The 72,089-nt window shown below is 45.3% G+C and overlaps 1 protein-coding gene across 1 annotated transcript; it reads right to left on the bottom strand.

Annotated features, from left to right (window-relative positions):
* Window positions 1-41,183: 41,183 nt before the first annotated feature.
* Window positions 41,184-69,896, bottom strand: LOC138665310 (uncharacterized). The gene is made up of 7 exons (XM_069752677.1): window positions 69,724-69,896; window positions 60,911-61,141; window positions 55,805-55,918; window positions 54,912-54,968; window positions 53,500-53,742; window positions 50,834-50,950; window positions 41,184-42,594 (listed from the first exon to the last, which is right to left on the bottom strand). The coding sequence occupies exons 2-7, from the start codon at window positions 61,118-61,120 to the stop codon at window positions 42,532-42,534; spliced, it is 804 nt and encodes a 267-aa protein (XP_069608778.1). The 5' UTR covers window positions 61,121-61,141; window positions 69,724-69,896; the 3' UTR covers window positions 41,184-42,531.
* Between the last annotated feature and the right edge of the window lie 2,193 nt (window positions 69,897-72,089).

Genomic DNA, 72,089 nt, shown 5'->3' with positions numbered 1-72,089 from the left:
GCGGCACCCTCTTCCCCCAATGGCTGCCAATCTGGGTCAACAACTGGGTCATCTATCACCTCCTCTTCAATGTCATGTGCACCTTCCTCTGTGTCACCTTGTAAGGTGCTATAGCGTTCGGGATGGGGCACCATAGTCTCATCAGGGTCAGATTCTGGCTCAGTACACTGCGAGGGTAATGTAGTGATCTGAGTCAATGAAACAGCATTATAATCTAGCTGTGGCTGTGCACTCCATGTCCGATTCATCTTGTAATGGGCAGTTAACAATTTCCCATTCTAACCCAGGCACGGTATGTGTAAAGAGCTCCATGGAGTAACCTGTAGTGTCGCCTGATGCATCCTTCACTTTTGGTTTGGGTGAAGGACACAACGAAACATCTTGTTCCTGACCGGGATCATCCACTGACGACTCGCTGCTTTTCTATTTGGAACTTTCTGAAGAGGAGGCGAAAGAGCTAGAGGCTGAGTCAGCAAGGAAAAACAAAACTTTTTTCTGCTGCTCCGGCTTTAAAAGCCGTTTTCCTACTCCCAGATAAGGGAGCCTTCAAGGCCTTGTGTAGCCAGACGATGACGCTGGCTGAACACCTTCAGCCTCCACCTCCAGCCACTACCACCAGATGCACCACCACCACCATCAGTACCAGCTCGCAACCACCGCCCACGGCCTCTTCCACCTGACTTCATTTTTTGGAAAATCTAACCAAAATAACAACCGTTATATGGTACTGTAAAACAAGGTAGAAGGTGTATATAAACGTGTTGAGATTTTAAATCTCCCTTTTTTGGGGGGAGACTGAACAAAAAATCAGGCCCTGTGCAAAAAACAACACAATGTAAGTGGCTGGCTGATATACCACAAACTAACAGGACAGAAGTATATCCACTTCGTGATAATTTGAATCTCCCTCTTTTTTTGGGAGACTGAACCACAACTTAGGCCCAATGTATATAACAACACAATGTAAGTGGCAGAAAGTGGCTGCCTGATATACCGCAAACTAACAGGACTGAAATATATCCAATTTGTGATAATTTGAATCTCACTTTTTTTTTGGGGGGGAGACTAAACCAAACCTCAGGCCCTGTGCATAAAACAACACAATGTAAGTGGTAGTAAGTGGCTGGCTGATATACCACAAACTAACAGGACTGAAATATATCCACTTTGTGATACCGTAAATACTCGAGTATAAGCCGAGATTTTCAGCCCACTTTTTTGGGCTGAAAGTGACCCTCTCGGCTTTTTTCTGCTGCTCCGGCTTTAAAAGCCGTTTTCCTACTCCCAGATAAGGGAGCATTCAAGGCCTTGTGTAGCCAGACGATGACGCTGGCTGAACACCTCCAGCCTCTACCTCCAGCCACTACCACCAGATGCACCACCACCACCATCAGTACCAGCTCGCAACCACCGCCCACGGCCTCTTCCACCTGACTTCATTTTTTGGAAAATCTAACCAAAATAACAACCGTTATATGGTACTGTAAAACAAGGTAGAAGGTGTATATAAACGTGTTGAGATTTTAAATCTCCCTTTTTTGGGGGGAGACTGAACAAAAAATCAGGCCCTGTGCAAAAAACACAATGTAAGTGGCTGAAAGTGGCTGGCTGATATACCGCAAACTAACAGGACTGAAATATATCCAATTTGTGATAATTTGAATCTCACTTTTTTTGGGGGGAGGCTAAACCAAACCTCAGGCCCTGTGCATAAAACAACACAATGTAAGTGGCAGAAAGTGGCTGGCAGATATACCACAAACTAACAGGACTGAAATATATCCACTTTGTGATATCGTAAATACTCGAGTATAAGCCGAGATTTTCAGCACACTTTTTTGGGCTGAAAGTGACCCTCTCGACTTATACTCGAGTCAGTGTCGGTGTGGGGTTGGCGGGTGAGGGGGAGCGGCGGCTGTGATATACTTACCTGCTCCTGGCGCTGTCCCTGCATGTCCCATGGTCTCCCGGCAGCGCTTCCTGTGTTCAGCGGTCATGTGGTACCGCTCATTAAAGTAATGAATATGCGTGCATATTCATTACTCTAATGAGCGGTACGTGACCGCTGAACACAGGAAGATGCCGCCGGCTCCCGGAGACCATCTGACAGTGAGACGCTGCCAGGGACCGCGCCGGGAGCAGGTGAGTATATCAGAGGAGGGGGAGCTGTTATGGTCTCGTGATTAAGGAGCGACATGTGACCAGCTCTGAGCAGGTGGGAACTATACTGACCGCAGTCCCTAAGCTCAACACAACACTAGAAATAGCCGTGGAATGCTCCTACTCTGCCTAGGCATCTCGTCACAGCCTAAGAGCTAACTACCCCTAAAGATAGAAGCAGAAAAACTATCTTGCCTCAGAGAAAATCCCCAAAAGGATAGATTAGCCCCCCAAAAATAATGACTGTGAGAGGAGAAGGAAATGACATACGTAGTATGAAACAAGATTTAGCACAGGAGGCCACTTCTAGCTTGATAGGAATAGTACAGGAAAGAGCACTGTGCGGTCAGTAATAAAACCTAGAAAAAGTCCACCGCAGAGGAATGACTCCAGGCTGGAACAATTGACAACTGGCATTGAATGAGGGCTAAGGCCAGACTAATATAGCCGAGCCCATAAGACGATCAGTGAAAACAGCTGCAGAAGCTAAATCCAAGAAGCAGCCATACCACTCAAAACCACAGGAGGGAGCCCAAGAGCAGAACTCACAAAAATGCTACTTACAACCACCGGAGGGAGCCCAAGAGCAGAATTCACAACAGTACCCCCCTCTTGAGGAGGGGTCACCGAACCCTCACCAGAGCCCCCAGGCCGATCAGGACGAGCCAAATGAAAAGCACAAACCAAATCGGCGGCATGAACATCGGAGGCAACAACCCAAGAATTATCCTCCTGGCCATAACCCTTCCACTTGACAAGATACTGAAGCTTCCGCCTTGAAAAACGAGAATCCAAAATTTTCTCAACCACATATTCCAACTCCCCCTCAACCAACACCGGGGCAGGAGGATCAACATATGGAACAACGGGCACCACATATCTCCGCAACAAAGATCTATGGAAAACATTGTGGATGGCAAAAGAAGCTGGAAGGGCCAAACGAAAAGACACAGGATTGATAATCTCAGAAATCTTATAAGGACCAATAAACCGAGGCTTGAACTTAGGGGAAGAAACCTTCATAGGGACATGACGAGAGGACAACCAGACCAAATCCCCCACACGAAGCCGAGGACCAACACACCGACGGCGGTTAGCAAAACGCTGAGCCCTTTCCTGGGACAACGTCAAATTGTCCACCACATGAGCCCAAATCCGCTGCAACCTGTCCACCACAGAATCCACACCAGGACAATCAGAAGGCTCAACCTGCCCTGAAGAAAAACGAGGATGGAAACCAAAATTACAAAAGAAAGGCGAAACCAAAGTAGCCGAACTGGCCCGATTATTAAGGGCAAACTCGCCAATGGCAAAAAAGTCACCCAATCATCCTGAGCAGCAGACACAAAGCATCTCAAATAGGTTTCCAAGGTTTGATTAGTTCGCTCAGTTTGGCCATTTGTCTGAGGATGGAACGCCGAAGAAAAAGACAAATCAATACCCATCCTAACACAAAAGGCCCGCCAAACCTGGAAACAAACTGGGAACCTCTATCAGACACAATATTCTCCGGAATGCCATGCAAACGAACCACATGTTGAAAAAACAATGGAACCAAATCAGAGGAGGAAGGCAATTTAGGCAAAGGTACGAAATGGACCATTTTAGAGAACCGGTCACAAACCACCCAGATAACAGACATCCTCTGGGACACAGGAAGATTCGAAATAAAATCCATGGAAATATACGTCCAAGGCCTCTCCGGAATGGGCAAAGGCAAAAGCAACCCACTAGCACGGGAACAGCAAGGCTTAGCCCGGGCACAGGTCCCACAGGACTGCACAAAAGAACGCACATCCCGCGACAAGGAAGGCCACCAAAAGGACCTAGCAACCAAATCTCTGGTACCAAAAATCCCAGGATGACCGGCCAACACAGAACAATGGACCTCAGAAATTACCTTACTTGTCCATCTATCAGGAACAAACAGCTTCCCTACAGGACAGTGGTCAGGCTTATCAGCCTGAAATTCCTGAAGCGCCCGCCGCAAATCAGGGGAGATGGCAGATAGAATCACCCCTTCCCTAAGAATGCCAACCGGCTCAAGGACTCCAGGGAAATCAGGCAAAAAACTCCTAGAGAGGGCATCCGCCTTAACATTCTAAGATCCCGGAAGGTATGAAACCACAAAATCAAAACGGGAGAAAAACCGGGACCACCGAGCCTGTCTAGGGTTCAGCCGCTTGGCCGACTCAAGGTAAATCAGATTCTTATGATCGGTCAAGACCACAATGCGGTGCTTGGCTCCCTCAAGCCAATGTCGCCACTCCTCAAATGCCCACTTCATAGCCAACAACTCCCGATTACCGACATCATAATTGCATTCCGCAGGCGAAAACTTTTGGGAAAAGAAGGCACATGGCTTCATCAAGGAACCATCAAAATTCCTCTGTGACAAAACGGCCCCTGCCCCAATCTCAGAAGCGTCAACCTCAACCTGAAAAGGAATAGAAACATCCGGCTGACGCAAGACAAGGGCAGAAGTAAATTGGCGTTTAAGTTCCCAAAAGGCCTCAACAGCCTCAGAGGACCAATTTGTCACATCAGCGCCTTTCTTCGTCAAATCGGTCAGGGGTTTAACCACACTAGAGAAGTTGGCAATGAAACGGCGATAAAAATTAGCAAAGCCCAAAAATTTCTGAAGGCTCTTCACAGATGTGGGTTGAATCCAGTCATGAATGGCTTGGACCTTAACAGGATCCATTTCTATAGACGAAGGAGAAAAAATAAACCCCAAAAAAGAGACCTTCTGAACTCCGAATAGGCACTTAGACCCCTTCACAAATAGAGCATTACCACAAAGGATCTGGAATACCATCCAGACCTGCTTCACATGAGACTCCCAATCATTGGAAAAAATCAAAATATCACCCAAATACACAATCAAGAATTTGTCAAGATAATTGCGGAAAATATCATGCATAAACGACTGAAATACAGAAGGAGCATTAGAGAGCCCAAATGGCATCACAAGGTATTCAAAATGGCCTTCGGGCGTATTAAATGCAGTTTTCCATTCGTCACCCTGTTTAATACGAACAAGATTATATGCCCCTCGGAGGTCAATCTTTGTAAACCAACTAGCCCCCTTAATCTGAGCAAACAAATCGGTAAGCAAAGGCAAGGGGTATTGGAATTTGACCGTGATCTTATTAAGAAGACGATAATCAATACAGGGTCTCAAGGAGCCATCCTTCTTAGCAACAAAAAAGAAACCTGCTCCCAATGGTGACGAAGAGGGCCAAATATGCCCTTTCTCCAAAGATTCCTTAACATAGCTCCGCATGGCGGCATGCTCTGGCACAGACAGATTGAAAAGTCGGCCCTTAGGGAACTTACAACCAGGAATCAAGTTAATAGCACAATCACAGTCCCTATGTGGAGGAAGAGAACTGGACTTGGGCTCATCAAATACATCCTGGAAATCTGACAAAAACTCAGGGACCTCAGAAGAGGGGGAAGAGGAAATTGACATCAAAGGAACGTCACTATGTACTCCTCGACAACCCCAACTAGTCACCGACATAGTTTTCCAATCCAGCACCGGATTATGTTCCTGTAACCATGAAAATCCCAGTACAACAACATCATGCAGGTTATGCAACACCAGAAAACGGCAATCTTCCTGATGTGCAGGAGCCATGTACATAGTCATCTGTATCCAGTACTGAGGTTTATCCTTGGCCAAGGGTGTAGCATCAATGCCCCTCAAAGGAATAGGGCTCTGCAATGGCTGCAAGGAAAAACCACAGCGCCTGGCGAATTCTAAGTCCATTAAGTTCAGGGCAGCGCCTGAATCCACAAATGCCATGACAGAAAAGGACGACAATGAGCAAATCAGGGTCACAGATAAGAGAAATTTAGGCTGTATAGTACTAATGGTAACAGACCTAGCGACTCTCTTAGTACGCTTAGGGCAATCAGAGATAACATGAGCCGAATTACCACAGTAAAAACACAGCTTATTCTGACGTCTGAATTCCTGCCGTTCTATTCTAGTCAAAATCCTATCACATTGCATAGGTTCAGGACTTTGCTCAGAGGATACTGCCATATGGTGCACAGCTTTGCGCTCGCGCAGACGCCAATCAATCTGAATGGCTAGAGACATAGATTCGCTCAAACCGGCAGGCGTAGGAAAGCCCACCATAACATCTTTAAGGGTTTCAGAAAGACCTTATCTGAAAATAGCAGCCAGAGCCTCTTCATTCCATGTAGTGAGCACAGACCATTTTCTAAATTTCTGGCAGTATAACTCTGCCGCTTCCTGACCCTGACACAGGGCCAACAGTGTTTTCTCAGCATGCTCTACAGAGTTAGGTTCGTCATACAATAATCCGAGCGATTGAAAAAATGCATCTACATTAAGCAATGCCGGATTCCCTGACTCAAGTGAGAATGCCCAGTCCTGAGGATCACCACGCAGCAGAGAAATAACTATCTTTACTTGCTGAATGGGATCACCAGAGGAACGGGGTTTCAGAGCAAAAAACAATTTGCAGTTATTTTTAAAGTTCAAAAACTTAGATCTATCCCCGTAAAACAAATCCGGAGTAGGAATTCTAGGCTCTAAGGCCGGAGTCTGAACAACATAATCTTGAATACTCTGTACTCTTGCAGCAAGCTGATCCACACGAGAAAATAACCCCTGCACATCCATGCCTGCATCCAAATCCAGAATCACCCAGAGATCAAGAGGAAGAAAAAAAGACAAAACAAACCAAAGAAAAAAAAATGGCTCAGATCTCCTTTTCTTTTCCTTCTTTTGAGAAGCATTCAGCTCATTTTTGGCCAGTTGTACTGTTATGGTCTGGTGATTAAGGAGCGACATGTGACCAGCTCTGAGCAGGTGGGAACTATACTGACCGCAGTCCCTAAGCTCAACACAACACTAGAAGTAGCCGTGGAATGCTCCTACTCTGCCTAGGCATCTTGTCGCAGCCTAAGAGCTAACTACCCCTAAAGATAGAAGCAGGAAAACTATCTTGCCTCAGAGAAAATCCCCAAAGGATAGATTAGCCCTCCCACAAATAATGACTGTGAGAGGAGAAGGAAATGACATACGTAGTATGAAACAAGATTTAGCACAGGAGGCCACTTCTAGATAGATAGGAATAGTACAGGAAAGAGCACTGTGTGGTCAGTAATAAAACCTAGAAAAAGTCCACCGCAGAGAAATGCAAAAAACTCCACACCTGACTAAAGGTGTGGAGGGCAAACTCTGCTGCCCAGAGCTTCCAGCTAGCTGAATAGATCCATACTGATAAACTGTACAAAAGAGCAAAAACAAAGACAGTACTGAACAACAAAGTCCCCAATAAGTGAACTGCAAAGGACAAGCAAGGACTTAGCTTTGCAGAACTGGTCAGAGTGTCAGGAAAATCCAAAGAGCAATGACTCCAGGCTGGAACAATTGATCACTGGCATTGAATGAGGGCTAAGGCCAGACTAATATAGCCGAGCCCATAAGACGATCAGTGAAAACAGCTGCAGAAGCTAAATCCAAGAAGCAGCCATACCACTCAAAACCACAGGAGGGAGCCCAAGAGCAGAACTCACAAAAATACTACTTACAACCGCCGGAGGGAGCCCAAGAGCGGAATTCACAACAGGGAGCATTGCGCGATAGTAACTTTCCACGTTCCATCGCTGTGCGCTGCTGTCTTCCGTCCTCTGGCTGTGACTGTTCAGGTCAGACGGCGCGATGACGCGATTAGTGTGCGCCGCCCTCTGCCTGAACAGTCAGTGCCGAGGATGGAAGACAGAGCAGCGCGCAGCGACGGAACGTGGAAGGTGAATATCGCAAGTGCTGGGGGCCCGAGCGAAGAGAGGTAAGTGATTTTTTTTTTATTTTAATCACAGCAACAGCAAATGGGGCAAATATATGGAGCATCTTATGGGGCATATATGAGGCGCATCTTATGGGGCATAATGTGTGGAGCATCTCATGGGGCCACAACGTATGGAGCATCGTATGGGGCATAATGTGTGGAGCATCTCATGGGGCCCCTAATGTGTGGAGTATCTCATGGGGCCACAATGTATGGGGCCATAATGTGTGGAGCATCTCATGGGGCCATAATGTATGGAGCATCTCATGGGGCCCCTAATGTGTGGAGCATCTTATGGGGCCATAATGTGTGGAGCATCTTATGGGGCCATCAACCTTTATGCAGCATTGTATGGGGCAAATGTTTCTATGGAGCATCTTATGGGGCCATTATTAACCTTTGTGCAGCATTATATGGGGTATATTTTAATATGCAGCATCTTATGGGGCCCATCATGAACTGTATGGAGCATTATATGGGGCTCCTGATTCAATATGGATATTCAAAAACACTTAACCTACTGATGTCTCAATTAATTTTACTTTTATTGGTATCTATTTTTATTTTTGACATTTACCGGTAGCTGCTGCATTTCCCACCCTAGGCTTATACTCGAGTCAATAAGTTTTCCCAGTTTTTTGTGGCAAAATTAGAGGGGTCGGCTTATACTCGGGTCGGCTTATACTCTAGTATATACGGCAATTTGAATCTCACTTATTTTTTTAGGAGACTAAACTAAACCTCAGGCCCTGGGCATAAAACGACACAATGTAAGTGGCAGAAAGTGGCTGGCTGATATACCACAAACTAACAGGTCTGAAATATATACTCTTTGTGATAATTTGAATCTCACTTTTTTGGGAGGGAGACTAAACCAAACCTCAGGTCCTGTGCATAAAACAACACAATGTAAGTGACAGAAAGTGGATGGCTGATATACCACAAACTAACAGGACTGAAATATATCCACTTTGTGACAATTTGAATCTCACTTTTTTTTTTTTTTTTTTTTTTTGGGGGGGGGACTAAACCAAACCTCAGGCCCTGTGCATAAAACAACACAATGTAAGTGGCAGAAAGTGGCTGGAAGATATATGAAAAAATACAAGGACTGTAGTACAATTTCAATCTCCCTACAATGATCTCAGGACAAGTATGGTAGCAATAAAAAGGACTGTTGCACACAAAGGTGTGGACAAATAAACAAGATAACTGTGCAGAAAGGAGCAACAGGATTTTTGCTTTTAAAAAAGCAGTTGGTTTGCACAGCGGCATGCAAACAGCAATGCAGCTATCAGGGAGCCTTATAAGGCAGCTTAATAAGCTACAGAGCTGATGCACAAAAATATAGCCTCCACTGTCCCTGCAAACAAATGGTGGTGTCGGACAGTGGAAATCGCTACAGCACAAGCAGATTCGGGGTTAATCTTCCCTCCCTAGCTTTATCCCTTCTTCTGATGAAGCTGCGGCAACCTCTCCCTATGCTACAATCGGCAGAAGATGGCGGTCAGTGTGCACGCCCCTTTATAGCCCCTGTGATGCCGCAGAAAGCAAGCCAATCACTGTCATGCCCTACTCTAAGATGGTGGGGACCGAGACCTATGTCATCACGCTGCCCACACTTTGCATCCTCCTTCATTGGCTGAAAAATGGCGCTGTAAGAGTCATACGAAACGCGACTTTGGCACGAAGATCGCCAACCTCATGGCCAATCCCACACTAGGATCGGGTTGGGTTTCATGAAACCCGACTTTGCCAAAAGTTGGTGATTTTTGAATTTGTCCAATCCGTTTCGCTCAACCCTACTGTTCACTAGTGATGTGCGAGTATACTAGTTACTTGAGATTTCCCGAGCACGCTCGGGTGTCCTCCGAGTATTTTTTAGTGCTCGGAGATTTAGTTTTCATTGCCTCAGCTGAATGATTTACATCTGTAAACCAGCTTGATTACATGTGGGGATTCCCCAGCAACCAGGCAACCCCCACATGTACTCAGGCTGTCTAGTAGCTGTGAGGCTATGTGCACACGTGTAAGAGGATGGTGCTGTTATGGACAGTAAGGAACATGCTGTTACTTTAAGAGGCTGCACCCCCTTGTCTGGCGTGATGGATTTACAGTTTCCGGGAGCATCCCTAGGATCCAGAAGCAAGGAGAAGACCACGTTTCACAGAGCTGACAGAAAGCCGTGCGCACCACCGTATTGGACTGCTGGGGGCCCCCTGGGACTGGACCTGATTCTCCAACATCACCGTTTGTTCCTGTTTAGTGCACCTGTTAGGGCCTCGTGTAGGCTTCAATAGTCAGTACACGGGAGCCGTGTGGCCTGCTTAGTAAAGGCCAGGGAAATTGTACAGAGTAGCATCATCACTCGTTTATTGTTTACATTTGCTTGTTAGACATATTTTGAGTCTGTAATAGTTGGAGCACCGTGCTATTTAAGGAAAAGAAAGTTTATTACTCTTGTGTACAGTAGTCTTCCTGCACCGTGGTGGTCCCCCGGCCATCGCTTCAAGTGGCGCTGCGAGCAGGGTACTGTCACCAAGATGGAGGCAGCAGACAGCAATGGCGGGAATGCTAATGTTAATGGAGATGCTGTGGGCATTGGTGGAACCCCAGCAAGGACACTCCCTATGCGCACCATATTTAGTGTGCTACCAAAGTTTGACGGCAAGAATATGCCACTGTCCGACTGGGTGTCCCGGCTGCAAAGCACCCTGAAGATTTATAACATCAACCCAGACCTTGGAGTGGACATTGCGTTAACTGCCCTAGAGGGAGAAGCCCGTAGAAACGTCTGCCTACAACCAGAACTCACCCCCAGTACCCTGAAGGAGCTAGTGAAGTTCCTGTAAGAGATCTACGGCGAGACTGCTAGCGCCGGACACGTTCGCGCCAATTTTTTCTCTAGGCTGCAGCAGGAAGAAGAAAAAACACAGATGTACCAACCACTTCACCAATAATCACCAAGTAAAATCCACAGTCATAGGGAAAATATATTATAAGTCACATTCCAGTGATCGGTGCTCTGTGAAAAGAAGTGTAAGGAACCACTTATGCAAGAAGAAAGCAAACATAACCAATATATGGAGATACCCAGAAGAACCACCAAGCAACAAGTAGATATAGAAATGCCTTTATTATATATGATTGGCTAATTAGATACAACAATTGTGCACACAACAGGACTAAAAATGACACATGATTATAGTTAAAATAAAATAAAAATAATGGTAGTGGCTGACCCAGTGTGTGTGTGTGTGTGTGTGTGTGTGTGTGTGTGTGTGTGTGTGTGTGTGTGTGTGTGTGTGTGTGTGTGTGTGTATATATATATATATATGTATATATGTATATATATATATATATATATATATATATATATATATATATATATATATATATATATATATATATATGTAGTTGCTTCCCTATTATAGTGTGTACAAAGATGTAAAGAGGAAAAATATAAAAAAATATATAATATAAAAAATTTGTATAAAAAAATATATAATATAATATTTATTATATACTAGTGCTGTATTTCAATCAAATAATGTAAGTAAGAAAATCCCTCATATAGATATGAAGTGCAAGTAGTGCAATGTGCAAACTGCAAAATATAATGTGCAAGGAAGCAAGTGCAAAGAAATACCTCATATACTAACCTATGTATATGTTAGCACAACATGTCCACACATGTGGCAATGTGGAGTGCAATAGTGCAATGTGCAACCTGCAATTAAGGTGCAGCAGGAAGTGCTCAAAAGACACACCAAGCAAAAAGTGCAAAGTGCAATAAATAGAGAGGTACACAATAACTACCTTATTATCTGGGTCTGCCACGTCCTGTAATAGCGCTATGTGAGGACAAGACCAGACAAGAGCTCACAATGTCTCCAGCAACAAGTGTTCCTCTGGAAGATAGTCAAGCCTTGCCTGACAGCCAAGAGCTTCAGAGATCCCAGAGGTCTAATGCAGGGGTTCCACCAGTCCGATATGTTCTAGTGTGCTCTGTCTGTTTTTACACTTTTGTTGCCTCCTCTATAGGTGCTGTTTCCGCATTGCACATTCCTCCATTACACTTTGACTCTGATGCTGTGATAGCCGAGGACAACCATCATTAAGAAGGGAGGCATGTAAGAGGGTGGTGCTGTTATGGACAGCAAGGAACACGCTGTCACTTTAAGAGGCTGCACCCCCTTGTCTGGAGTGATGGAATGTTCTGCTTCTCCCCTGCAATAATCGTTGTAATGAACTAGTCTGCGCAGAGTGCAGGTGTGGAGCTGGAGCAGCGTGTGTGAGCTGAGGCTGCAGCAGAGAGGACTTTTTGTGCTGATAGCTGAAAGAGAGAAGAACTGATCTAGCTGCAAGAGAGCCACGAAGATACAGAGAAAGGGATTTACAGTTTCCAGGAGCATCCCTAGGATCCAGAAGCAGGGCCGCACAGGCCATAGGGCAGTTCTGGCAAATGCCAGAAGGGCCGGTGGCAGTAGTGGGCTGCTCGAGTGTGCCGCTGTCGGCACATCCCCCCGCTCTTGGCACACTCCCCCCGCTGTCGGCACACACCCCCCGCTTTCGGCACACTTCCCGGCGCCCCGCATTCAACTATACCGGCGTCTATGACGCCAGTACAGTTGAATGCAATGATGGAGGAGAGATCGTCTGCTGACGCTTTCTCTCCCATCATTCCCCACTCTGCCCCTGACACTGCGGGTGCGCGATGACGTCATATCATCGCGCACCTGCTGTGTGTCGGGCGGGCAGACTGCAGCTGCTGAGACCGGAGCTTGGAGCAGCGCGGGGCAAGAGGAAAGGTGAGTAGAGTGTTTTTTTTTTGTTATATATACATCAATGAGTGATAACTGGATTGTGGGGCTATGGTGGGGGGGCTGCATTACATTCTATGGGGGCTGGCTGCATTACATTCTATGGGGCTGGCTGCAATACATTCTATGGGGGCTGTGCTGCATTACATTCTATGGGGGCTGTGCTGCATTACATTCTATGGGGGCTGTGCTGTATTACATTCTATGGGGGCTGTGCTGTATTACATTCTATGGGGGCTGTGCTGTAATACATTCTATGTGGGCTGTGCTGTATAGCATTCTATAGGGACTGAGCTGTAATGCTGGATACAGCTGTAATTATGTTATATAGTCGTGTTACACTCCCCTCACGTCTTGTAACCTACAAGAGTACAAAGATATTATACAGTCACCATGCGACAAGTAGGCCTGTGTAACTTCAAATGCCAGGGCTGAATTTTAGTCCCAGTCCGGCCCTGTCCAGAAGACCACGTTTCACAGAGCTGACAGAAAGCCGTGTGCACCACCGTATTGGACTGCTGGAGGCCCCCCTGGGACTGGACCCATACCTCCCAACTTTTGAGGAAGGGAAAGAGGGACAAAGTTAGCAGCGCGTACACACATGGCTCCGCTCCGTACACACGTGGCTCCGCTCCGTACACATCGTACACACACGACTCTGCTCCGTACACCTTTCAAATGCTGCTCTGCTCTGTACACCTCGTACACACGTGGCTGTGCTCCGTACACCTCTTACACACACGACTCCGCTCCATACATCTCGTACACACACGGCACCACTCTGTACACCTTTCACATGCTGCTCCGCTCCGTACACCTCATACACACGCAGCTGTGCTCCGTACACCTCATGCACACGGCTCCATACATCTCTTACACACACGACTTCGCTCCATACACCTTTCCCACGCTGATCCGATCCATACACCTCGTACACACATGGCTCTGCTACATCCACACTGTAAACACCTCCTGACCTCACACATGGCAACCACCAGCAGAGTCCTGTACACGGAGGTCCTCCCGATCATGTGACCCCCTGACTCCTCCCATCCTGTGACCTCATCACAGGTCCTGTGCGCACAGAGCAGCCGATATGTGGTGTGCTGCTCTGCGGGTGCAGGGACTCAGGGAGCTGACCGGGTGATATCGCATACATCCCAACCAGTGCGGGACAACTAATGTCCCGCCCGGGATCGCGGGGCTGACTGTCAAAATCAGGACAGTCCCGCTGGATCCGGGACAGTTGGGAGGTATGCTGGACCTGATTCTCCAACATCACTGTGAGTTTGTTCCTGTTTGGTGCACCCGTTAGGGTGGTTTCACACTTGCATTTTTGTCTGCAGCGTTTTTTGCACAAAAAAAAGCATGCGTTTTTTTTCCTATATTTAACATTGAAATCGCATGCGTTTTTTTGGTACGCCTTTGGTCGCGTTTTGAAACACATGCGTTTTTTTACTGCATGCGTTCTTTTTCAGAAATGCAACTCTTAGTATTTTTGAGAGGCGTTTTTTTGACACTTAAAAACGCATGCGTTTACATGCGTTTTTTTTGTGTCAAAAAATACATTGGAGTCAATGGAAACGCATGCGTTTTTTTGTGCATGCGTTTGCATGCGTTTTTAAACGCATGCATTTCAATTTATTTAAGGTTGACTAGAATTTAGATAAGGTTGTCTAGACACTGATAAGCCTCCCCCTAGCAGCAGGGTGATAAAAGGGAGGTTGGGGGAAGTTTCTGGTCACTTCTCATCAGACTCCAAAGAAGACAAGACACTGCCAGGACGCGTTTAGGTGGACAAGACCCAGAGCAATGTGAGTATATCCTTGCTAATGCCTTTATTTTCAATTTTTTGGATCTACATGTCCTAATTTCTTCTTTTTTTCTTTCAACATGCATCAGAATGTCTTCTGCGGAGTCTTCATCTGATGAGGAGTTTGAGCCACGTCAGTCAGAAGTGGATCATGTGAGTGAGGTTAGTTTTTGGCCCATCAGCTTGGTAAGTATTGACTGTCACATCAACACATGTGACAATTTGATTTTTTTTTTTTTTTTTAGAGCACTTCTACTGAGGGACAGAGAGGGACGGAGCAACGGAGTTAAGGTCCGGTGGGAAGACAGCAGCGGGTATGTATACAAGGCAGACTGTCCTCATTGTAATATTCTTGAATCTTCCTTTCTGTACCCTTGTATTTCTTTTAATTTTTCTTGTAGAATCCTTTTATGAGTTGACTTTCATATTCATGCCATTTCTCATCTTCTGTTAATTTTTTTTTCCTAATGTGATTGAGCAAACTTATATGATTTTATTTTAATTTTAGGTTTCACAGCGGGACGATGACCGAATAGACAACCACCTCCTGATCACCCTTGTCCAGGAGCGAGTCCCGTTGTGGGACAGCCGGGATCCACAGAACGCAGTCAACAGTACGCTCCGTTGGTTGTGGAGTGAGGTGGCCCAAGCGTTGTGGGATGGCTGGGAGAATGCCCCGCCACGGGTCCTTAATGCATTTTGTAAGTATTGCAATGCAGTGTGAAGCAGCAGAGACCTTGGCCATGCTCTCTTGACTGTGTGTGATGAAAGAAACTTTTCGGAGTTTCTTTCATCACACACAGTCAAGAGAGCACGGCCAAAAGTCCATTTTCTGACCATTATATTTTATTTTTATTTCACAGTGGAGAAAATAAGAACACGTTGGCGTTCCATGAAGGACCGCTTCAACAAGGACCTTCGCGCAGAGAATCGTGCTCCAAGTGGTTCCGGAGCAAGGCACCGGCTGTACAAGTACCATCGTGTGCTGTCCTTTTTAAGACCAGTCCTCCTCATGAGAACGTAAGTTTTTCTCACATGCTTCCGGTTGTATTGCATTGACATAATATGTAATTTTAAATTCCACAGGATGTACCGTCTTGTTATATTTTGGTATTAATTTTCTATTTTCTTTTTTCACAGCACACACAGCACGACTGTCGCACCAGGTTCTGGAGCGGTCCTTCAGCCGGCAGCCATGGACCCGTCCCAGCCATCCAGCAGCGCCGCAGCAGGTAAGCCTTCCACACTCACTGGAGACCAGGGAGCTGGCCCATCAGGTATTCCCCTTTCGCAGTCCTCTTTCACTGCACCCATTTTTGCGGGCTCATCCCGGCAGCGACAGAGGGCTTCGGATAGGTCACTCATGCCCGAGTTTTTGCACTTGAGCTCGGTTTTACACGAAGCAATCAAGGCTTTAGGTGACAGAATGGATGTGCCCCATAACCTCTTAAATTGCCGGATCCAGGATGTCACCAAAAGCCTTGATCAAGTTAAAGCCGACCTCCAGAGGCCAGCTCATCATTTTTAACCAAATAGAGCAGGGCATGTCGGAACACCTTAGCCCTGATCTCCAGCTGAGTGTGATGCAGGCCTGCAATGTTGCTTTTGTGCAGGCTATGCAGCAGAGTCGCAATTTACAGCAGACAGTGGCGGCATATCCAACTGTGCCGTCACTGTCACGATTAACCTCCATTCCTACCTCTGCTGCATACCACTGCACGGTCACCTCTATTCCATCCACAGGTGTACTCCACTACAGCGCCAACACGATGACGAGTGCTGTTGGACATCCCACCGCCACCACCGTGACAACCGCTGCTCCGGCTTGGACCTCCTCCGCTGACACGATGCCGCAGGACCCTGGCGTGGCTTTTCGGCCCGGCCCCCTCCCGACGCAGCAGGACCCAAGCATGGCATATCGGACCGCCCCCCTCCGATGCAGCAGGACCCAGCCATTGCTTTCCGGGCAGGACCCACCCCGATGCAGCAGGACCCTGCCAGGGCTTTATGTTCCCCCCCACCGGCAATGCAGCGGGACCCTGGGAGGGCATTATGTTCCCCCCCTCCAGCAATGCAGCAGGACCCTGGGAGTGGTTTATGTTCCCTCCCCCCAACGATGCACCAGGACCCTGGCAGGGCTTTATGTTTCCCCCCCACTACGATGCAGTTGGACTCTGGCGTTGCCGAGCGATCCACAATGGAAACAGACTGTGAAATAGTAGAGCCGGACCCTGACGTGTCTCCCGCCAACACGCAACAACATATTTGCCCAACAAGACATCCCCCTACCAGGAAACACAAAAGAAAACTCCAAAAACACATAAAAAACAAAAAACTCTTAGTATTCCTCCCCCATCACCTACCGATGTGTCTGTATTGTCTGTTGTGTCTCACCCTTCCAGTGCGTCTCAAGCCTCTCATGTGTTAAGCCCCATCCCTGAACTTCCAGACCCTTCCAGTTTTATTGCCCCTTCTCCTGCCACCTCTGCCTCCTCCACGGTGAGCCAGGCTTCAGTTCTTAACACCCCCCGTTTACGTCACTCTACCCCAAGCCGTCGCGGTACAACCCATCGCGGTACAAAAAAATAAATGTTTAAATTTGTTTGTTAACTCAATAAAAAAAAAAGTTAATTTGCAACAATTATGTTTGGTTTATTGTGTCTTTCACCGCTGTCAATACACACCAATAAACTTCGCCACACACTTATTCTTTTGGCCCAAACATATCTCCAGTAGTATAAAATACAAGACTACATCTGTATGTGTTTCTTTAGTATACAGATATGAGTTGGCCCAAAAAATATAACAGTTATTTCCATACTCTGTTTTTGTACCTAGTGTGACAGTACAAAGAGAAAATGGTGGAAATCAAGTTCAGTACTCAACTGAACAGGTCAGGTGTCCAAAAACTCATAAGTTAAGACACCTGACCTATTGAGTTGATAACTGCTTTGTATATTCACCATATTCTCTTCTTTATACGTAACAAATGAGGTGACAATGGTTGTCACACGCTACATATCTATGCTCGCCTGGCCAGGTGTAAGAAATTGTGAATTCATCAGCATGTATATGTTTATCATGAATTCATTATTTCTGACACTTGACTTGATGGGTATAGATAGCGTGACAGTGATTGTCTCAGTCTTAACGCAATGACGTCAACAAGATTACCAATAAATCAACATGGTTACCAATTACTCAACATGGTTGCCATTATTAGAAGTATGCGGCCAGTGTTTTATATTATTATTTGTAAATCAAAATAGGGAGTGCAACCATATAAGAGGTCAATTAGGATATGAAAATAATAACTATTACCTCCTCATCTATCACCCACTCCTGGTTTTGGATTACAAAATATGACATACATACATATCTACTGACCGTCTTTGGTAAACCTTTGTTTAGAGAGGAAAAAAATAGGAGACACGGTCTACATTAACAACACTCAAGTTTATTAATTTGAATTTTTTTTTATCAGTATATAATAATTGGTAAAGATAAACATACAACAGGACATTTACACAACATTGTCCTGCCATGACACCCGTCCAATATCGGAAACAAAATAGGCCGCAAATTGGTCCCGCATAAGACCAACGGCTGCAGTTGACCGCATCGGGTGATGCTGAAAATCAGGCAGTGGGTGTGCAACTGGTTCATCCAGTTCAATGTGGGGTCACTCCTTAGCAATGAGGTAATTGTGGAGAACCACACAGGCTTTGACCACCTCGTCCACTGTTTCCACTTTTAGATTTATGGCTGTTGCAAAAATGCGCCATTTAGCAACCAGAATGCCAAAGGTGCACTCTACTGTTCTTCTGGCCCTGGTCAGTCTGTAGTTGAAGATTCTTCTAGTGTGGTCCAAGTCCCGACTAGAATATGGCTTCAGGAGATTTTCACACATCTGGAAGTCCTCATCCCCAACCATAACAAATGGCAGCGGTGGGCCTTGAGTGTTGGGGAGAGGCTGTGGAGGGGGAAAATTAAAATTGTTGCCATACACCCGACGGCCCATATCCGAGCTCTTGAAAGTCTGGGAATCATTGCCGCAGCCAAAAGCTCCAATGTCCACGGCGATGAAGCGACACTCCGCATCCGCTATTGCCATGAGCACTACCGAAAAATATTTTTTGTAGTTAAAAAACTCCGATCCGGTTCTGGCAGGTTTGATAATGCAGATGTGCTTTCCATCCACCGCCCCTAAACAGTTGGGGAAATCACACACATTCAAAAATTTATCGGAAATTTCATGCCACATGTCCACGGTGGGTACTGGTATAAACTTCTCACGGAGTACATTCCATAACGCACGACAGGTGTCCACAACTATTCCAGAGAGGGTGGATATTCCAAGGCGGTATTGGAAGTGGAGGGAAGATAAACTCTCTCCTGTGGCAAGAAATCTAGAAGAAAAAGAAACAAAAAAAAAAAAACATTAAAATCTACTCTTTTTATGGTGTGCTTAAAAATAACAAAAAGAATAAAACACATAAAATACATGTCATAACCAAAATTTGGACTGTCATTGGTTTAGATTTGGAACGTACCTTAATGTCACTAGCAGACGTTCCTCGGGTGGAATCGCTCTACGGAGCCGTGTGTCCTGTCACCGTATGGCTCCTTGGACACGAGACAGCAAATCCCGGAACGATTCTTGCGACATTCTCGTGTAATCCTGGAATTTCTCTGGGTTGGCATTCAGCTCCGCATAGAGCGTGTGATAGGCTCCACGGCTCTCACGCACTTCAATGATGGGGTGCCTCCAAAAACGCCTACATTGTCTCCTCCATCTTTGGCAGTTTCGGTCTTGCTCCCAAGCAAAAGCACAGGCCAGGAAAATCTTGAAGCTGAAATCCAGGTTGAAATAAAAGCTCTCCATGGAAAGATCCATCATGACACCGGAAACAGTAGCAAGCTGTTAAAATTTCTGTACCCCTAGGGTCAATATATAGAGAGACAATCATATACGCCCTCTCTATTCCCATTGGTGGTGTCTGGTTATCTTTTTTTGGCTCCTATTTTTTTGGGGGGAAATGTTAAAAAAAACGCAAACGCATGCAAAAACGCATGTAAACGCTGCGTTTTTTGAACGCATGCGTAAAAAAACGCAGCGTTTACATGCGTTTTTTCCCACCATGCGTTTTTTTTTAAACGCATGCGTTTTGAAACGCAAGTGTGAAACCAGCCTTAGGGCCTAGTGTAGGCTTCAATAGTCAGTACACGGGAGCCGTGTGGCCTGCTTAGTAAAGGCCAGGGAGGTTATACGTAGAGTAGCATCATCACTTGTTTGTTGTTTACATTTGCTTGTTAGACATATTTTGAGTCTGCAATAGTTGGAGCGCCGTGCTATTTTACAGAAAAGATAAAGTTTATTGCTCTTGTAAATTGTCTTTTGCCATTGTAAACCCCTGCTGGCATCTTCCTCATTCCCTTCATTCCTTGCCTCCCAATAAATCTACCCTTTGTTGTTTGCACCTCATCTTATGTACAGTAGTTTTCCTGCACCGTGGTGGTCCCCCGGCCATCGCTTCACACGTACTGTAGGAAAAGAGGTGCAGAATTTTCTGCACAAAATCAGCATCTCCTGGCAGAATCCACAGCCGCGGATTTGCCGCGGTTTTTATGCGGATCTTGTGCGTTTTTTATGCGGAATTGATGCGGATTTTGTGCGGATTTTGCCACTGCGGATTTTTATCATGGAGGGGTGCAGAAACGCTGCAGATCCGCACAAAAGAAGTGACATGCACTTCTTTCAAATCCGCAGCAATTACGCACTGATTTTTCCGCACAGCTTTTTTTGATCCCATTGAATAACATTGTACTGTACATCACAGTGCAGATCTGCAGCATTTCTGCGCAGAAAAATCCGCTGAGGATCCGCAGCAAATCCGCATTGTGTGCACATAGCCTAAATCATTCAGCTGCAGCGATGAAAACAATCTCTGAGCACTTAAAAATACTCGGAGGTCACCCGAGCGTGCTCGGGAAATCTCGAGTAACAAGTATACAATATACACCTTCCCACCTGCTTGGTTTCCATCTCTGCCCTTCACTGGCTCTATAAACTTCAGTGCTGACGGAGAAGGGGGAGGAAGAATTAGAAAACAAGAAGGTGAGGTGCAGTTTAATGATTGGCCACACCGTGGTGCACAGAGTGCATGTTCTTCGTTTGCAGTCATTCTGTGCCGACAGAGTGCCTTTAAAAAAGGTGGGGGCTCTCAAATCACAGAGATCATGGCTCTAGTCTTCGTATGCTCAGCATCTGCTCCATTTACTGTCAATGGGATCATAAGAATAGCTGAGTACAGCCTTCCTCTGGGAAACCCATAGAAAATGAATTGAGGGGAGGTCAAGCATGCACAATTCCGCATCACTCAAGATAGGACTGCAGAGTCCTGATCTCAGAGGCGCTGGAGCCCATGGTCAGACCATCAGCATGGGCCCATCTGTATATTGGGTTCTATACTGTTCTGCTGCCTTCAGTGCCAAACATCTCCTGCCATTCCATGTCATTTGTACTGTGCTGCTGCTGGGACTGACCGATAAAAATCTATTGCTTGTTCATTTTCTGAACAACTCTGTTTGTCCCTTTTTAGGAATGATGGACTATCCCTTAACAAAAGGCCATGACTTCTCCTGTATATACTGCCCACAAATGATAATTTTTGGACCACTCTTTTCATTTTAAAAAGCAAAAAGTGCAACAATGCAGTTGGTTATAAAAACAGACTGTCGGGTAGTTCCTTTTAATACTACAGACAGATGTGTTGTCAAATTCACTTCAACCCCCCCCCCCCACCACCACACAGACTAGTGTTGGCTGTACCTGCCTCAACCAACAATCGAATGTTTATGAGGGCACCAAACAAATGATTGGGAAGATGTCAACTGGACGGATCGCTTTGTTCTCCCATAGATAAGCAGGTCGCCAGAATGAAAGGTCAAAAAACATCTAAGGTTCATGGCTGGCCGAATGCAATTTGCATTAAGAGATTGAAAGCATTCTGATATAATTTTAGGAGCATCAATCTGCTGCAAATTCCCCCCCCCCCCCAAAAAAAAAGAAAACCCAAAACGAATTACTTACCGGTAATGCTCTTTTATAGAGCTCACAACAGCACCGAGAGAGGGGATCTGCCCCTAGGAACAGGAAACCTACAGAGAGATAAAAGGGGCGGCCCCCTCGCTCCTCAGTTGTATTACAGAGAATGGGAGGAACAGCCACCAGGTTTTAGTCAATAAGCTCCATAATAATTATATATACATATTTACATTTTCTTATTATTTACAGTTTACCATTAACTCCTCACCACCAAAGTACCACATGTTACTATAATAAGGAAGGGATGTGAGTGGGTGCTGTCGTGGGCTCTATAAAAGAGCATTACCGGTAAGTAATCCGTTTTTTTCTCTTTGCCACGACAGCACCCACTGAGAGATTTACAGAGACAATCACCTGGGTGGGTTGATAGGTCTAGCCTATAGTGCCTATAAAAGGTAGAAGGCGAAGACCAGGTTGTGGCCTTACATATGAGATCTATTGGAACGTCCGCCTTTTCGGTCCAGGAAGCCGATATGGCTCTTGTAGAATGCGCTCCCACATTTTCTGGTGGATCTCTTCCTTTGGCCTTATATGCCAGCATTATGGCATCTTTAATCCAGCGAGACAGCATATTTTTTGTAACTCTGGAGCCCTTCTTATTACCCTGAAACGAGATAAAGAGAGCCCTGCTATGCCTCCAGGCCTTGGTTCTAAGTAGGCCAAAACAGTCCTTTTTACATCCAGTGTATGTAGTTTCTCCTCCTCTGGTGTCGAGTAGTTGTCATGAAAGGTAGGAAGGAGGATTTCGTGTGTCCTATGAAATTTAGTAGCTACTTTGGGAAGATAGAATAGTCTTAAAAACAGACCCATCCTATCAGGCAATATTGATTAAAAAGGTGGATCAATTGATAAAGCTTGGAGGTCACTCACTCTCCTAGCAGACACCAAAGCTACTAACAATATAGTTTTTAACAAGAGATATTTTGAGGCTACCTGGAGAGGTTCGAATGGGCTTTCTGTTAATGCATCCAGAACTAAATTTAAATCCCATGGTGGGACCCAAGGTATATGGACAGGGTTTGAACATTGGCAAGCAGATTTGAAACGAGAAACCCATCTATTACCTGCAATGTCATAATTATAAAGGGCACCTAGAGCTGAAATCTGAACTTTAAGAGTATTTATTGAGAAACCCAATTCATGTCCCTTCTGTAGAAATTCTAATATGGGAAATATAGGAAAGTCCGTAGACACATGTGTCGTATGAAACTCAAGAAATTTCTGCCAGACCTTAGTGTAGATTTTAGTAGTGGATGGTTTTCTAGTTTTTAAGAGGGTATTCACTAAACCCTCGGAGAATACTCTAAGGTTTAATAATTCCCTCTCAAATTCCAACCTATCAAGTTCATGCCCTTGACTTGAAGGGTGGAAGAAAGGGCCTTGTGAGAGCAGGTCTCAGGTCTTCGGAAGAATCCAAGGATCGGAAAATGGTAATTAGACCTACCGGTAATTGTATTTCCAGGAATCCATCCTGACAGCACCCTGGAGGACGTCCTTCTTATCAGTCATGGGACAGGAAACACGAGAGGTTAAAAGGACCCTCCCCCTACCACCCTTCAGTGCTTTTCAAAGTAACACATCTGGATGAATGCAAAAATAAGGTTTATTCCAACAAATTAATCAGTCATACAAATGTTACATCACATGAGTATCAAGAGTATACATTAGGGAGGGAGTTAATAGTGCTGTCAGGATGGATTCCTGGAAATACAATTACCTGTAGGTCTAATTACCGTTTTCCAGGTCACCACCTGATAGCACCCTGGAGAAATACCAAAGAATGGTATTTAGGGTGGGACTACTGCTTGAAGTACCTTTCTACCAAAGGCTTACTGAGCTGATACTGCATCTAGCTTGTAATGTTTCGAAAAGGTACTAGGGCTGGACCAGGATGCAGCACTGCAGATTTATTCTGCCATAGCCCTCCCTTTCTCCGCTTTATGAATGGGCCCTAAGGTTAACCGGGGAGGTTTTTCCCTGTGCTTCATAAGCTAAACTGATTGTAGACCTTATCCACCTCGCAATAGTAGCTTTAGATGCTTTTTTCCCCCTATTCGGGCCTCAACTGGACAAACAGGTTGTTATCCTGTCTCCAGGGTCTAGTTAAATCAAGGTACTTGAGCACGGTTTCCCTAACATCCAAATTATGGAAATAACTTTCCTTTTGATTTTTAGGGAACTGACAAAACAATGGCAGGACGATTTCCTGATTCATACTAGAATTTGAGACTTTAGGGGTGAAGGCTGGGTCGAGTCTTAAGACTAGTCTATCATTGAAAGTTTGTAAATACGGGTTCTGCAGTGATAGAGCCTGTAATTCCCCTAGTCTGTTTGCCGACGTAATTGCTACTAAGAACACCGTTTTAAGGGGAAGTTTACTGATCTCTATGTCCCCCACTACATCCCACGGCTGTTCGCATAGAACATTAAGGATTAGGTTAAGATCCCACAATGGCACCGATCTCCTAATTAAAGGTTTTAGGCTATGTGCACACGTATTCTGGTCCACTGCGGATTTTCTGCAGCGGATTTGATAAATCCGCAGTGCAAAACCGCTGGATTTACCGCTGTTTTTCTGCGGATTTCACTGCGGTTTTACAAATGCGAATTTCTATTGGAGCAGCTGTAAAACCGCTGCGGAATTCGCAGAAAGAAGTGACATGCTGCGGAATGTAAACCGCTGCGTTTCCGCGCGTTTTTTTCCGCAGCATGTGCACAGCGTTTTTTGTTTCCCATAGGTTTACATTGAACTGTAAACTAATGGGAAACTGCTGCAGACCCGCAGCTGCGGAAACACTGCAGATCCGCAGCGTGTGCACATACCCTTAGTCTCCGAACTGCCCTAGAAAATCGACTAATCCAGGGATGAGTAGATAGAGGGAAATCATAAAACACCCTCAGGGCTGCTATTTGGACCCTCAGCGTACTAGGTCTAAGCCCTTTCCTGAATCCTGACTGCAGAAAATCAAGGATCTTAGGAATATTAGGATGGTCAGTGTCAACGGTCATCTCCTCACAAAAACTGCAAAATCGTTTCCATATTTTTGTATAGATAGCCGATGTCACCAGTTTTCTACTGGCTTGGAGGGTAGAGATACACCAAGGTTACTTACTGGTAGCCGGTTTTTCCGGAGCCCATGACAGCACACCTGAGAGAGGGATCCGCCCAGTCGGGACAGGAAACCTACTGAAATAAAAGGGCGGTACCTCTCCCTCGCTTCAGTTGGGTTTCAGAGCATGAGAGGCCTCCTTGGTTAGTACACATGGCAATCTACCCCCACATCATAATGGAAACAGGAACACATGGGCTACTTGCACAGTGAACAAGTCTGTATGATCATGTTCACACACCACCAAGAAACCTGAAGACACAAAAGAGAATAGTAAAACCAAAGACACTCAGTTTGAAAAAATGTTGCATTAATCCGCAAGTGCTAGTAAAAGATGTAAAAAACAGGGTATTTGGTTGATACGTTTTTTGCAAAAAATGTATACTAAGCTGCTCTACCAATCTTCACGGTATACCCTTATCAGAGCAGTCCTAACTAATGTATGCAATCCCTATCTGATGTATTTAAAAACCTGATCATCTGTATATAACCTGTGTGAACAGGGTTCAGAGAGGAAAAATCCATGTGTGCATACAGGGTAGAACAGCTTTTGTGCAGATAGCCCAAGAGGAGTGGTGGAACTCCCCAGTCTTGTAGACACAAGAGAACAATTATGGAAACAGGAACACATGGGCTACTTGCACAGTGAACAAGTCTGTATGATCATGTTCACACACCACCAAGAAACCTGAAGACACAAAAGAGAATAGTAAAACCAAAAACACTCAGTTTGAAAAAATGTTTTTAAATACATCAGATAGGGATTGCATACATTAGTTAGGACTGCTCTGATAAGGGTATACCGTGAAGATTGGTAGAGCAGCTTAGTATACATTTTTTGCAAAAAACGTATCAACCAAATACCCTGTTTTTTACATCTTTTACTAGCACTTGCGGATTACTGCAACATTTTTTCAAACTGAGTGTTTTTGGTTTTACTATTCTCTTTTGTGTCTTCAGGTTTCTTGGTGGTGTGTGAACATGATCATACAGACTTGTTCACTGTGCAAGTAGCCCATGTGTTCCTGTTTCCATAATTGTTCTCTTGTGTCTACAAGACTGGGGAGTTCCACCACTCCTCTTGGGCTATCTGCACAAAAGCTGTTCTACCCTGTATGCACACATGGATTTTTCCTCTCTGAACCCTGTTCACACAGGTTATATACAGATGATCAGGTTTTTAAATACATCAGATAGGGATTGCATACATTAGTTAGGACTGCTCTGATAAGGGTATACCGTGAAGATTGGTAGAGCAGCTTAGTATACATTTTTTGCAAAAAACGTATCAACCAAATACCCTGTTTTTTACATCTTTTACTAGCACTTGCGGATTACTGCAACATTTTTTCAAACTGAGTGTTTTTGGTTTTACTATTCTCTTTTGTGGCCCCACATCATAATAATAACAAAAAACACCCAGCTAAAAGTGCGCACCAAAAGGGTGAAAAAGAAGGGAGGGAATATACAAGTGCTGTCATGGGCTCCGGAAAAAACGGCTACCAGTAAGTAACCTTGGTGTTTTCCCGTCTCCCATGACAGCACACCTGAGAGATTTTGGGAGAAAGAAACACCTTATGGAGGGACCACCGCTTGTAGCACCCTTCTACCAAAGGTAAGGTCAGTTGAGGAGGATAGATCTAGTCGGTAGTGTCTAAAGAAGGTAGACGGTGAGGACCAGGTAGCGGCCTTACAAATTTGATCAATCGATACCTCTGCTTTTTCTGCCCAGGAAGTAGCCACGGCTCTGGTGGAGTGAGCCTTGATGCCTTCAGGGATCGGGGCACCACAAGAAGCGTAGGATAAGGAAATGGCCTCCCTAATCCACCTAGCAATAGTACTTTTGGATACCCCATATCCCTTCCTGCTACCCTGGAAAGCTACAAATAAGGACCGATCTTTCCTCCACTGACTGGTCAAAGACATGTACTGCAAAATAGCCCTTCTTACATCCAGTGTATGAAATTTTTCTTCCCCTGGGTTCTTGGGATTATCACAGAAAGAGGGTAAAACAATCTCCTGGCTTCTATGGAATTTAAGTACCACCTTTGGCAGATATGCCGGATCTGGTCTGAGTACTACTCTGTCATCAAATATCTGTGTGTAAGGAGGGCTGATGTTAACGCTACCAGAAGTACTGTTTTAAGAGTGAGAATTTTTATTGATGATTCTTGCAAAGGTTCAAATGCATCACTTGTCAGAGCCTCTAACACCAGATTCAAATCCCATGGAGGAACCCTGTGAATTATTACTGGTCTAGACCTACTACAGGATTTTATAAAGCGGAACACCCATCTATTGGAGGCCAGATTACAATTATACAAGGCTCCTAATGCTGACACTTGTACTTTGAGCGTATTAGTTGCCAACCCTAGTTGTAAACCCGCCTGTAAAAACTCTAGAATAGTACCTACAGGAGCCTTGTCCCCCAAAGGTTGCCCTGAAAAATTTAGAAACTTCTTCCATGTCCTACCATAAATCTTCGATGTTACTGGCTTTCTACTTTTCAACAAGGTGGAGACTAACCCTGGCAAAAACCCCCACCTACTCAATAATGCCCTCTCAAATTCCATGCTGCAAGATGGAAGCCCTTCACTTAAGAGTGGCATATTGGACCCTGAGTAAGCAGGTCCGGAATTTCTGGCAGGATCCATGGATCGGTTACTGACATTTGTCTCAGGAGGGAGAACCAAGGTCTTTTTGGCCAGAATGGAGCGATCAAAATTACTCTCGCCTGCTCCATTCTGATCTTCCTTACCACTGTCAGAATCATCGCTATCGGTGGAAACACATACGGGAGACTGAACTTCCACTGTATTTGGAGAGCATCCACCGCGAAGGGTTTCTCTCTCGGGTCTAAAGAACAGAAACTCTCTACTTTCCTGTTGTTTAGGGTGGCAAATAAATCTATTACCGGTAAGCCCCAAGCCTGCACTATTTGTTGAAACACCTGGGGATTCAAAGACCACTCTCCTTATCTCAGTGTCTTGCGACTTAAGTAATCTGCCTACGTATTCTCGACTCCCTTTATGTGGAGAGCCGAGAGGGACAGTAGGTGGCGCTCCGCTATTTGTAGGAGGACGGATGCTGAACTCATCAGGGAAGGGGATCTTGTCCCCCCTTGGTGGTTGATATATGCAACCACTGCGTGATTGTCTGACATGACCCTGGTATGGTGACCCTGAAGGATGGGAAGGAAATGTTTCACAGCTCTCTCTACAGCCCATAACTCTCTTAAATTTGATGCCTGTTGTGATTCTAGTTGGGACCAGGATCCCTGAACTGAGAGAGTCCCTAAATGAGCCCCCCATCCTGTACCGCTTGCGTCTGTGGTGATGATCTGCTCTATCGGAGTTATCCACTGGACTCCCGACGCCAAATGATCTCTTACGACCCACCATTTTAGGGAATCCGTTACCTCTAAAGAAAGGCATAGCTTCCCTTCTAAATGCCCTCTTAACCACTTTTGTGCCGACAGGACCTCCCACTGTAACGGTCTTAGATGGAACTGTGCCCATCTTACTGCGGGTATACAGGACGTCAGAGAACCCAACAGGGACATTGCCTTTCTCAACGTCATTACGGGGTGATGAATTGCTGACTCCACAAGATTCTGAATTTTGACCAGCTTGTTTTCTGGTAAGAGACAAAGCTGACGCCTGGAGTCCAGAACTAAACCCAGAAAGGACTGAACTAGCTCCGGCGTCAATCTCGACTTGGTGAGATTTATTTTCCACCCCAACCGCTCTAGCGTCGATATGACTTCTTTTATTTGTGCCAGGCAATGTGCTGCTGAGTTCCCTATTATAAGGAAGTCGTCCAGATACGAAACTATAACCACGTTCTGAGAGCGGAGGAAGGACATGACCTCTGACATCAGTTTGGTGAATATTCTTGGTGCAATTGACAGGCCGAATGGGAGGGCAGCGTATTGATAATGCCTGAGACAACCTTGGACATAAACTGCTACTCTTAGGTACTTTTGATAGTCCCGATGTATTGGGACGTGATAGTAGGCGTCCTTTAAGTCTATGGCTGCCATGAAGCAACCTGGGAACAAGAGTTTTACTGCTGTATTCACAGACTCCATTTTGAAGGAGCAATTTACTACTGATTGGTTTAGATTTTTTAAATTGACAATGGTTCTCAGTGACCCGTCCGGTTTTTCGTATTAGAAAAAGAGGGGAGTAAAAACCTTTTCCCTGCTCTTCTCCGGGACCTCTACCAGAACTCGTTTTGATACCAGTTCCAATACCTCTGTTTCCAAGGCTAGCTGCTCCTCCGAGGTTTTTCTTTGGGGCGTTAAAACAAAAGTTTGTCGCGGTGGAAAAACAAAATCTATTTTTGGACCGTCTTTGATGACCTTCAGAGTCCAATGACTGGGGGAGATGTCTACCCATGCTGGGAAAAAAGATGAAAGCCTTCCCGCCACCTCTGGCCTGGCGTCATTGGGAGGGCTTTTTTGCCGATGTAGAGGGACCTTTAAACATATAACCAGATCCTTTCCGGTCTCTGGAATCCCAATTCCTTCTATCTCCCGGGGGGCGGCCCCTGCTAAATTTGCCCCTCCGAAAATAAGGCCTTCTAAAGTCCACAGGAAAGCGAGGAAATCCCTTTTTTCTATCTCCTGCTTTCTCCAAAATGTCTTCTAATTTTTGACCGAAGAGGAAATGGCCATCACAAGGTATAGAACAAAGTCTATTTTTTTAAGGTAAATCGCCGGGGCACCCCTTCAACCAGAGAGCACATCTAGCCGCGTTAGATAAACTTGCCGCTCTAGCCGCCAGCCTTACGGAGTCTGCCGAAGAATCTGCTATAAAGGCAGCTGCACCTTTAGCCAAAGTCACATTTGCTAAAATTTCATCCCTTGGGGCTTTAGATTTCAGTTGCTCCTCTATCTGCTGAAGCCAGACGATAAGGGAGCGAGAGACACCGGTCCCTGCAATTGCCGGTTTTAAACCCCCTGCGGTCGCTTCCCAGGTGTGCCTTAGGAATCCATCCGCTTTTTTATCTATGGGATCCCTTAACACACCAGAGTCTTCTAAGGGAAGGGATAACTTTTTAGACGATCTAGCTACCGCACCATCGATTTTCGGAACTTTATCCCACGTTTCCGAATCTTTCTTCTCAAAGGGGTAACGTCTTTTAGAAGCCGAGGGTAGATTACCCGATTTCTCCGGCTTCCTCAATTCCTTTTCTATAAGGGCATTTACCCTGGAATTAACTGAAAAGGTGCGCTTCCTCTTCTCCTCTAGATCCCCAAACATTATGTCCTCCAGGGACTTGGCTGCTTTTTCATCTTTTAGGCCCATTGAAGCTCGAACGGCTTTTACTAATTTGTCCGTGTTCTCGGTTAAAAAACACGGACGGCCTCCAACATCACTATCAGAAGAGGAGCCAGAAGATTTAGAGGAAGAGGAGCAGGGAGATAATGGTTCCTCCTGACATTCCTCGTCAGAAAGAGAAACCTCGGAACCCGAAATTGGTTCTGGGTTTTTACTACCCTTTTTCTTAAGGGCTGCTTTCACAGAGCCTTGTGTTAGGAGTCGAGTTTCCTCTGCTGCACAGGGGGAATCTCGATCCGTCTCCGCTGCGGTCTCCCATTCTCCTCCAGCTGCAGTGGAGCCTGCTCAGCAGGGACGTCGATCCCAGCGTCTCGCTCAGTCAGACTCTGTGAGAAGAGTTACTGCTGCTTCTCCAGCTTCTGCCTGTAAAGCCTATACTGGTCAGCAGTGAGTGGACTTCTCTGGGACTAAGTCCTTGCCTGCGCACACTGAGCATGCCCAGGGCAAGATCTCCCGTTGGAGATCGAGGGTCATGTGCTCAGACTCTGCAGCGCATTCTATTGGTTCTCTTGGCAGGTCTTGGAAGGGCAAAGTTTCTGTGGCCGCTTCCTGTCCTGCAACTATATAAACTGCGCATGACCGCACGGCCATGCGCTAGTGTACAATTTAATACGTGTGTTTGTTGTGAGTTCAAGTCGTTCTTTAAATACCCCTACCCTATTGTATGATTGTTCGCGTATGGAGTATGGCTGCTATCTAGCGCCTGACTTATCACTCAACGTGTCACACACGTGTCAGCGTCTACTGCTGTGACCGCCAGTGCGGTGCCACGCGCCAGTGTGCGCTTCCTGACCCACGTCTGGGTGCTTAGTGGTGCCTGCCAGCACGGCACAGTTCGCACTTCGGTGCCTTAATTATATTATTCCTTTCACACCCAGTAGCGGTGTAGTGCCAGCAAGGGTCTAATCGGACTACAATCCCTGTTGGGGTTTAGTTCGCTGACCACTTGCTCACGCTCTATGTGCGGTACCGCGGTCCTGTGACGTAACAGGATCGCTTTCTTCACGCTGGGTGAGGTTTAACCCACGCGTGTATTCTTTTGAATACCGCCATATTGTCTGTCATTTCCTAGCAGCAGGTTTCACCTGCACGGTGGACCCCGGACTGCGAACGCATCTATATCATCTCTCTTGGTGCGTTCCGCCAGTCCTAACACCTTGCACTTCTGCTCTGATTATTGCTCTAAGACTAGAGGCAAAGTCAGGGGTCTCTTCCTGGATAGTCTTTTGGATGCAATCCACACAAAGACTTTTCTGCCACTGAACTGCCAACGGAACTCTACAGAGGGCACATTCCTTATTCTTTGACTTGGTGCTAGCCTTCCTCGGCGCCTGCCAAGTAAACAGAAAATGTAGCCCATTACCACCAGGGTGACATTCACGTAGATCACTCACCACCTGCTGATCATAAAGGGTACCGGATTCCGAGGCGGACTAGGAGCACGGGGAACGTTCCTCCTGGAGGCTGAAGAGTCCTGAGACGTCCGACTAGGACGATTGCCACTCCTTCCACTCGAGCGGCTATTATTCTTATCACGTTGGTGAGCCGGTGCATCGCCTGATAAGGGCTCTTGCTGCTGCTGCTGTAATAGCTGCTGCTGCTCCATACGATCCTCCATCTTTGGAATCTTGTATGAAAATGAGCAGCGATCAGTGCAGCCACCCCCTTGATAAAGGGTCTTCCACAGTACTCCCCGCCTCTTCCGGTAACCATATCGCTCCTCTCCCCCTCCTGCACACCGCCGGTAAACGTATAATGTAACCGGCGTTACATTCCATGGGCACCGCCATCTTGGATCCGGCGCGCTTCTCTGACATCACGCAGGCACGCCCATTCCCAGCATGCCTTGCGGTGAACGCCAGCCGCGCACCCGGAAGTCGCTCAGCAGAGGGAGAGAGAGCGGCGTCGCAGACGCAGAATGGGCCCCAGAGTTCCGGACTGCGCTGGACCGATGCCTGCACGTGCGCAAGAGCCCGAAGGATCTGCAGACGGCGCTACCAGCAACCTGAAGGCCGGCATACAGGCGCCCTGCCTGCGCTTCCAGTGCTGGGACGGGAGTGGGTAAATGGATCTTCAATCAACAAAAAAATAAAAAAGAATTAAAAAAAATACCGCCGTGATTCCAGCACAAGGGTTCCCATCAGGACAGGAAACCCAACTGAAGCGAGGGAGAGGTACCGCCCTTTTATTTCAGTAGGTTTCCTGTCCCGACTGGGCGGATCCCTCTCTCAGGTGTGCTGTCATGGGAGACGGGAAAAACATCATCCGATAGTCCCTTCATTTTTAAGACCTGCCAATCAGAATCCAGGCTGCCAACCGAAGAGCTTCTGGGTTCTGGTGTAGACCCGGGCCTTGATGAACATCCTTTCTTTCCAGTAACAGGAGGCGTTTCTCTTCTGATAACTTCTTTAGTAAGGGGAACCAACTCTGCTTCGGCCAATGGGGTGCTATAAGAATGACCTTGGCCTTGTCCTCGCAGATTTTCCTGAGCGTTCTTGGAATCAATGCCAGAGGAGGGAATGCATACAGTAACCCGTTGCTCCAGGGATGTGAGAAAGCATCAATCCCTGCCGGGCTTTCCCAAGGATTTAGAGAGTAGGTTCTGACTTTCGCGTTCCGCTTGGTAGCGAATAGGTCCACCTCCGGCTTCCCCCAACGCTGACAAAGACTGTTGAAGACTTCGTCGTTGAGTTCCCACTCTGTCGGGATCACAGTCCGCTGTTTTTTGGAACCTTCCAGATGTACTGCCGAGATTGACAGTACAGACTTTTTCACCCATTTGAAAACCTGTTCCGCCAGGCCTTGCAATGCCATATGTCTTGGGCCGCCTTGATGACGAAGGAAGGCTACATTTTTTGTATTGTCCAAAAAGACTTTTACATGCCTGTTTCTTACCAGGGACTGGGCGGCTGCTAAGACCTTCCAGACTGCATGTAGCTCCCTGTAGTTCGATGATCTCTTGCTGTCCTTTCCACAACATCTCTGGAAATACCTTCCCTGGATATGGCCCCCCCAGCCTCGGTGATTTGCATCTGTCGTAAACGATACACTCGGATTTTGAAGCCATGGCACACCAACCTGAAGATTTCAGGGAAGCGTCCACCATTTTAAGGATCTTTTGACCTGAAGAGAGAGTCTCAGTTCCTGACTTGGCAATTTTTGTTTTCTGTTCCAAGACACAAGGACTTCCTGCTATAGTCGCCGAGAATGAAATTGGCTCCAGTTCACACAAGGAATGCAGGCCGTCATTAGTCCTAAAACCTTCATCGCGTCTCTGATAGAATTCCAGCTTCTGGTAAACTGATGGACTTTTGCTGTTATGCCCCTTAGCCTCTCCTCTGGTAGGTAAGACATTCTTGCATCCGAATCCAGTACGACTCCTAAGAATTTTATTTTCGACTTGGGTACCAGATCCGACTTTGTCCAGTTTATGATCCACCCTAGACTTTCCAGTGTGAAAATGAGGGATTGACAGCTGACCCTGAGCTGGACTACGGAGTCTGCTGCTATTAGAAAGTCGTCTATGCAAGGGATCACCATAATGTCCTGATTTCTTAGATAGGCCACGATTTCTACCATGAGTTTTGTAAAAACCCTGGGGGATGACGCTAAACCGAAGGGCAGGCAGCGGAATTGGTAATAGTAGATTTTTCCCTCCATTTTTACCGCAAATCTCAAGAAATTTTGATGGTCTGCGTGAATTGGCACATGGTAGTATGTACTCTTTAGATCCAGAGTACACATTACCATGCCTTTCCCCGGAAGGGGAATAGTTGACTGAATCGACTCCATTTTGAATCTTTTGTATGTTACCCATTTGTTTAAGTGTTTTAGGTTTATTATTGTTCTTGACTCTCCCGACTGTTTTATTATTGAGAAGTGATTTGAGTAGTGACCTCTGTGCTCTTCTCGAGGGGGTACTGGAACAATTGCTGCCATGTCCAGGAGGTCCTGGATGTCTGACCACATGGGGGACGCTGAATTTAGATGGGAGCTGGAAACTAGGAATCTTTTGGGAGGGAGACACAAATTCTATCCTGTACCCCTGGGATACCACCTGTAAGACCCACGAGCTTGTGGTAACTTCCCGCCATCCCCCTAGAATCTCGGATAGCCGGCCCCCTACTCTGCTGGAGTCATTTTCTCCAGTAGTTAGACCCCGAACCGGAGTAGCTCGAGTCTGTTTTTGAACCTGCTCTCTCCCTCTTTTTAGTAACTCCATCTACCTTGCTTCCCTTTCCCCCTGTAATCTGGCTTTTGATAATAACAGGGTCTACAAAAGGGCCAAAATATTTTAGGATTATCTTTAAGAAACCCTTTCTTTACGTCTGAGGCCTTCTCCAAAATATCATCAAGGACTGGTCCGAAGACTCTGCCCCCGGAAAAGGGTATAGAAAAATGTTTGTTCTTAGAATGCATATCTCCTGACCAGCTCTTGAGCCAAATAGCTCTTCTGGCTGTATCGGATAGGGATTGACTCCTAGCCGCAAACCTAACTGATTCTGCAGAAGCATCTGCTAAAAAAAAGTGGTAGCTAGTTTTAACAGAGGGAGAGATTTTAAAATAGTTTTCCTAGGAGTTTTAGCTGATAACTGATCTTGGAGATCATCTATCCACAGGTGCATGGAGTGAGCTAATGAGGTCGCCACTATATTAGTTCCTATCATTGCCGCTGACCTTTCCCAGGCCCTTTTTAAAAGGCCGTCTGTGTCACGCCGTAAGCGGTGATAAAGGGGCAGGACGGCGTACTGGGACCCGCACCTGTCCCTACCACTTTAATGGGGCCCTGGCTTTCCCTCATCTCGGGGGTACCTATGATGGTTAGGAGGCCCGAGCCGCCAGCGTATCCCTGTCTCCTGTGCAGGCCCTATCAGTGGCACCCTCTCCCCCCAAAGGAGGTGGACTGCACCAGTGTAATAATACAACAAATAACAGGGTATACAGACAAGGTAACAAAGTCTCAAACTGACCAAATGCTCACACAACCACAGAGGAAACAAAGAGAATGGTAGAGAAGGAATAAACTAAGAATGAAAACAGGTTTAACATGCAACCAAAACAGCAGACACCAATCTCTGTAAATAAACCTTCAACACCAACACTACGCTCCTTCAACCTCCAAGCCAGGCAGTAGAACTGATCACTGACACTAGCTGTAGTCAGGACTGGGTCTATATAGAGCAGGGGTGTCAAACTGCATTCCTCGAGGGCCTCAGACCATGCGTGTTTTCAAGATTTCCTTTGCATTACGCAAGGTGCGGGAATCATTCTGTGCAGGTGATTAAATTATCACCTGTGCAATACAAGGAAATCCTGAAAACATGACCTGTTTGCGGCCCTTGAGGAAAGCAGTTTGACACCCCTGATATAGAGGATCAGATTACAAAATCCACTTCAGCTGAGAGAGACCCAGCTCTCAGCAATAAGGTTAACTCTTGCACTGCTGGCAGAAAGCAGCCAGGTCAGAATACAGGTGAAGAGCTTCTGTTCACTGTGTGTGAACGAGGCCCAGAGCGCTGCGGTTCTCTGGAATCTCTCTGTCGCGGTAGCCCCGTGACAGTCTGCCTTCCTATCCATGGGCTCTTTTAGGTTAGAGGAGTCTTCAAAAGGAATTGCCGTCCTTTTGGACACCTTAGCCAGGGGGATGTCTATTTTAGGAATGTCCACCCATTCCTTGACCTCTTCTGGGTCAAAAGGTAAGCGGAGTCTGAAGTCCTTGGAAATGGTCAGTCTTTTCTCCGCCTCCTCCCATTCCTCTAAAATTATAGAGCGGATATGGGAGTTTACCGGAAAGTCTGAGAGCGTAACCCCCCCAAACATTTCATCTTGTACAGAACACATCGGTTGAGGCTCTTCAATTTGCATAGTATGCCTTACTGCCTCTAAAAGTTCTCTTGTGTCTGCAGCGGAAAACAAATATCTTCTTCCTTTTCTGGAAACGCTCTACTTTCCTCCTCCTCCAAATCTGAGCCGGAAAGAGATGAGTCCACTGAGGCAACCTCTTCTCTTGGCCTCTTCCTGGATCTTTCTGAAGGCAACGGTTGAGGGGGAACCAGGCGATACAGAAGCCTGAACTTCCACTCTTATAATGGCTCTCATATTAGACATAAGAGAAGCCTGCTCTTCTCCTCTTCTGGTTGCTGCGCTCCCGTGCGATCTGACCGCTCCGGAAGTGTTCTCCATGGAGGAGACGCCGCCCGCCCCCTCGGCCACGAACCGGAAGTGACAGACGGCTGGAACTGAGAGCGGTGTATCGTCAGCTGAGTTCCCCCGGAAAGGCCTCATGATGATCTGCGATCAGCAGAGGCGTTCCGGAGTATCGATACCACAGGGGGTGTGACGGAAGGGTCGAGAGCCCCCGGCAGGGAGAAGCGACATTCGGACCAGGAGCAGTACTGCACTGGTAGGCAGAGGGACCCTCGGGCGGGTGTCAGCCTGCGGGTGCCTCATGGTGGGAAGGGTGAAACCGTGCCCCCCCGATCCACACCTCCCGCAAAGAATGGTCGGTCTTACTCTCGTCCGTTCCTATCCATAATGGGACAGGAAAAACACTGAAGGTTTCCTTTTAACCTCTCATGTTTCCTGCCCCATGACGGATAAGAAGGACGTCCTCCAGGGTGCTGTCAGGTGGTGACCTGGAAATTGACATTGCCTTTAGCCATGAAAACCATGGCCTTTTGGGCCAAAATGGAGCTATCAACAGTACTCTTGCTCCTTCCTCCCTTATCTTTCTGATGACTACAGGAAGGAGATTCCATGGGGGAAAGGCATAAGCCAGATTGAATGTCCGTGGGATCTGCAGGGCGTCGAATATGTCCGGATTGTCCTGTCTGCACAACGAGGCGAATGTTTTGACCAGTTTGTTGGATCTTGTTGCAAACATCTATCTGAGGTACTCCATCGGATAGTTATCATCCTGAAGATTCGTCTGCTGAGCATCCATTCTCCCTTATGAAGGGTGTGGCGGCTGAGAAAATCTGCACGAAAATTGTCTATAACCCCTGATAAGCACAGCTGACAGGGACAAAAAGATGTTTCTCAGCTAGATTCATGATGCTTGTAGTAATGCTCATGAGGTTGTTTGACCGCATACCTCCTTGATGGTTTAGGTAAGCTCCTGAGGTAGTGTTGTCGGAAAGAATTCTTGTATGGGAGCCTCGTAGCTGCGGAAGAAAGTATGGCATAATATATTGCCCTCAATTCCTTCACATTAGAAAAGTCACAGCCCCCCGAGGAAGCATTTGAATACGCGAAACGCGCGTCGGGGCTTCCAGCAGGACATTTCGTGTCTGGGCATCTGTACGACATGGGTAAGCACTGGGACGGTTCTCTTTTGGGAACATCAGTGATGGGATTACTTGTTGGATGGCATTAGTATGCGGTTTGTTACCGTGGAGGCACAGCCTATAGTACCATGTTTGGTTTTTATTACTCTTATACCTGGTATTTATACTGAGAACGCATATGTTGTTGTTGCACTCCGCTCCTCTATGAATAGGTAATGTTCCTCTGTTACATTTAGGGTTGCGGGAGTGTAGCCACGTTGTCCTGTCCATTATATGACCCGGTGTATGCACACAGGTGCGGGCTATTTACCCTGTACACGTTGCACTTGTCACTTTATATGGCACTAGTTCTGTGCCTATGTGTTTGTATATATGCCCATAGGAATGTTCTGCTTGTTTATCATCACCATACTCTCATATTTATATGTTTTGTCCTATATTTTGTCTATTAATAAAGTGTATATTTATCTTATGATTATTTTGTGTATTATATTCATTTTTGGGGCATCTTGCTCCCTGGTCTTTGTAGGTTTACATTAGAAAAGTCACTAGTTTCTGCTCTATACCATTGACCTTGAACTACCTCTTCATTAAAATGTGCACCCCAGCCCCAAGGACTAGCATCTGTGGTAATTATGTTTGAAGGAACCACCACCCAAGGAACTCTGCCTGAGAGATTAACCAGATTTAACCACCATCTAAGGGAGTGAACTACATCTGATGGTAGGAATAATGTGCGTTCTAAATGTCCCTGCAGCCTGGTCATCTAGGTATGGAATAATTAGGGTGTCTTTAACCCATAAATATGACATTACCTCTAATAATAACTTTGTAAAGACCCAGGGAGCCATAGACAACCCAAAGGGCATTGCTCTAAATAGTAGATGACAAACTTGACCTTCTATTGTAACGGCTACTCGAAGGAACTGTTGATGTGAGTGATGTATAGGCAGATGGTAATACGCATCTTTAAGATCCAAGACCGCCATGTAACAGACGGGGAACAAAATCTTAATAGCTGAACATATAGACTCCATCTTGGAGGTTTTAGATCTCAAAAAGCTATTCAATTTCCTTAAATTAATTATGGTCCTAAATGAACCATCAGGCTTGGGTATTAGAAACAATGGACAGTAAAAGCCTTTCCCTCTTTGGGATGCTGGGACTTTCGCTAACAGCTGTTTAGATAGAAGAGTCTTAATTTGTAGCTCTAATGCGTCCTGCTGTGGCCGAGATTTTAAGGAAGTCAATAGGAAAGAATCCAGAGGATTCCGGATAAGGTCTAAGGTTAGACTATATGTTACTATATCAATGGCCCAGGAATTAGTAGTTATTTTTCTCCATTGGTGACCGAAATGTAGCAATCTATCTCCTACTGGCAGGGAAAAACTAGTGGGCTCTATCAGCCGACTTGAAGGGACGTCTGTGAAATAGGTTTCCCTTCTATCTGAAATCTTTATTGATCCAGCGGTCTTTATAGTCTTTCCTCCTGCCAAATGTCGGCTTCCTGAATGCTCTTCTGTAGGAGGGAATGCATGGATTAGGAAACCCTTTTTTCCTCTCACCCACTTTAGTCAGGATATCATCTAGCACTGTCCCAAAGAGGTACTCACCCTGACAGGGTATCGTACAAAGCTTCGATCTGGATTGGGCATCACCTTTCGAATTTTTTTTAACCATAAACGCTCTGCGAGCTGTATTAGTTTAATTAGCTGTTCTGGCTGCCAAACAAACAGAGTCTATGGATGCGTCTGACAAAAAAGCCGCAGCACCTTTAATCAAGGAAATAGTGGAGCGTAATTTATCTCTAGATATTCAATTTTTTATATTCTGGTCCAGCTGATCAAGCCAAACAAGCATGGACCTCCCCGTGCATGTAGCCGAGATTGCTGGCTTGAATGCCACTATGCAAGCTTCCCAGGATCTTTTTAAAAGTACACCCGATTTCCGATCCATTAGATCAGATAGGGTTCCAGCGTCCTCTACCGGCAAGGAGGAACGACGAGAAGTAGAGGCTACAGCAGCGTCCACCTTAGGTACTTTAGCCTAAGTAGCTAGGTCCTCATCATCAAATGGGTAGCGTCTTTTAGATGCTATGGGCACAAAACCTTTTTGCCCTTGTTTCTTCTACTCTTTTTTAACCAGATCTTTAATGGTCTGAATTACTGGAAAAACATGACCTTTTCGCTGGGAGAGACCCGCGAACATAACCTCCTGCGGAGTTTGGGGCTCTTTGCATTCTGATAAACCCATTGTGTCTCTTACAGATTTGATTAATTAATACCGTCTGTTGGAAAACAGACATAGTCCTATTCATCTGAGGACACAGATGCTTGTGAAATATCTGAATCTATCTCCTCACTCTCAGAAGATGTGTCCGCTTTGGGTGAAGGTAATTTTTTGCTGGACTTTTCTATATTAGTAGATGGTCCACTAAAGGACTGCAATTCCTGTCGGATCATTAAGCGAATGTCCTCCATTTTGACTGACCCCCTCCTCCTGTAAGGTACTACTTATACAAAACTGGCATAATCTTTTGGGATAAGTATCTGTCAGGGGTTCAGAACATAAAGCACATTGCTTATGTTTAGTCTTCCCAGTTTTTTGGCTTATATAAAAAAAAAAAAAAAAGACGACCGTCAGCTCAACGCAATTTTAACACAAACTCACCCTGATAAATAACATGGAAAAAATACCGGCTGCAAGGATGTTTGCTTAGCCTGGGGTGTGGACAAGGTTGATCTGTCCTTTCCCGTTTTGTCAGTGAAATCACTAACTTTAGTGTCCACTACCTTTCTTGCTACTGTCACGTACTGGTAACATTAGCTCCTCCAGTGGCCGCGTGGTATTGTCACTTGGGGATGACATATTGGCACACATACAACCACCTTACTTAGTGTCTTAAACAGTTATGGAGGGAGGCTATCACACACACCCCGTTTTTGTTTTTTACCGGAATACGAATGCCCCTCATCCTCAGGATAGGCTCGCTCTGTCACCGCCGTGCTCTGTCCTATAGAATAATGGCCGCACAACAGGTATGTCACCGTATCCATCATAGCGCTCCCGGAAGTATACCCATCTACTTCCGGGGCACTCCGATCATCGCGCATGCGCACGCATTCACGCTGCTGCTCAGCAGCATCTCTTACCAGATTTCTTTCTGAAGCAGGTAGGCGGCTGTTACCAGTGATACCGCACACTCCAACCCTCCGGTTTCCAAGTTGCGGCACATACCTCCTTCAGGTCCGTCCATCCACAGTGAGTCATGTCCCAAAAACAGTGTCCCAGTACGGAGACTGTTTGGACATCATGATCCCGTGTCACAAAGGAGGGGGGAGCCAGGAGGAACATTTCCCCGACCCTGCCACCCGCACTGGAGCCCCTGCCGCTCTACCAGAAACTGCACAGGCGGCATCCAGGCGGGTATTCCTCTTGTCATAAAATCTTCAGAGAATCTTCTCTGTAGGTTCCCTTCTAGGAACAGGAAACCAACTGAAGAGCGAGGGGGGGCCGCCCCTTTTATCTCTGTATGTTTCCTGTTCCTAGGGGCGGATCCCCTCTTTCAGTGGGTGCTGTCGTGGTGAAGAGAAAAATAAAGATTGACAAATTGGAATTTTGAGAGGTTTGCTCATCTCTACATATCCGTTAATCATCCTGATTGCAATTAGTTGGTTCTTTAAATAAATTACACAATGACAAGGGTGTGCAATACGGTGCCTTTTATTTCATGTCCTTACACAGCAGTACAAAGCTTAACAAGCGGTAAATAATAAGTGCCGATATATATGATTGATAATTGTGATAGATCAGAAGAGATTAGATATATTATATATCATCAGAAACTACGGTCCTCCTCCTTTACAGAGGGTGGGCTGTCAGATTCCATGACAGGATGTAGGTGTCACTGGTGGCAGACTGGGTCATATTCTGTGGACTGTAAGGGTGCAATGGTGGCGATTTTTATGTTGGGAATCATGTACTGAATGTTGTTTAGGCTGACCTAGATATGCCGCTGTTAATGTGAGGACGTCAATGTTCACCATTTCTCTTTAGAAACACCAGCACCTACATATAAAATGCATCCTTGAAGGCCATGTACTGTTGGATTGAGATTTCATACCATAAGGCTACGTTCCCACAATTACCTTTTGATATTGTAGATTTTCTGCACCGATTAACTAAAAATTAGATTACTTGCATTCTCTTTCATTGGGTTTTTGTCAGTTAAAAAATAAAATGATATGTATATTTTCATCACAGTGGGCATGAGCTTTCGATAAATCCCCATCAATTTTGCTGGAACTGCAAGACATTGCATTTGACACATCGAAAATATACACAACCAAAACTCATTGTGGGCACATAGCCTTACAAAATTTGTTTGTAGGGTCTGATTATACATTTAACTACTTCCCGAACCATACACAAAAAGATATCAGAAAGGCACTATAAAATCATCGATTAGTAAAGAACTAAGTAAATTAGAGGAAAATCATGGGGATTGAGCGGAGGCACACTCAAAACAATACAGTGTACCAGGAAGAGATTACATTTTTCAAAATGTAAGAACACAAGTAGGTGCAACATTTGAAGAAGTACCAATTCTATGAGATAGACCTACCAACATATCTCAGTGTTTAAACCATACTGAATAAAGGGTATAAAGTTACATCAGTAGTCAATGTTCAAGAAGACAATTATAACAAGTGCATCAATGCTACAAACTGAGGCTTTCTTGGGGGTTGCCTATGAACTGGAATATCACATATTTTAGGATTATCTGGCATGGGTGTGTTTTTTTCATGTATGGGATTATCAGGATTCCTGAACCTCTGGGTGTTGGATTATTGGAAGTCCAATGTACTTCAGGTGTGCGGCAGCCAGTGATTACTTTTATCACCTAAATTTAGGAAACTAAAGAAATATTGGACCAAAGAAATTACTCATGACAGGAGTGGTGGGTAAATGGCTGTAAAAGAGGTACACTATCAGAAGTAATGAAACCCATCTAGCCCATGATTAGTAGAATCTGTGCAGAAGAGGATCTCCTCCTTAGGCAATGATGATGTCATCAGATGGATCCGGTTTTAGCAGTTCATCGTCCTTCTCAACCTTCTGAAAAAGCAAGAACATGTATAAGATTTCATTATTGTGGTAAGCTCATGTTACATATTATGTACAAGAACAGAGTATGAACACCCCTCTTAAATACTCAGACTAGTTAAAGGATACACAATGCAGTAGATAGAAATATCATTAACAGTGAAAAAAAATAACAAACCACCTATGGCATACTTGCCGACTTTTTTCCTTTTGCCTCACCAATCTATATAACATCTGCCCTGTGGCATTTGATTACCACCCTTTGTACCAACCCAAAACCAGACCTCCGAACATACAGACTCCAGACCAATCCCACCCATATACAGACTTCAGGGCCAAAATCCCCCTTAGGAAGAGACCAGACCAGATCAGACCTCCACCTGCGTTCATAATGCAATGTGCAGATACTCACCTTAGGGCTCGCTCCCACTTGTGATGAAATCTGATGAACGCAATCCAATAAAAAAAAAAAAAGCGCATGGCACTCATAGAAAAGATTGTCATTGACACCTAATCCACTGAAGCCCATGTCTCTTGTAAAACAATTAAAATAAACCAACAATCCTCACCTATCAGACATGAAGATAATCCTCCGATGCCAATGTGCCCCCTGTAAAAGAGTAAACAACCATATTCCTCACCTCTTCGACGAGAAGATAATCCAGTTGTTACTAGACAAGTCTAGTGCTGATACATCAGTTGCCAAGCTGAAAGCTAGCATGATGCGAACATTCAGCACTAACAATTTGATTATCCCAAAGACAACACAGATAATGTTGCAACTTTATACGCCATATAGGGCATACAAAACACCAGTATGGATGTTTAAGGCTGGTCCGTGTGGGGACTCCACATGCCGTAGGTGTGCTGCTGAGGAGGGGGGGGGGAGAGGGGGTGACCTTCTAAACATGTGGACCTGCCCACACTTGGGTGACAGTATATAGAGACCCTATTGCATGTACTGCAGGATATGTGAATGCGAACTTAACAATTGCTAGACTCCTTTACGCTGCACGGAAATTGATTACCTTCCATTGGTTGTAGGAAACCACCTATGTGTAGAGAATTCATTTACAAGGTCAATTATATTATGGAAAGTAGTGTAGATCTTAAACAGGGTAGGCATCTACAAAATGAGAAAAAAAAATTGGGACCCTGGATAAATGGCTTAGGCCGGCGTACACAACCATAGAATACGGGTGAGTGCTATGTGAGAAAACATCGCATAGCACTCGGCCCAGTGTTAATCTATGGGGCAGCTCATATCACTGTTTATTTTCTTGGGCGTATTTAGCGTCCGTGTAAAATCGCAGCATGCGGTGATTGTATGCGTATATAATCCGAGATTCGCCAATGCAAGCCTATGGGTGCGAGAAAATAAAATAAAAAAAATAAAAAAATGTGAACAGCACTCGGACCATGCAAGTGCTGTCCGATTTTTTACGCACTGGTGTCCTTTGAAAAGCCGGCATGTGCTCCGTATTCCAGTTGTAAATCTTTATTCAATACATAATGGAATGTGTTGAACAATAAAACCTGAAAACTATCAACGTAAATCGCAACTAATATCCAACGGAGGTCTGGAGTTGGAATGATGCTCAAAATCAAAGTGGAAAATGAAGTTACAGCCTGATCCAACTTCAGTGGAACTGCCTCAAGACAAGGAAATGATGCTCAGTAGTGTGTGTGGCCTCTACGTGCCTGTATTATCTCCCTACAATGCCTGGACATGCTCCTGATGAGATGGCGGATGGTCTCCTGAGGAATCTCCTCCCAGACCTGGACTAAAGCTTCAGAGACATGATATCCCAGATGTGTTCAATCGGATTCAGGTCTGGGGAACGGGAGGGCCAGTCCATAGCTTCAATGCCTTAATCTTGCAGAGACTAATGACCTACTCCAGCCACATGAGGTCTGGCATTGTCCTGCATTAGGAGGAACCCAGGGCCAACCGCACCAGCATATGGTCTCACAAGGGGTCTGATGATTTCATCTCGGTACCTAATGGGAGTCAGGCTACCTCTGGCGAGCACATGGAGGGCTGTGCGGCCCTCCACAGAAATGCCACCCCACACCATTACTGACCCACTGCCAAAAGGATCATGCTGAAGGATGTTGCAGGCAGATTGTTCTCCACGGCGTCTCCAGACTCACGTCTGTCACATGTGCTCAGTGTGAACCTGCTTTCATCTGTGAAGAGCACAGGCCACCAGTGGCAAATTTGCCAATACTGGTGTTCTGTGGCAAATGCCAAGCGTCCTGCACGGTGTTCGGCTGTGAGCACAACCATCATCTGTGGACGTCGAGCACTCAGACCATCCTCATGGAGTCAGTTTCTAACCATTTGTACAGACACATGCACATTTGTGGCCTGCTGGAGGTCATTTTGCAGCGCTCTGGCAGTGCTCCTCCTGTTCCTCCTTGCACAAAGGCTGAGGTAGCGGTCCTGCTGCTGGATTGTTGACCTCCTACAGCCGATTCCACATCTCCTGGTGTACTGGCCTGTCTCCTGGTAGTGCCTCCAGCCTCTGGACACTACGCTGTCACAGCAAACCTTCTTGCCACAGCTCGCATTGAGCCACTTGTGTGGGTTGTAGAGTCCATCTCATGCTACCACGAGTGTGAAAGCACAACCAACATTCAAAAGTGACCAAAACATCAGCCAAAAAGCATTGGTACTGAGATGTGGTCTGTGGTCCCCACCTGCAGAACCACTCCTTTTTTGAGTGTGTCTTGATAATTGCCAATAATTTTCATCTGTTGTCTATTCCATTTGCACAACAGCATGTGAAATTGATTGTCAGTGTTGCTTCCTAAGTGGACAGTTTGATTTCACAGAAGTTTGATTTACTTGGAGTTATATTCTGGTGTTTAAGCGTTCCATTTATTTTTTTGAGCAGTGTATATATCTTACATAGATAGAAGAAAAGCCGCTAATTCATCTGCAGTGTGCTGTAAAATCACAAATAAAATAGGTAGATATGTAGATGTCTGAAAAATACAATTAGTACAGTGTGTGTGTGTGTGTGTGTGTGCGTGCGTGCGTGCGTGCGTGCGTGCGTGATTTACTGGACATGTATTTAATAAAATATTATTTTCCTGAAAAAAAATGGCGTGGGCAATTTTAGTGACCAGCAGATGGAAGGTCGAAGGCTGTGGGCCATTGCTTATAGCCTGGGAAGGGAGTAATACCCATGAAGCTTCACAGGTTATTAATATCAGCTCACAACTGTATACTTAGCGTTTACTGGCTTTTAAAATGGGGGACCCTTAAAAAAAAATAAATAAAAAATGACGTAGGGTCCCCCCATAATTAATAACCAGCAAAGGCTAGGCAGACAGCTGTGGGCTGATATTAATTGCCTAGGAAGGGGGCCCCCAGGCTAAAGACATCAGCTCTCTGAATACCTATTTGATGGCTCATGCAACTCTCGGCAGGGAGACTTATACCGATTTTTCATATGTTTAGTGTGACTTCGGCCTTAGGATAAGCATCTTTTCAGAAATAGTCCTCCTAACCTAAATTGTCTAAAATTTTTCTATGAGCATATAAATGGGATCATTTTAATGCAATTTATTTTCAATTGTAGTCAGTTTGTGCGCTATGAAACCTATTTTACTGAGAATTGTTTTGTTCAGGGTGGGTGGACATTGAGTGCTATGCTTGTCTCTTTGTAGTATTTTGGGAAATCTATTTATATATTTGCCTTGTAATATTTTAATTTCCTGTTCTGTCCAGATGTCACTGTATCCCAGAATTCCAAGCGGAGGAAGTTCACCGACCGCTATATTGTGACACCCAAGTGATGGGTGTCTCAATATGGAAACTACTGCTGGTACCAACCTATTGCGCGGTACCACCAACGGAACATTATCGCACCACACACACGTACTCACGCAGCCTCTTGCGCGGTATCACCAGCAGAACACCGTCGCGAACACAACGCTGCTGGGATCAGACGAATGATTCACTGACTGCCGCCATCATTGTACAGGAGGGGCGCATGTGCAGTTTTAATGTGACCGCCACTATCTGTCTGCACAAAGATGGCCGCGGTCTGATTTACTGCGCCTGTGTGAATTATGCGCAAGTGCAGTGAATCATTTGTTTGATCCCGGCGGCAGATGCGTGACGTGTCTACAGGCAGAGGAAGCCGATCACATTAACCCCTTCCTGACCTGTGACACAGCGTATGCGTCATGAAAGTCTGTGCCAATCCGACCTGTGACGCATATGCTGTGTCACAGAATGATCGCGTTCCTGAAGGTCGGGTGAAAGGGTTAACTCCAATTTCACCAGATCTGCAGGGACAGGGGGAGTGGTACTTCAGCCCAGGGGCTACGATCGCTCTGATTCACTTTCAACAGCCAAACAGTCAATCAGAGCAATCGTTAAATTTCGCCAATGAAAATTGGTGAAATATTACATTCCAGCCATGGCCGATGCTGCAATATCATCGGCCAGGGCCGGAAACCCTGATCTGCCCCCCGCCACCGATCTCCTCCCAAGTCCTCCGCACTCCTCCGTCCTTCTGTCTGCTCCCCACATGCTCCGATCCCACCCCCCCCCCGTTCTCCGATCCCACCCACCATACTTAACGAGCTCCGGTGTCCCTCCTGGTGTCCGTCCGTCTTCTCCATGGGCGCCACCATCTTCTAAAATGGCAGGCGCATGCGCAGTGCGACCGCCGAATCTGCCGGCCGGCAGATTCATTCCAGGTACATTTTGATCACTGTGATAAAACCAATCACAGTGATCAAAATAAAAAATTGTAAATGAACCCCCCCCGTTTATCACCCCCATAGGTAGGGACAATAATAAAATAAAGAAAATATATTTACTTTTATTTTTGAACTAGGGTTAGGGTTAGACCTAGGGTTAGGGTTAGACCTAGGGTTAGAATTCATGTTAGAATTAGGCTATGTGTACATGGTGCGGATTCGGCTATGGATCTGCAGCGGATTGGCTGCTGAGGATTCATAGCTCTTTTCCATCACGTTTACAGTACCATGTAAACCTATAGAAAACCAAATCAGCTGTGCCCAAGGTGCAGAAAATACCGCGCGGATTCCGCAGAGTTTTACACCTGTTCCTCAATAGGAATCTGCAGGTGAAATCTGCACAAAAAAACACTGGAAATCCGCAGGTAAAACGCAGTGCCTTTTACCTGCGGATTTGTCCAAAAACGGTGCGGAAAAATCCTCACACGAATCCGCAACGTGGGCACATAGCCTTAGGGTTGGAAATAGGGTTAAGATTAGGCTTGTGGTTAGGGTTATGGTTGAGATTAGGGTTAGGGTTGGGATTAGGGGTGTGTTGGGGTTAGTGTTGAAGTTAGAATTGAGGGGTTTCCACTGTTTAGGCACATCAGGGGTCTCCAAACGCGACATGGTGCCACCGATTCCAGCCAATCTTTCGTTTAAAAAGTCAAATGGTGCTACCTCCCTTCCGAGCCCCGACGTGCGCCCAAACAGTGGTTTACCCCCACATATGGGGTACCAGCATACTCAGGACAAACTGGGCAACAACTATTGGGGTCCAATTTCTCCTGTTACCCTTGTGAAAATAAAAAATTGCTTGCTAAAACATAATTTTTGAAAGAAAAATGATTTTTTATTTTCACGGCTCTGCGTTATAAACTTCTGTAAAGCACCTGGGGGTTCAACGTGCCCACTATGCATCTAGATAAGCTCCTTGGGGGGGTCTAGTTTCCAAAATGGGGTCACTTGTGGGGGAGCTCCAATGTTTAGGCACACAGGGGCTCTCCAAAGGCGACATGGTGTCCGCTAAAGATTGGAGCCAATTTTTCATTCAAAAAGTCAAATGGGGCTCCTTCCTTTCCGAGCCCAGCCGTGTGCCCAAACAGTGGTTTACCCCCACATGTAATGTATCAGTGCACTCAGGACAAATTGCCCAACACATTTTAGGATCCATTTTATCCTATTGCCCATGTGGAAATGAACAAATTGAGGCTAAATAAAAAATTTTGTGAAAAAAAAAAAAAAAAGAGAACTTTTTCATATTTACGGATTCAAAATGCTCACTATGCATCTAGATAAGCTCCTTGGTGGGTCTAGTTTCCAAAATGGGGTCACTTGTAGGGGAGCTCCAATGTTTAGGCACACAGCGGCTCTCCAAATGCGACATGGTGTCCACTAAAGATTGGAGCCAATTTTTCATTGAAAAAGTCAAATGGCGCTCCTTCCCTTCCAAGCCTTGTCGTGGTCCCCCCCCTCCCCCACATATGGGTTATCGGCGTACTCAGGACAAATTGTACAATAACTTTTGGGGTCCAGTTTCTCCTTTTACCATTGGGAAAATAAAAAAAATTGTTGCTAAAAGATCATTTTTGTGACTAAAAAGTTAAATGTTCATTTTTTCCTTCCATGTTGCTTCTGCTGCTGTGATGCACCTGAAGGGTTAATAAGCTTCTTGAATGTGGTTTTGAGCACCTTGAGGGGTGCAGTTTTTTAGAATGGTGTCACTTTTGCGTATTTTCTGCCATATAGACTCCACAAACTGACTTCAAATGTGAGGTGATCCCTAAAATAATAGTTTTGTAAATTCTGCTGGTCAAATTTTAACCTTTATAACTTTCTAGCAAAAAAAAATTTGGTTTCCAAAATTGTGCTGATTTAAAGTAGACATGTGGGTAATGTTATTTATTAACTATTTTGTGTCACTTAACTCTCTGGTTTAACAGAATAATAAGTAAAAATTTGAAAATTTACCACTAACATGAAGCCCAATATGTCACGAAAAAACAAGCCCAGAACCGCTAGGATCCGTTGAAGCGTTCCCGAGTTATTACCTCATAAAGGGACACTGGTCAGAATTGCAAAAAATGGCCAGGTCATTAAGGTCAAAATAGGCTGGGTCATGAAGGGGTTAAAGGGGTTTTCCCATGAACAAAAGTTCCCTTTAAACATTGTCTGTGTCTGACCATGTATGGAGCATACCACATCTCCTGGGCATTGAGGAAGCAAAAGACAATACTGACATTACAGCAGGGGATCACAGTGGATTCATTTTGTGAGGTAAAATATTTCACCTCACAAAATGTATCATAAAAAAGGGGGGAGAAGCCAGCGCTGCTTATGGTCAGAAAGCAATGCATGAAGTGCACATGCACATATTGATTTGTAGGTGTATTTCAAAATGAGACATTTAGCAAACAACTGATCAATTCTTTGAGCCACCCCACCACGTCACGGCATTCTCTTAATGGGGCAGTCCTACTCTACGTTTTTTATATTCGCTGTGCCATTATGGCCTCCTAAATGTATTAAAAGCAAGACCACATTAAATACAAGCTGTACCTGAAGCTTTTCTGAATCACTCCCATGGCGCCAGAAAGGGCAAGCACAGAAAGGTTGACAAGGTCTGGACATAGACGGGAGGGGAGAGAGATTCTCAACGCTGCAAACCTGCCCCCATCGTGACACTACCGCCCTCCCGATGCAATAGCATCGGGCCTCCATCTGGTTCAATAATAACCGGATTAAAAAAAACACAACAAAAAAAACCCCATAGGTACCTTGTCAACATATGGTGACCAACTGCAGACATCCATGTGTCACCACCCTGATAAGGTGTACATGATGGAACACCCTGTATACACTTTCAGATGAACAAGTCATGGAAGGTCCTTCTCGCATACTATCCTTGGCCGCAGAACCTGCCGCTTGCACTGCCGACAAGAGGACGCGACGAAGGTCGTGAGAATAGCAGGTTTTTTTGTCTTTTTATTATTTTTAACAATACATTTTTTTTTTTTTTACTATTGATGCCGCATAGGCAACATCAATAGTAAAAAGTTGGGGACACACAGGGTTAATAGCAGCGGTAACGGAGTGCGTTACCCGCAGTATAACGCGGTCCGTTACCGCCGGCATTAACCCTGTGTGAGCGGTGACTGGAGGGGAGTATGCGGGCGCCGGGCACTGACCGCGGGGAGTAAGGAGCGGCCATTTTCTTCCAGACTGTGCCCGTCGCTGATTGGTCGTGGCTGTTTTGCCGCGACCAATCAGTGACTTGGATTTCCATGACAGACAGAGGCTGCGACGAATGAATATCCGTGACAGACAGACGGACGGACGTGACCCTTAGACAATTCTATAGTAGATTGCTCTCCCCCACCACCACGTTAGAGATTTTTATGTTCGGCATCTGAGTCCTATAGCAGGTTAGAACAATCTGCTATTTGCAGGAATATCGCACACAGTAGCAATGAGACATCAGATCACTTACCTCCAGTTTACAAGAACGGCAGCATGACTTTACTTTACAGGCCATATAGAGAATGGCGAGGCAGTGACCCCAGATCATAATCAGCAAGCTCATATAGATCAGGCAACTTTGTAATAGCTGGAAAGGAGAGGAAAAACAAAGCTATATGAGAAAAATATTAACCGTTTTCTGAAACATGAAATCATAAATGGTCATGGAAAGGAATGGCTTCCTGCTGTGTTATACTTGGGGAGAATTATGGCGTATTGGGGGGGTGGATTTCATGTGAAGGCCTCAATGTATAATGGGGGTTATGGTGCATCTCTGGGGTGCACGGTGATGGACATTACTCCAACCCTGCGGTGCAGGTTAGGACAGGTTACCAGCACAGTACACTTGTGTGGCTGCCGCACATGTGATTTGCACAAACCAGCAGAGTGCAGTGATTTTTGGAGGGTCTATGGGTGAGTGGTGCCAATATTTACTGGAGACGTAGTGCAGAGAAGTGTTTTGTTGTGAAGAAGTGTGTATGAATGGAGAAAATCAAGGAAGGTCACAAGTGACAGCCATGAAGAAGGCGCCAGACCCCCTGCCCAAGACTGTTGACAACATTGAGCATGCATGTGAACCCACGTATTTGATCACTTGTAGATAATTTTTGACACACGTGCATATTTATGGGCCACGTGATGGCTCAGTGGTTAGCACAGTTTAAAGGCTTTCTTGCATTTGTGAGGGTTTCCCCAATGTAAAAAACACACTAATGTGTTGTTAATTTGCTTTCTATATATTTGGCCTCATTGTATGTGTTTGTAAGATGAGAATAGTATCATCAAAATTAGGGGGAAAATAGGGGTGCATCTTATAACCTGAACACTGTTCTTACCAAGGTGTGAATGCTGCAGGACCAGAGCTGTGGGTGTTGCGGTCCTGCGGAGGTGTTACGGTGGCCCTATATGGCAGCTGCCATTCTTCATCCGGGGTCCGGCTTCTCACTCGGCGCAGATGGAGGAAAGCTGAAATCTCCATCTGTGTCTGCCTCTACGCGATGTCTTCAGGAAAATGGCTGCGGATGCGGCGCAGATGGAGCTCTCGGCCTGGCCTCGATGACGTCACTTCTGGTCACTGAGGCTGCGCTCGCAGCAGCTCATTCACCAATGGTTTTCAGCCTGGATAGTCGCATCTTGGCACCGTCCAGGCTGAAAACTGTTTCTCCCCCAGACAGATTACGGCAAGGGACAGAAGGTATAGGTAGGGTATATTGTTTTTTTATTTTATTTTTATTACAGAAAATCGAGGGCGTTGGGGAATTAGGCGTTATACTCACCTAACTGTTTGTTGTTGTTTTTTTTAAAAAGTACAATCGTGTTTTGTTTTATTTCTAATAAAATACTTTATTTTGGCTGTGTCTTTATTTACAATACAACTATAGGATTAGTAATGGATAGATGTTTTATAGACATTTCTCCATTACCAAGCTGTGGGCTCGATGTCACCTGACAAAACAAAGGTGACATCAACCCGACAAATATTAACCCCACTTGCCAACTGCTACAGGGCATGTGTGAAGAGCAGGGGCAAAGCGCAAGAATTGGTGCATCTAATAAATGTGCCTATTCTGGCATCTGTGGGCTGATATTTTTAGGCTGAGGGGGCCTTGATCAATGGCCCCTTATCAGCCTGACTACCAGCCCCCAGCTGTGAGCTTTAGCAAGGCTGGTTGTCAAAAATGGGGGGGGGGGAACCCCACGCCGTTTTTTAAAATTACTTTAATAAAAAAATAAGGCATGGGGACCCCTCTATTCTTGATAACCAGCCTTGTTGAAGCTGACAGCTGAGGGTTGCAGCCACAGCAGGGGAGTATGATGACAGCCGTCGTCAGCACCTGGCCCCAGGGAACAGCTATTACTGTAGCGCTTATTCACTGGCGCCGATGCGTGTCACATGGATGACATCCATGGGTGTTCTCAGTGTGTGGGATGTTTTGTCGCCCATACTGACAGTAAAAAACGGACATGTCTACGTGTGGGGCACACGGACACAAGGTCCATGGAAACACACTGACATGTGCATAGACCCATTCATTTGAATGGGTCTACGTGTGTCAGTGTCTCTGGTACGTGTGGAAACTCACCACATGTACCGGAGACACAGATGTGTGAAAGAGACCTAATGCTTACCTGCCTCCACCAATCACGTATCTGTCTCTGCACACTATTTAATGTTGCAACTACGGTACTCACAGAACCAATATCCTTTTAGGAATGGTGAGCAAACAACCCCCATCATCGTTCAGAATATACTGTATAAATGGGTATATTCTGAAGGAAGATGGGGGTTCTAGACATATTTACTGTGAATATACACTGTAATGTTGTGTCCAAGGCTTTTATTGGAAATGTCACTGCCACTTCCCTCATCTTTCAGAATACATCCATGTATACAGTAAGTGGGTGTATTCCTGAGGATGAGGGGGGTGGTTATCACAATATACGGTACTGCAGACACTATTGTAATTCACAGATCCCCCATAACAGAGCGTCATCCACAGGTAAGATTTTTGTATTTTATGAAAGGTGTCTGCACACTATTTGGCTCAAAATATTTTTTCTCTTATTTTCTTCTCTAAAATCTATGTGCGTCTTATAAAGCGAAAAATACGGTATTAACCAAAAACAAGCACTTGCCTTGAATCTTTGGAATGTATCTTTGCATGTGCTCAGGTCATAGTTATAGGAGTTGTATCCATTGTAGTATCTTGGAGGCGGTGTTGCTCTGTAGTAGTAGTCGTCCGTAGATACCTTAAGCAGATTGTCGCAGACTCGTTCATTTCCAAACCAGTATAAACGTTGTATATCACCAACTGCCACGACCATGCCACCAATAGACACACCCAAGTTGACCACAATGGAAATAAAGGCAACGGTCTTCTATATGGGTAGATGAGAAAAAACCAAGCAGTCAGTATTAGAACATACAATAAGAAGGGGGCATTCAACTTAATGTATTCAGGAAAATGCCAACATGTTAAGGGCACAGACAATTTTGGTGCTTTTAACTCCCTACCGACCACCCCTCTCCTTTGTCATCAAAAAGCCATACATTCATACACCTTTTTATTTCTCCTGTGACAGATGTGTTGAGGGCTGTTTGCCAAACGAATTATTGATTAAAACCATTGGACAAATAAAAAATAAATAAATAAATTTTAAAAAACGTAAATTATATATAATTTTTATTCATTTACAACATTTTCTGTAATGGATAAACAGCTCTACATATTGATAGATTAGACTTTTATGAACACTGAAACGAGTGTATTTTTTTGTAGCTGCGTAACAGGGTGACTGATGTTCCCCTTGAACATGTAATCTGCAGCCTAACAAAATATAGTTCTAATATTGGTCTCAGCAAGTCCCTTGGCTGTCAAGACAACCTATTGTCACACCATGGGTACCCAGAAACAGATGCCAGACAGAATCATGCAGCTTAAATGCCGCGTCAGTGATTTACAGCAACATGTAAATGGATTAACAGCAGCTCACCCCGGCCACTGCCATTAGAGGCAGATGCCGGCTGTGTAACACATCTGGCATCAGCCTTGTGTGGAGCGGACTCTGCTCCTGAGCCCGCTCCATAAAGACGCTCTACATCATTGGCTAAGGGTACCGTCACACAGTGAAATTTTGATCGCTACGACGGCACGATTCGTGACGTTCGAGCGATATATCTGTGACGTTCGAGCGATATCGCAATGTCTGACACGCTCCTGCGATCAGGGACCCTGCTGAGAATCGTACGTCGTAGCAGATCGTTTGAAACTTTCTTTCGTCGTCTAGTGTCCCGCTGTGGCGGCATGATTGCATGGTGTAACATATATCGTATACGATGTGCGCATAGTAACCAACGGCTTCTACATCGCACATACGTCATGAAATTATCGCTCCAGCGTCGTAGATTGCAAAGTGTGACAGCAGTCTACGACGCTGGAGCGATATTGTTACGACGCTGGAGCGTCACGGATCGTACCGTCGTAGCGATGAAAATTGCACTGTGTGACGGTACCCTAAGGCAGGGGACGTTCTAGTCACAAACTTACCCAGAATGTTTTGGGAAACTTATAGGCTACAAGATTCAGTATCCCAGATACAATGAACTGTAAAGAAATAGAAGATCAGAAAATTAGTTTTGGGGATTTTCCAAGTCGACAAGTTTGGAAATAAGATTTCCAAGGACTATTTTTTTTTCAATAGGAAACACAAAACTTGGGAAGAAAAGTTCATACAGCGATACCATCCTGGGAGACAGTAGATGTTAAATACTATAACCTGGGCATCAGAATGATATTGTGGGTGTCTCATGTATTAGGGCACGGTGGGCATAATATGGTAACTAATGGTGGCATTCTGAAGATGAAGTCAGTAAAAGAAGGTTTCAAATTTTCTATACCAAAAGGTTGTCCCTTATTGTGGCCCTGTCCTCGTGTCCGATGTTATAGAGGAGGATCCATAAGACCAGCTCCTACTTCTGGCAGACTGACCCTGCATTAGCAAATGGCTAAGGGTTTTCCTTGATGGGACAACCTCTTAAAAGAGTTTTGGTTGATATAAGAATGGCCAATAACCACGGCCGTGGTCAGGGTGCAGTACGCCAGTCTGAATAAGAAATCAGAAAAAAAAGCCAAGGTAATAATGAAAGGTACAAATTGGCTGAAACACGTCCCCCCATTCTAAGAGATTTTAGGCAAAGTTATTGTAGGAGGCCACTGTTATAGTCTAATATAACCTACTTGTACCACGAACGCTCAAGTTTTTCCTGTCCATATCAAGTTTACTAAAAAGGAAAAAGGAACCTACCGCGATGATATGAAATTTTCTTTGGAAACTACAGGGACAAATTAGGGGAAGCGGATTTCAACATTCATAGTCCCAACCCCGATAGAGGTCAGGCCAGATCCAGGAAAGCCACAGGTGGACATTTAGTGATACTTACCGGAAATCCAACCCAGAAGTGGGCTCCACTGTAGAAGATCGCATAATCTATCCGAACAACACAGAAAATAATGGCCAACATGACAGAGACCACACCCAAAGAAAAATAGGCAACCTAGATGAAAGGGAACACACAGTTACATATATGTGCTAGATCAGCCCGATCATACATGGTCACTTCGTTCACTTGCACATGGGAGCTTAGTACCAAACTGGACTGAACCATAGGCAAATCTGGTGTCGTTATTTCTGTTCAACAATTTACAGCAATCTTAAAGGGGTTTTCAAGGACTCGGATACTGAATGTCTATCATTACGCTGGTTTATCAATATGAACTGGGTGAGGGTCTCGGCAACCCCTATGATCACCCGGAGGCCTGAGGTACAATGTATGGGGCTGGGAACGCACTGCTCTGCACACGATGTCTGCTGTTAGCTCCTGTTGAAGTGAACGGGAGCTGAGCAGCAACACTCGAGATCAACCACTACACAGTGAACAGAGCTGACCGTTTACAGCTGATGGGAAGTGCCACCAATCACATGTGCAGAGGATGGACCATTAATATCCCTTAGAGGAGCAAGCTGCAATAAAAGACACGTGGCTCTTGATGACCTTGGCACGGCAAAGATCTGCAGGAGAAGCGGAAATATATGCCAGCTATTCGCTGAAGTAGATTTCTGCTATCATTTACACTGGACGCACCCATCTGTTTTATGACTTTCTGGGCTACTGACTTTCATTTTTTTTGGTTCAAATTCTCCGAGTTTATTTTAGTTTCAAAAAGTTTTATTGAAATTTCAACATTCAACAATTATAAAACGTAGTTTAAATGTGAGTATGCTCCCTCGCAGGGGAGTCTATTAACGAGAAATATAAGAACACATACCTATCATGGATGTAAGGGGGGACACTACAAAGACAACACAAGGAATAAACATGGAGAGTAAGGGGGTCTGCATTTACATTTTAATTTGTAACAAACTTTGTCCCCACAGATCGAATCACTATGGGGACAGACGTAGAGTCTGACTCAGGAGTAAATTAGGCTGCAAGTCCATCCATGGGCTCCATATCTTAAAAAACCGATCCCACATATCATTTCTAGTAGCCTCAATGCGTTCATAAAACATGATGTTAGTCATCCTTTCCTTGACCATTCGTAGCGACAATGTGGGAGACCTCCATTTCGAAGCAATGTGTATTTTAGTAGCCATAAAAAGAAAAGTAACCAACTTAAATAGGTTTTTAGGAAGAGTCGGGTGTCGCGCCCCAAGCAGAAAAACAGAGGCATCCAAATTGGTTTTTCTCCCAGCCAATTGGTCTACTAGCAGATTTATCTGTTGCCATAAGTTGGACACCACTGGGCATGTCCACCATATATGTTTCATATCACCAGGTAAGTTACATCCCCGAAACCATGATTCTGAGACATTCGGGAATATGCTATGGAGTTTAGTGGGCACCAGATATGTCCTATGAAGGACCTTGATCGAGGTTTCTACTAATGATGATTGGTGACTGCCCTTAGATAGCGTGTCACAGCACCTCCTCCAAGCCTCCACCGGCAGCTCGACACCCAACTCCTCCTCCCACCGTCTCATGAATCCCAATTTCTCCTGATCATAGGGTGGGTTTATAATTGAGTAAAGCAAAGATATCGTCCCTCTTCCCATTGGATCGGAAAGGCACTTTTGTTCATACCCGGAGACGGGAACGGAACGTTTACCTTGGGTTAGACCACCTGCAAAATGTAAGACCTGATTGATGTGCATTGTTTCTCTAATCGGGGGTTCAAACTTCCTTATGAACTCTGCTCTATCCATCAGGACATTGAAAGGGTTGCATAGGTGCTTAATTGTGGTAATCCCCCTTCCGAGTTTATTTTAACCCCTTAACGACCGGAGGCATTTTAGTTTTTGCATTTTTGTTTTTTGCTCCCCTTCTTCTCAGAGCCATAACGGTTTTACTTTTTGGTCAATATGGCCATGTGAGGGCTTGTTTTTTGCGGGACGAGTTGTACTTTTGAAATACTCCATTGGTCTTAACTAGTGATGAGAAAGTGTACTCGTTGCTCGGGTTTTCCAGAGCACGCTCGGGTGGTCTCTGAGTATTTGTTAGTGCTCGGAGATTTAGTTTTCATCGCAGCAGCTGAATGATTTACAGCTATTAGCCAGCTTGATTACATGTGGGGATTCCCTAGCAACCAGGCAACCCCCACATGTACTCAGGTTGACTAGTAGCTGTAAATCATTCAGCTGCAGGCATGAAAACTAAATCTCTGAGCTGTCACAAATACTCGGAGCCCACCTGAGCGTGCAAGGGAAAACCCGAGCAATGAGTACACTAGCTCATCACTAGTTTTAACATATCGTGTACTGGCTAACAGGAAAAAAAATTATTTTAAGTTGCAAAAAAAAAAGTGCAATCCCGCAGTTGTTTTTTGTTTTTACCATGTTCACTAAATGCTAAACTGACCTGCCATTATGATTCTCCAGGTCATTACGAGTTCATAGACACTGAACATGTCTAGGTTCTTTTTTTATTTAAGTAGTGAAAAAAAATAAATTATATATTTATTCACTTTCCAAGATATGTAGCGTTTCCATTTTTCATGATCTCAGGTTGGATGAGGGCTTATTTTCTGATGTTTTTATTGATACCATGTTGGTGCAGATAGGATCTTTTGATTGCCCATTATTGCATTTTACTACAATGTAGCTGCAACCCCCCCCAAAAAAAAAAAAAGGGAGAAATTCTGGCATTTTGAATTTTTTTCTCGTTACGTTTGATTTTTTTTTAATGTTTTGCTTTGAATGGGGCAAATGGGGGGCAATTTGAAATTTTATATTTTTAAATTTTTTTTTCTTTTCTTTTGGCACGCTTTAATAGTCTCATAGCAATCTGGCAATGGCAACCATAGAGGTCTGCTGGAGACCTCTGGTTGTCATGCCGACCCATCAGTGACCTGTGATCATGTGACATGGTCACCGATGGGCGGGATTTCCCGCACACTTCCGAAAAGGGCCAGTCTCACACGTCTAGATAATTCCGGTACCGGGAAGAAAAAAAAAAAAAAAAAAAAAAAAAAAAAAAAAAAAAAAAAAATCGGTCCTGGAATTATCCGTGAGCCCGTGTGTTTATGTGGCACATCAGTGTGGCACACGTTTGGCACACGTGTGCCGACTGGGTACCACACGGAGCGTGCAGGAGACAGCGCTAGAGATAAGCGCTGTCCCCTGCATCTGGTGCTGAAGCTGCCATTCATATCTTCTCTCCAGCAGCGTTCGCTGGAGATAGATATAAATCCTTTTTTTTTTTGTTTCTCGTGTTTAAAATAAAGATCCCTGTCCCCACCCCCCCCTCCCGCCCGCTGTTATTAAAATACTCACCCGGCACCCTTGCAACGTCCTCTACGCGCAGCACCATCTCCTGTATGAGCGGTCACGTGGTGCCGACCGCTACAGTGATGAATATGCGGCTCCACCCCTAGGGGAGGTGGAGCCGCATATTCATGACTAATGGGCGGCACCACGTGACCGCTCATACAGGAGAAGGTGCGGCGTATAGAGGACGCTGCGAGGGAGCCAGGTGAGTATTTTAATAACAGCGGGCGGGCGCACAGGGGGTGGGGACAGGGATCTTTATTTTAAAGGGAACCTGTCACCCCAAAAATCGCGGGTGAGGTAAGCCCACCGGCATCAGGGGCTTATCTACAGCATTCTGTAATGCTGTAGATAAGCCCCCGATGTTACCTGAAAGAGGAGTAAAAGACGTTATATTATACTCACCCAGGGGCGGTCCCGCTGCTGGTCCGGTCAAACGGGTGTCTCTGGTCCGCTCCGGCGCCTCCCATCTTCATTACAAGACGTCCTCTTCTGATCTTCAGCCACGGCTCCGGCGCAGGCGTACTTTGCTCTGCCCTGTTGAGGGCAGAGTAAAGTACTGTAGTGCGCAGGCGCCGGGCCTCTCTGACCTTTCCGGCGCCTGCGCACTGCAGTACTATCCTCTGCCCTCAACAGGGCAGAGCAAAGTACGCCTGCGCCGGAGCCGTGGCTGAAGATCAGAAGAGGACGTCTTGTAATGAAGATGGGAGGCGCCGGACCGGACCAGAGACACCCGTTTGACCGGACCAGCAGCGGGACCGCCCATGGGTGAGTATAATATAACGTCTTTTTCTCCTCTTTCAGGTAACATCGGGGGCTTATCTACAGCACTACAGAATGCTGTAGATAAGCCCCCGATGCCGGTGGGCTTACCTCACCCGCGATTTTCGAGGTGACAGGTTCCCTTTAAACACGAGAAACAAAAAAAAAAAAAAAAAAAAAAGGATTTATCATATCTTCTCTCCAGTGAATGCTGCTGGAGAGAAGATATGAATGGCAGCTTCAGCACCACGTGGGGGGGGGGGGGGGGGGGACAGCGCTTACTGTAGCAATGTCTCCTGCACAGCACACGGACTGCACACGGACAGCGTCCGTGTGCGGTACGTGTTTTACACGGACTCATTGACTTTAATGGATCCGTGTAATCCGTGCGCTCCCACGAACACTGACATGTCTCCGTGTTTTCTAAACGGACACACGGTCCGTGAAAACACGCTGACATGTGCAGAGACACATTGATTTCAATGTGTCTACGTGAGTCGGTGTTTCCGCTACGTGAGGAAACTGTCACCTCACGTACCGGAGCCACTGACGTGTGAAACCGGCCAAAGGGAGAGTTAAATGCCGCAGGTGGATTGCCATTCCATCCGCAGCTGTTAGAGGCACATGTCTGCTGTTCAAAAAAATGTTATATATTTTCACAACACATTCCGTTAATGGCCAAGGTTGATTGGTGAGAACAGTAGGTTCACTAAAGATGGCCTCACTGATAAACGTGAAGATCGTACCTACTTGCAGAAGCTACTTGAGCAGTCTGAGAAAAAGAAGTTTACAAGATTTCTTGCCTCAATTTTAATCCTGTATAGCAAATGCTCATATCAGAATTATACGGTGGACTATAGTACAGTTTATTACAAGACAAATTAAGAAACATGTAGGTACCACAATTTGGAGAAAAGTACTGACTATTACAATAGGAGTATAACAAAAACAAACTCTTTACCCCAAACCCTAGGGGTGCTGCAGAAGCAGGTGTACTGGAGGGCATGGTCTTTTCTCCACTGGCACTAATCCTCATATTTCGGAAGAAACGGAAGGTATCCAGCAAGCAGTCCAAGGAAGATCGCTGGTTAATATTAATGTGCACCACAGTTCCCTCTGCGGTCTCACAGGAGACTTTTCCATTTTCAGTCTTTACGGTGTTGATGTTCATGGTGTCAGACTTATGGGGAGACTGCAAAATAAAATATATATATATTTCAGGTAACATTTTAGAAAAACAGTGTGCACATGATAATTACGCCTCTAGTGTGACTTGTATCCTGCACTCCTCACCAGGCGCCTCTGTAGGCTCCAACACTACCTTTCAGTTCTCTCTGAGCTGGTATGTGGCAAAGACTGATAGACAGCGGTTATGTGATCCCTCAATGTTCTGGAAGTCCAACTTGGGCCACGTTCAGTATTTTATCTCAGTATTTGATTGTTCCCCTACTCGTTTTGGCTTACAGAGGAAAAGTATAATAGAAACACGTCACCACTTCTGTATTTATCACCCACTCCTGGTTTTGGCTACAAATATGGAGGTAAAAAAAACCAAAAACGTCCAGACACTCAATGTGGGCACATGGCCTTAGGGCGCATTCAAATGTCCATGTAAATTGGTCCACAATGCACGAACTGGCCGCAGCTCATCCAACCCGAGCATCACTTCTCTCTGAGGCTGTGACGCTTGAGTCCCTGCACTGCCAGACACCCCCTTCTACCAGCCTGGGACTTGCAGCATCGGCTGAATTCTGCCGCAGTCCCTTCAGTAAGCTACATTTGGACTATAAGATGCACCCCCATTTTCTCCAAAAATTTTGGTAAAAAAAAAAAAAAGGTTGTCTTATAGTCCGAAAAATATGGTACTTATCTCCCAGCTCTACTTCTATACTCTGAGCCCTCTGTCCCCATGCATAAACAAGGTCATGTAACTACTACAGCCTTCAGAATGGCATCTAAGAGAAAATCGACTGCGCAGCGCTGCTCAGAGTCTCTGCTGGATGGCAGGCTGTATAGCTGCATCATGCAACCATGCATACTGCCATCTAGATGTTGCAGAGCTATATGCATCACAGGAAAAATGCATTACTATCTTCTCCTCCGACAGGTGAGGAATATGGTTGTTTATTATTTTAATTCTGTTACAGGAGACATTGGCTTCAGCAGATTGGGTGTTGATGCAAGTATAAAAGGTTTTTGGTAAATGTAGATTCATTAAAAAGAGTGGCATTATTTCAAATAAATGACTGTATTCAGGGTGTGTGTTTTCTTTCTAATATCACTACGGTGTTCGTAATGGGGGAGTCTTATAGACGCCTCTCCATTACTAACTCCTGGGATTTAAGTCACCTGACAATACCATAGTGAAATCAACCCCCCCAACTATCACCCCACCAGTTCAAGTGGGAAGAGAGTCTAAGTGCCAAAATTGGCGCATCTTGTGGGTGCGCCTTTTCTGGGGTGGCGGAGAGCTGATGTTTTTTAGTCTTGGAGGGGGCCAAAACCTATGGCCCCTTCCTAGACTTAATATCAGCCTGCCGTTTCTGGCCAGGAAATTGTAAACATTGCTCTGATTAGATCATAATCTCCCAACATTGGAGTTATTGAAAATTAAAATGAATGATACTATATGCCTGGAGGGAGGTACTTACATTAAATGGAACTCAAAAACATTTATAAATCTATGGGAATGGTTAATCTGAGGACATCAAAAGGTCAATTGCCAAAAAATCAATTTTATTTGTATTATTGAAAAATAATTATAACTTGACCAAACATACAGTGAGCCAACGTTTCGGCCACATTTGGCCTTTATCAAGGCAGTTATCTGTATGGTGGTACAAGGAGTGCAACTGGAATATTGGATATATGAGGTTCCGGATGAGGCTGCAATAGGACGCAAACGTGGCCGAAACGTTGGCTCACTGTATGTTTGGTCAAGTTATAATTCTTTTTCAATAATACAAATGAAATTGATTTTTTGGCAATTGACCTTTTGATGTCCTCAGATTGATCTATTTTGATACATTAATTTTTTCTGAGGACAATAATACTTGAGACCGTGATCCCCTTGATCTATATGGGAATGGTGTCTGGTCACCCACGGAGGAGCATCGCGGACCTACTCAGAATAACTGTACTAGACCATTTGGCTATTTCGGCTTTTTAAATATTGTATGTTGAGGACATATAGATACCAATTGTTTTCTGTCCGTAAACATGTTGTTAGTAAACATACAACCTATACTAGTTTTGGTACAATACCTGTATTTAATAATGTGTCTTTGGGAAAATCTTCAAAATTGATAACTGTTTGGCAATGACGACCTTGGCAGGTATAGAACTATATAAAATTTAAGGGTTAAACTTGTTTATTGAGTTTGTACTATAATGTATGTAATGGTTTATAAAATCAAGCTATCAAAAATGATCTGATTAAAAATGATATTCTATATATAATTTGAGAGATATGTTGTTTTAATCGCTTGTTATTGCATTTTAACCGCTTTCTTCCAATGGACGTACTATTCCGTTCAAGGGAATTAGGGCCCGGGTTACATGGACGGAATAGTACGATAACTTGCTTGCAATAACAAGCGATCAAAAACGTATCTGCACCAAAACGATATTAAAAATGTCAGTGAGCCATGCAAAAAATAAGCCCTACCCAACCCCATATCACGAAAAAATGGAGACGCTACGGGTATCGGAAAATTGCGCAGTTTTTTTTTTAAGCAAAGTTTGGAATTTGTTTTCACCACTTAGATAAAAAATAACAGACATGTTTGGTGTCTATGAACTCGTACTGACCTGGAGAATCAAAATGGCAGGTCAGTTTTAGCATTTAGTGAACCTAGCGAAAAAGTCAACCAAAAAACAACTGTGGGATTGCACTTTTTTTGCAATTTCACTGCACTTGGAATATTTTTCTCGTTTTCTAGTACATGACATGGTAAAACCAATGATGTGCCTCAAAAGTACAACTTGTCCCGCAAAAAACAAGCCCTTACATGGCCATATTGATCGAAAAATAAAATATATGGCTCTGGGAAGAAGGGGAGCGAAAACCGAAAAAAGTTGGGTTCATGAAGGGGTTAACATTGGTCATGGAGCAATCTGATTTCTCGGATTGCACTTGTCCGCTTTCCTTGCAGATGAGTATGAGTTCTTAGAGAGAGGAGCTTTCTCTGCATGTTGAGACATGTCTGAACATACCAGGCACAGAAGTTCAGTCTGATGTCTTAGGCTAAGTTCACATTTGCGTTGTGTGGCGCTGCGTCGGCGACGCAACGCACAACGCAAATATGAACGCATGCACAAACGCTGCATTTTGCGACGCATGCGTCGCTTTTTGCATGGTTTTGGGCGCAGGAAAAACTGCATCATGCAGCGTTCCCTGCGCCCTGACGCATGCGCTGCAGCGACGCATGCGTCGCAAAACGCAAATGCAATGCATGTTCATGCGCCCCCATGTTAAATATAGGGGCACATGGCGCGTGCGTCGCCGCGGCTGCGCCCGACGCAGCCGGGAGCGGCGCAAATGTGAACGTAGCCTTATACAGACTACTTGTTCCCCTGTTTGAAAAAAAAAATTAAAATCTACTATTTTTTTTCTTAGCGATGTTCTACATGTGGGTAAATAACATGGTATTTTTTTTTTATAGTTCAGGTCATTACCGACCTGACCTTTACCAATTATGGACAGATTTACATTTTTTTTTAAATTTTACAAGTAAAGGGCCGATCCACTAAAACACACCTTCCATCCCAGCGGTGCCCTAGTGACATCAGCAAACCTCCCGAGGCTTGCGTGACATCATTATGCTATACGAGCCCTGCAGCCAGAGGCCGGTATTGGGCTGCTATGCCCACTTCCTATAGACTAACCAGGAAGGTGTGAGCACTGCAGCCCATCGGCGGCCGCTGACTGTTTGGCTGCAGGGCTTATGTGGTGTAACATCACGCAAGTCTCAGGAGAACCGGAGCAGATACTGCAGGAATGGCGCCGGTATGGGAGGTGAGTAGAAGGCGGTTTCTTTTTACAAGGTAGAATATAGTAATTAAGGAAAAGGTAGCCTGAGTAGTGGACAACCCCTTTTAAGCAAAAACTTCTATTTTAATGCTAATTGTTAGGCACCGAATCATTTTTGGATCAGGCTTTCTCTGTGGTGCCAAAGGGGTAAAATTGCAACGTGCTTGTAAAAAGAATCAACTTTTCAATTTCCCTGATAATAAAAATTCTCAGCGCTTTTAAGAACATAAGTATTTTTCATATTATTGCTGGTTGCCTAGGTTACCTGCCACCAATACAATCCATCAGCTGTGACTGGTCCCCTAGGCAAGAAGTGCGGAGCTTACAAGATCTTTGCTGTAGAGCTTGTAAGAGCTGCTCTGTAGCTGACTGGATCTGGCAAGCATCAGTGCTACTCCACTACTCCGACGCGGCAGATGCATAGTTCACAGTTTGGGCAAAGATCGAGCTAGAGTAACCATTAATCAGGAGAACACTGCCCCCTGGCAAGCAGGAAGCCATGAGGATGGGGGCGGTGTGCTCCTAAAACAAACAAGAAAAACCCTTACTAAGACCACCAAAACGCTACAGACACAGGATCTAAGGGGTTACAGAGTTCTCCGATCATGACGGTTGCAGCAGGAACCAGACAGTAAGGCCGGCTCCTGCACCAGACATTAAGGCCATGTTCACACAATGCGTTTTTAACTGCGGAACCGCCGCGATTTTGCCGCTGCGGGTCCGCAGCTGTTTTCCATGCAGGGTACAGTACAATGTACCCTATGGAAAACAGGAACCACTGTGCCCACTTTGCGGAAAATCACTAAAAAAGCCGCGCTGAATAGCTGCGGTAAAAAAGAAGGACCATGTCACTTCTTTGTGCGGAACTGCAGCGGTTCTGCACCCATTGACCTCCATTGTGAGGGTCAAACCCGCAGTAAAAACCGCAGACGAAAAAAATATCTGCGGGTTTTCTGCGGTTTGTGGTGCAGAACCGCTGCAGCAGGAAGTGCGTGGGCGGAGTGTGGCTGCCCCCCCGTGCTCCAATCCCACCCCCCCCATGCTCCGATGCCACCCCCCCGTGCTCCGACGCCCCCCCCTTATACTTACCGGGCCTCCCGGTGTCCGTCCGTCCGTCCGTCTTCTCCCTGGGCGCCGCCATCTTCCAAAATGGCGGGCGCATACGCAGTGCGCCCGCCGAATCTGCCGGCCGGCAGATTCGTTCCAGGCACATTTTGATCACTGTGATAACCTCACAGTGATCAAAATAAAAAAAAAGTAAATGACCCCCCCCCCCCCCCCTTTATCACCCCCATAGGTAGTAACAATAATAAAATAAATAATTTTTTTTTTTTTTCCCCACTACAGATAGAACTATGGTTAGGGGTAGGGTAAGGGTTAGGGGTAGGGTTAGGGTATTTTCAGCCATTTTAACCCTAAAAAAAACTTCCTAGAAAACACAGACTCTGCAGAGAAAACTGCATAAAAAACTGCACTAAAAACCGCATCAAAAAACGCACCTGCGTTTCCTGCCAAGAGCTGCGGTTTTTAGTGCAGAAAAAACAGCAGGGAAATCAGGAACGTGTGAACATGGCCTAAGGCTGGCTCCCGCACCAGACATTAAGGCTGGTGTTGTGAATTCTGCTTTTGGGCTCCCTCCGGTGGTTGTAGGTGGTAATGCAGTTGTCCCTGGGCTGCAGTCCTGGTCAGGTGTATCTGCTGTATTCTGACTGGGGTATTTAGGTTTGCAGGATTCATTAGTCCTTGCCAGTTGCCAATGGTTTTTGGGAAGTGTTGGACCTCTGTCTGGTTTCTCCTGCTTAGCTGCCAATTCAGCAAAGATAAGTGTCTGGTTTTTTTTCTATGGCACACATGCTGTGTGCTGGATTTTTGATTGTATTTCTGCTCTGTGTGTAGGATTCTCTGGAGTTGCAAATATACGTTCCACGTCTTTAGTTAGATGGAGGAATTTTTTGTATAATCTGCTGTGGATATTTTTGGAAGGGTTTTAATACTGACCGCACAGTATTCTGTCCTATCCTTTCCTATTTTAGCTAGAGTGGCCTCTCTTGCTAAATCCTGTTTTCTGCCTGTGTGTGTCTTTCCTCTCCTACTCACAGTCAATATTTGTGGGGGGCTGCCTATCCTTTGGGGTTCTGCTCTGAGGCAAGATAGTATTCCTATTTCCATCTATAGGGGTATTTAGTCCTCCGGCTGTGACGAGGTGTCTAGGGTTTGTTAGGCACACCCCACGGCTACTTCTAGTTGCGGTGTTAGATTAGGATTTGCGGTCAGTACAGTTACCACCTACTCCAGTGAAAGTTATTCATGCGGCTCCAAGGTCACCGGATCATAACAGGCTGGCTCCTGCACCAGACATTAAGGCTATGTGCACACGTTCAGGATTTCTCGCAGAAAATTCCTGAGAATTCCGGACATTTTCTGCAAGAAATCCGCAAGAAAACCGCATGCGTTTTTGCCACGTTTTTTTCCGGACACTTCCCAATGCATTTTGGAGTGGGAAATCCGCAAAAAAAACCCGGAAAATTAATGAACATGCTGCGGTTTTTACCGCGATGCGTTTTTTTCGTGGAAAAAAACGCATCATGTTCACAAAACATGCAGAATTCATTCTAAATGATGGGATGCTTATTGTATGCGGTTTTTTTGCGGTTTTATAGCGTTTTTACCGGAAAAAAACGTGAAAAAACCGCAACGTGTGCACACAGCCTAAGGCTGGCTCCTGCACCAGACATGTACCACTGTTTATGATTGGAGCTGGTGCAGATCGCTGCAGTTTAACACACTGGATTCCAAGCTGAACAAGGACCATGACACGCAAGTAGTCAGACAGAGGTGTCCTTCACCATTGCTTCAGCACAATTGTGGGCGCGTGCGTATTTGGCATCACAACATCCAAGTTCAAATTATTATTGTGGTGCAGAAGCATTTAGGCTGTGTGCACACGTTGCGTTTTTTTCCGCAATTTTTCCCGATAAAAACGCTATAAAACCGCATGCAATAAGCATCCCATCATTTAGAATGAATTCCGCATGTTTTGTGCACATGATGCTTTTTTTTGCGCGAAAAAAACGCATCGCGGTAAAAACCGCAGCATGATCATTAATTTTGCGGGTTTTTTTTGCATATTTCCCACTACAAAATGCATTGTGAAGTGTCCGGAAAAACTGCGGCAAAAACAAATGCGGTTTTCTTGCGGATTTCTTGCAGAAAATGTCCGGTTTTTCTCAGGAATTTTCTGCGAGAAATCCTGAACGTGTGCACATAGCCTAACAGGTGTATTCCAGTTTCAGGCAATGTTTCACCTATCCACTTAATAGGTGATAACTTGTAGTTTGGTAAGGAGCCGACCACGGAGATCTGCACCAATCGCCCTAATAGGACATTTGTTTTTTCCCAACCACACATTTGGTCCTACCCTTACGATCCGTATCTTCATTTTATGGGTGCAGCTGCCGCTCCCTTTGAAAAATTAATGATTGCTCAACAATGAAAAACCTTTTTTATTGGCATCTGGGCCGCTCCCACCGGCTTTATCAATATATTCACCAAGGAAGTAGGGAAATTAAAAGGGAACTGTGTAATCAATGACTTATTGTTTTCCTCCGGTTACAACACACGCACAGAGCAATAAGGGGATGTGCACACGATCAGGCTTTGCCGCAGGTGAATTTCCACATGAATTCGGCACCTCCGCTCACTTGTGTTTTTGTAAAGTATAGATAGATATTAGTGAGATTAATTGGTGCCTTGCGTACTTGTATTAACCCAATAAATGACGTATTCTTGATAACCAGCCATGGTAAAGCACACAGCTGGGGGCTTATATTATCAGGCTGGAAAGGTCTATGGTTATTGGGTCCTTCCCACCCCACATCAGATGCACCAATTCTGGCACTTTGCCGCCTCTTCCCGAGCGCCTTGGTGTCTGCACAGAAGACCGAGCGTCCTCACAAGAGACGTTGACCTGCTGCTGCTCGGAAACTCGCACCACAGGAGATTTTATGCAGCGTAAAAACAAAGCAGACTGGGCATGGATTTCTAATAATCCCATCCACTGGGCAATGTAGCGTTTTGGACGCTGCGATCATTCGCCAGTAAGGCTATGTGCACACGTTCAGGGTTTTTTCGAGGTAAAAACGCTATAAAAACTCATTAAAAACGCATACATTATGCATCCTATCATTTAGAATGCATTCTGCATGTTTTGTGCACATGATGCGTTTTTTTTTCCGCAAAAAAATTCATCGCGGTACAAAAGGCAGCATGTTCATTAATTTTGCAGATTTTCTGCGTTTTTCCCTCTATTCTATGCATTTGGGAAAAAACACAAAAAACACACCAAAAACGCGGTAAAAACGTGTGCGGATTTCTGGAAGAAATGTCCGGTTTTTGTCAGGAAAATTTCTGCAAGAAATCCTGACGCGTGCACATACCCAAGCAGTGTCACATTGGTAAGATTACACCCCCCACGTTAACCTCCCTCGCCCCGGCCTTGGTGGCTGCATTGTCCGTGGCGCTCACATGACAGCGATCAGTGGCCAGGGATGGGCTGCAGACCCCATTTAGAGAGTACATCTATGAGCTGCAGCCTGTCAGTGACCATGATTGGCTGCAGCGTTAAAGTAACAGAATGTGACGATGCTTTTCTGATTTCACCCTAATAATAGACAACCCCTGTAACTCTCCCTCCCTCCAGCCCCCACTGTACAGATGGGCCCCGCGCTATGGCGCCTCAGTACCTGCCAACTCGACCTCTCTTCTTCACAAAACTGCGCAACGACTAAACATCCCGTGCAGCGGTCTATATAGTCCTGGGTCACATGACTCTGACATAATGGGGCGGAGTTATCAGGGAATTTCCCGGGACATTTTTATCAGAGATCGTCTCTGAAAATATATTCTTAGCGGCCCCTAGCGGATATGTCTGGTATTACGCCTTGAAACAGAAATGGAGTGACGTGAATGGAGAATACGGCGCTCTATGATTGGCTCCTGCCCCACGTGACAGCAGAAAGGTTATCACTCTCCGTACTAGTCATTCCATGCACGGCCTGCCGTTGTTGTGCTGCAGAGTAGGGCGGCCTCACACTGTAGAGCGCGGGTCCTGTAATGACATGCTGCTGGGGACCGTACACGGGACTGCCCAGTCTGGCGCACTTATCTCCCAGCCTGATGATATCAGATGCTGAGGCCCAGCCGCCCAGTTGTCATGGTTACAAGCCGACATGGAGCAGGTGCAGTTCTGTGAAAAGGCTAGGACTCTGCTGATAACAATCAGAAGTAGTGTCAGTCCCTGCTCAGCCATAATAAGCCCCCATTGTGCGGCCATTATTATTATTACCAGATGGAGGCCCAATTCTAATGCATCGGGTATTCTAGGCTATATATGTAGTTTATTTATGAAAATTTCAGAATAATGCAATGAATACACAGGATTCGGCCAGTCGCGACCAATTAGCAAAGCGTGGTTGAAATCCAGCGCCAATTCGCGGCCAGACTGCACCTGTTGCTGATTGTTAGCAGCCGGCTGTGACCAATCAGTGAGGCCAGGGCCAGCTGCGGGTTTTTGAGGGCCCCAGGCGAAAGAGTCTTACAGCCCACGTAGCATATAACACAGCCCACGTAGTATATAGCAGCCACGTAGTATATAGCACAGCCCAGGTAGTATATAGCACAGCCCACGTAGTATATAGCAGCCATGTAGTATATAGCACAGCCCAGGTAGTATATAGCACAGCCCACGTAGTATATAGCAGCCACGTAGTATATAGCACAGCCCACGTAGTATATAGCAGCCACGTAGTATATAGCAATGCCCACGTAGTATATAGCACAGCCACGCAGTATATAGCAGCCACGTTGTATATAGCCCAGCTACTTAGTATATAGCACAGCTACGTAGTATATAGCACAGCCCACATAGTATATAGCAGCCACGTAGTATATAGCATAGCCCACGTAGTATATAGCAGCCACGTAGTATATAGCACAGCCACATAGTATATAGCCCAGATACTTAGTATATAGCACAGCTACGTAGTATATAGCACAACCACGTAGTATATAGCAGCCACTTAGTGTATAGCCCAGCTATGTAGTATATAGCACAGGCATGTAGTATATAGCACAGCCACATAGTATATAGCACAGCCCATGCAGTATATAACACAGCCCACGCAGTATATAACACAGCCCATGTAGTATATAGCACAGCCCACTGTTATGATCTGGTGGCCTAGGAGCAGCATGTGACGTACTCTGGAGAAGGTGTTACCTGTACTGACCGCAGACCCTGAACTTACCACCGCGACTAGAAGTAGCCATGGGATGTACCTAACACACCCTAGACACCTCGACACAGCCTAAGGACTAACTTCCCCTAAAGATAGAAACAGGAAAACTATCTTGCATCAGAGAAAATCCCCAAAGGATAGACAGCCCCCCACAAATATTGACTGTGAGAGGAGAGGGAAATGACATACGCAGACTGAAATCAGGATTTAGCAAAGGAGGCCTTTCTAGCTAAAAAGAAAGAATAGGACAGAGTACTATGCGGTCAGTATTAAAACACTAGAAAATATCCACCACAGAAAATACAAATCTCCACATCTGACTAAAGACATGGAGGGTATATCTGCATCTCCAGAGATACAGCTTGGCTGCAAAAAATCCTTACACAGACAAAGCTGGACAAGACAAAACATGAAAATGCACAGAACTATAAGGCCCACAGCATGTGGACAGCAAAAACAAAGCCAGAACTTATATTTGATGAAAGGAACAGCAAACAGGAGACAAGGCATCCTCATTCCATTTAGTCAATACAGACCATTTTCTAAATTTCTGGCAATACGATTCTGCCGCTTCTTGACCCTGACACAGGGCCAACAAGGTCTTCTCTGCATGATCCACTGAATTAGGTTCATCATACAATAACCCTAGCGCCTGAAAAAAGGTGTCTACATTAAGCATAGCAGGATTCCCAGATTCCAGGGAAAATGCCCAATCCTGAGGATCACCACGCAGCAGGGAAATAACAATTTTAATCTGCTGAATGGGATCACCAGAAGAACGGGGTTTCAGAGCAAAAAACAGTTTACAGTTA

This window comes from Ranitomeya imitator, chromosome 2, assembly GCF_032444005.1.
Source record: "Ranitomeya imitator isolate aRanImi1 chromosome 2, aRanImi1.pri, whole genome shotgun sequence".
In the NCBI taxonomy this organism is placed as follows: domain Eukaryota; kingdom Metazoa; phylum Chordata; class Amphibia; order Anura; family Dendrobatidae; genus Ranitomeya; species Ranitomeya imitator.
Note: the sequence above shows the minus strand (reverse complement) of the source record. Positions and strands in the feature narration are given on the sequence as shown.

Excerpts from the sequence above, each read along its gene's own strand:
- LOC138665310 (XM_069752677.1), bottom strand. The coding sequence starts at position 61,120 with ATGAACATCAACACCGTAAAGACTGAAAATGGAAAAGTCTCCTGTGAG. Across the intron at positions 54,969-55,804 it reads ACTTCTGGGTTGGATTTCCG|TTCATTGTATCTGGGATACT; the intron begins GTAAGTATCACT and ends ATTTCTTTACAG. Across the intron at positions 50,951-53,499 it reads ATACATTCCAAAGATTCAAG|CTATTACAAAGTTGCCTGAT; the intron begins GCAAGTGCTTGT and ends TCTCCTTTCCAG.